At 35.7% G+C, this 72,089-nt stretch overlaps 3 protein-coding genes across 3 annotated transcripts in view; all 3 read right to left on the bottom strand.

The window, feature by feature from the left end:
* Positions 1-37,965: 37,965 nt before the first annotated feature.
* LOC128548537 (zinc finger protein 239-like) lies at positions 37,966-40,361 on the bottom strand. Its single transcript, XM_053523663.1, has one exon. It carries the CDS (start codon positions 40,316-40,318, stop codon positions 39,215-39,217), a length of 1,104 nt encoding a protein of 367 aa, XP_053379638.1. The 5' UTR covers positions 40,319-40,361; the 3' UTR covers positions 37,966-39,214.
* On the bottom strand, positions 40,347-55,729 carry LOC128548216 (protein ELYS-like). Its single transcript, XM_053522668.1, has 4 exons — positions 55,660-55,729; positions 43,315-43,395; positions 42,918-43,036; positions 40,347-40,720 (listed from the first exon to the last, which is right to left on the bottom strand). The coding sequence occupies exons 2-4, from the start codon at positions 43,344-43,346 to the stop codon at positions 40,347-40,349; spliced, it is 525 nt and encodes a 174-aa protein (XP_053378643.1). The 5' UTR covers positions 43,347-43,395; positions 55,660-55,729.
* An 8,276-nt stretch (positions 55,730-64,005) lies between these two features.
* LOC128548536 (uncharacterized) overlaps positions 64,006-72,089 on the bottom strand; it is an 8,190-nt gene continuing 106 nt past the window's right edge. The window contains exons 1-5 of the mRNA XM_053523662.1: positions 70,770-72,089; positions 70,206-70,275; positions 69,971-70,095; positions 69,313-69,529; positions 64,006-68,915 (exon numbers count right to left, since the gene is read on the bottom strand). The exon at positions 70,770-72,089 is cut by the window's right edge and continues 106 nt beyond it. Coding sequence (XP_053379637.1) covers positions 66,034-68,915; positions 69,313-69,529; positions 69,971-70,095; positions 70,206-70,275; positions 70,770-71,486 — 4,011 coding nt within the window. The 5' untranslated portion in view covers positions 71,487-72,089 and the 3' untranslated portion in view covers positions 64,006-66,033. The remainder of the gene's footprint in view (positions 68,916-69,312; positions 69,530-69,970; positions 70,096-70,205; positions 70,276-70,769) is intronic.

The following is a 72,089-nucleotide window of genomic DNA, read 5'->3' as shown; positions in this document are numbered from 1 at the left end:
CTCCCTGAGTGGGGCCTCTTTTCAACTCGGTCATAATTCGAATAATCTTGGTAGAGGACCACTAGCAAATGCAACATACCAAATATCAAAAGCCTAGGCCTTGCAGTTTCAGACAATATTCTTTTTTAAAGTTTTTTCCTATATAAGTCTATGTTAAACTATGGACCCTAAGGACAGTGTCTCTTTTCATCCAGTAATAATTTGAATAATCTAGGTAGAGGACCACAAGGCAATGCTATATACCAAATATCAAAGGCCTAGGTTTTGTGGTTAAAGACAAGAAGATTTTTAAAGTTTTTTTTCCTATAGAAGTTTATATAAACCATATGAAACCCTGTACGGGGCTAAATTTTATCCTAAGGGTATAATTTGAATACTCTTGGTAGAGGAATACTAAATGATGCCACATACCAAGTATCAAAGCCCTCATCCCTGTGGTTTTGGACAAGGAGATCTTCAAAGTTTTTCTTATATAAGTCTATAGAAAAAAATGTGACCCCCAGGGCGGGGCCATATTTGACCCTAGGGTATAATTTGAACATCTTTGGTAGAGGACTACTAGATGATGCTACAAACCAAATATCGAAGCCCTACGCCCTGTTTGGGCAAGAAGATTTTCAAAGATTCCCCTATATAAGTCTATAATTATGTGACCCCCCCCCCCCCAGGGCGGGCCCATATTTAATCCTAGGGGGATAATTTGAACATTCTTGGTAGAGGACCACTAATTGCTGTTGCTACATACTAAATATCAAAGCCCTGGGCCCTGTGGTTTGGGACAAGAAGATTTTCAAAGTTTTTCCTATATAAGTCTATGTAAACCATGTGACCACCAGGGCGGGCCCACATTTGACCCAATGGGGATAATTTCAATAATCTTGGTAGAAGACCACTAGATGATGCTACAAACCAAATATCAAAGCCCTGATTCGTGTGAATTTGGACAGGATTGTTTTTGAAGTTTTTCATTTCAGTTGCCATGACAACCGGACTTTTGTACGGAATTTAATTTTCTGGATAATAATTAAAGGAGACCATCCAGGGATCATCCCTATGAAGTTTAATCAAAATTGGCCTGGTGGTTTAAGAGGAGATGTTGTTTAAAGGACAGTGTGGACGGACGGACGGACGACGGAAGCCGGACGGAGTGCGATCACAATAGCTCACCCTGATCCTCTGGCTCATGTGAGCTAAACACACAGGTAACATTTGCTTCAAGGATCTGACATCAAATAGTCTTAATCGACAGAAGAGCAGAAAACGTGATGTTGGCTTTTTTTCTTTCCCCCCCCCCCACCTTTTTTTGGCTAAGCGCCGTTTTCAACTGTATTTCAGTGTGTGTGTGGGGGGGGGGGGGGGGGGGTAGTTAACCAAACCATACATTGGGTACCCGTAGACACCTGTTGTCCATAAGTGTCAACTTCTCCACATCAATCATAACTAGATGACAAATGATTTTTGCTTTTTACCTTAGCGGAGACAATACGCCTCGCCCGAGGATCGAACTCAGGACCCTGTGATACGTAGATCTGCTGTTACATATAATCGCGAACTTAGTAAAAACAGTTCGACAAAAAGACATCTTGATCCTTGCATTATCAATACGCAGACCGAAAATACGAAATATTAAATTTGTGTAAATGCAGTCAACGTGGTCAATGTTAGTCCAGAATTGCAAACATTGCTCCTTTTCTTTGTCTGTTTATTGTTTTATTGTCAAGTTTGAAATGTAGAAAATATACATATTTTCCTACTATAACAATAGTTCTGAGGCCCACTGTACCATTTGGTACGGACAGTGATACAGACAATGTTTCAAACTTAATTCAGAGAAATAACTGTAAGTATCTTGGTGTGGTAATAATTGAGTTCATGGCTTATAATGAAATTGTAAAGACCGTAACAATGTCTGCGTCTAGAGCTCTACGACTTGTTATCTCTAAAAGTAAAGCATTTTGGTGGTTTTCACCACTCTACATTTACTAAACTGTATAATTCCATGATCTGGCACATTGTTAAATATAGTCTACCTATTTGGGATGACATATCTTATTCGTGTATTAATGCGGTACATGATACATGATAGGGTCATGCGTTGGAAGATATATTCCAACTTTGGAAGTAAGGGAGATGAGGTGGAAACCACCACTATTATTTAGACAATATTTTAGTGTTATATGGATAACAGTATGATTGTAGGGATAATACACGTTTTATTGTGTATTAACGTCTGCAGAAGCCCGCTGGATTGTTTGTGACCGAGACCGAAGGTTAATACACAAAACAAACGTGTATTGTCGTTATTCTTGCATAAAAAACATTACAAGACGATTTATGTATTGTTTTCATATGTGATGACTTGACGATTCCGGTGTATTTATTACATTATTTACCATTCCTGTTGTTCTTGGAAACGGTAAACATGTTTTAAATATCCGTATCCAGGGCCCAGAAATAAACAGCACTATCAAAAGCACATCCTGAAGGTTTTTAAGCGATTTTTTTATCTCTCGTTATTACAAACATAAAATTACCAATAATTGTTCATATCATTTCACAATATGGTGGACTCGATCACAATTTCAAGAATAATAACTTTACATTCTAGTTATATTGAGTACGGACACAGTTGGAGTACGGATGAGTACGAACGTAGTGTCAAACTTCCAAGCTGTTTATATAAGTTCTTCGAGAAATTAGATAAAAACATACCGACTGATACTTACCAAAATCATAAATATGATTCCTAAAAACAAAGAATTGCACAGTTCAACACGCGATTCTTTAACATTCCCTGTTGTCTACAAAATCTGTATTGACGCCGAGTTCTAAAAAGGGAGTAAACAAGGGCTGAAACGAGTACGAACATTGTTGGGGGCAGCTCATTTGGCGTTAGTTACTGACACACTAAAACATTCTATGATTTAGATTGCATCTTTAATGCTTCAAGAAGAGGTTTTTATGAAAGAAACAAAACGCAGATACCAGATGTCAGTCTGCGCAGAAATACATATACGTCCCTGGGAAAGCATTTCAAAAATAAAAATCGGGTATTAACAGCACGTGAATTGCCTTGTTTGCACACGATTTTTCTCCCGTTAATACATGGGCCGATCGAGTGAAAAAAAGTCGTTTTTATGCAAGAATAACAGATCTTTTAATAAATCTTAGATCTTTAAATGTGGTCTAAAACCAGTCATTTAAAAAAATGGATTTTTTTCCCGAAACATCTATTAAAAATTAATAGATAAAATAAGAACATACAGGAAGTTTAAGTCACAAGTTTGCGTTGAGAAATGCCTTAAGGTAAACTGCCATTTTTATTACAGATCAGCCTTTCACAAAATTCAGATGCGGTGTAACACTAGTAATGCATGTAGTATATGTAACGGATAACTTATACTTCCTAGTTACCAGGAACAATGTATTATTCAGTATTTGTCGGGTAAGCATTACAGTAGAATCATCAATATTTAATTCCGTCAAACACCTGTATAATAATCGCTCACCCATCCATTCATACATATAACAACTCGTCATTCACTCACATACTCATACACTCATACATTCGCACTTGCACCCAAAAACCAGAAAACCTTTTAAGCATCATAATATTTATATGGTCTTAAAATCTGATGTTAAGATTTTTTAGCTGAGTGTTGTAGAAAATCTGTAATATTAAAAAAAATCAGTCGCCCTCGAAAGGGTTTACCCCACCTTTGTCCCTGTCATAGGCGTGGTATGGGGCGGGGAACATCCGTGTATTCGCCTTACAATAAATAAATCAATAGCATGCATTGTAATGCAAGCAATAGAGTATTACATCATATATAAATTTAAATACATATAATTTCATATTTGCAGGTGAAATGTTTAAAGTAGTACTGGAATAAATAACATATATCATTGATGTGTAACAATAAAATAGTATCAGCTACTCAAACATTAAAAAGTATGTTTAGACTGTATGCTATGTAAATAGCATAATGTCAACATTCAGTATCAGTAGTCGTTCTTTACATCTTGCTATCCGAAAGGTAGATAAGACGAGTGAGAGAAGAATTACAAAGAGTTGAATTCCTTCCCTTACACCATTTGAAACTACTAGTATTTAGATGTTTTTCAGCCTTTATCTTATAAATTTCCAAATATTTCCAGCAAAGTTGCCACATTCAATAAACTAACGTCTCTTCATATAATTTACATACACAACATTTTCCGTCGGACAGTTCATAAGAGAAAGTTTATGTTCTGTGAAAACAATATTGTGACCGAATTTCCACTGGAATTGTTTTGTTCTATTACAGGCACGTGTCCAGGTGGGGGGCCAGGGGGCCCTTCCCCCCCCCCCCCCCCCCCACCAGCTGGCCGGCTAGTTACGATTTTTAATACTTTGGGCCCCTCAATTAACAAATTTATACACCAACGCAATTGGCTTGGTTTGACAGCAATACACAGGCTAAAGAGCCATAAAACCGTGTCCTGTAGTGGAAATTAGCCCCAGGCATGTTACAGGTAGAAGTTTATCTGTACATACTTCATTGATCTGAAAAAGAAATGCTTTACTCGAAATTTGTGAAAAACACATAAAAATTGAGGCAATTAACGGGGAAGAATGGACAAGTTTCCTTTGATGAATATATAATTATTGCTTTAATGGAAAGGTGTTAGTGTCCCCCCTGCTACACTTCAGGACACTATTGAACAGTGTGATGCCCAGTTATATCCAAATATCCATACTGTGCTAACCATCTCACGTGTCTTTCCAGTCACGTCTTGTGAGTGTGAACGGAGCATTAGTGCTTTTGGTCTTGTAAAGACAAAACTCAGGTCAGCCATGGGTCAAGATAGGCTGTCAGCTTTGTGCTTACTGTCAGTTCATAGGGGGATGGACATTGACATTAGTCAAGTTGTTAGGGACTTTGCTCGCAAGCATTCAAGGAAGATGGCTCTTCCGGATGTGTTGTCAGAGTCGTAGGTTAGTTGTGATTGAAATGTGAACAATGTAGTTAAAAGAAGTGTGTAGAACAGTTGCATGTATATGTTTTACCTGTATATGCTTTAACCTTTAGCCTGCTGGCGGCAACAGATATTTATCCTTTTTTTTTTTAAATGTTACAACAATTATGAATTTGAAAATACTGTATCAATTTTACTCATTTGGGTCCAATAACCTTACTTAAAAACTCTTATCTCTCATGGTTTTAAAAGTAGTTTCTCAGTAAATCTTACAAAACATTTGGCCATTCAGCAAATTAATCAATCATCTTAAAACTTCAACAATTTCTAAATCTCTATAATAAACTTGACCTTCTTCCAGTTTGGACAGTACCATTAACTGTTAAAAGGGGTGCTTACCAAAACAGATACTGACTGAATAGCGAACAGTGCAGATCATGATCAGACTGCACAGATGTGCAGGCTGATCATGATCTACCCTGGTCACAAAGGCAGAATCCATCATATCCAGCATGATAAGGGCTAATCAACTGTAGTTCTTAGATTCTAAACCATATTTAACATTGTGAAACACCCCACATATAGTAAATATGTAGTATTTCTAAATTGCCTTTTGAATCCCTTCACAGTATATTATTTATGTTTAATCAAGTATTACATTTCAAAGTAACATTTTCACAAATTAAGGTTGTAAGTATTGTCAATACGAGGCAAATCAGTTCAGTATATCAATGACTGAATATAGATATACAGTACAAAGGCAACATATAACTGATTCTGATTTTGAATGCTGTGTCTATCAAAAGAAGATTGTTAATAATTCATAATAATGATACATTCAAGTTGCATATAGTTTGTTTTATTTTGATAAATAAAGTTGATTTTCAAACCACTAGCTTCTTTATTACTGGTAGCTGGTTATACATTGGATTGGTAGATATCTGAGCCAATACACTGAGACCTGGGTATCATACATAAAAATTAAGTCCATACACTGTGACTGTACAATCATACATACACACATTGAAATGGCTTGATGAAATTATTAAAAAATAGACTTTTCCTTAAATTTATCGCATAGTGCGGCAGTTTTCCTTTGATCTTTGCAGTATGTTAAACATGGTAACACACATTAATACTACAAAATCTGTGCTGATATTTTACAAAACTGTTACGATATATATCAACACAGAAATCTCTATAGAGTTTCATTAGTAAGAAACTGTTGTGATATATATCAGCACAGTAAAACTGTTCCGATATATATCGCAACACTTTTTCTCTATCGAGGTCCTATCGAGAGAGTATAATTTTTTCCTTTCAAAGAAAAGATGATTTTAGCTCCAATTTACAGTTCACAGAGAAAGAATTATCACAAACACCTACATTTATAAAGTAAAAGAATAAATAAACTAGAATATTTCAAAAACCCGATAGCCAAATTCAGAAATACATGAAATATATGAAATTCTGAGATTCTCAAATGTTTCTTTTTTCTTTGATTTTTTTTTTTACAAACAAAACAACAAGTTTTACAATATGTTTGGCCAGTGAAATGCAAAGATTTAAAACCAATGCAGAAATCTGTTAGATACTTTTATCTGGGGAACACATTTTCTAAAACATAAGTTTTAGTGTTTCAGTCAGCGAGGCGCAGAAAGGGAATCAAAAGAGTAAAAATAATAATAAACAAATTTAAATGAAAATAATATATAAATTTTAATGATAAAACTATGCGATAAAACAGTTATAATATGTAATGCTCGTGTGTTACGAGGATATATCAGAGCTAGGGGTACATCTCGGTATTTTTCTCTGCACATATCTGTCTCGGCCTACCGGCCTCGACGATATATGCAGAGAAAAATACCCTCGTTGTACCCATAGCTCTGATATATCCTGGTAACACACTCTCACACATACTATAACTATTACATATAATACATTCATGCATCCTTAAAGGTGTTTCAGGTTGCAGGAAAATGCATCTTTTCACGTGCCGTATTAAAAAAATTTCGACATCGGGAGGGGATATCCCTCCCGAACCCACCGCAGGGTGCCCCCCCCCCCCCCCTCTCCCCCACAGCAAAAAAAAACCTGGACACGGGCCTGTATTAAATGTGAAAGAATTTAAAGACATTTTCCCGCGACAAAGTGACATTTAACTTATTAGACTTATTTCAGAGCCATTTAGGTACATAAGTAAATTATTCTCAGGATTGAAGTAATTTTCCTTCAAGGCATTTATGTATTCTTTTGTGATACTCACTTTGATAATATGCCATACAGCGATCCAGTTTCGTTTATTTCCAAAAAATATTCAACAACATATCTGTACTAACGAAAGTATTACGGTCAAAATCCCAAAATATCTTTCAAAAACAATTTGTTACTTTTTATGTAAGAACTAAAACATAGGAATTTATTTTCGGTACTTATTTCAGAGTTACAAAATATGTATGTATTTTAAACACCAGATACCGACAGTGGTCACCATCGTGTACATCAACATGTACAACACACAGCATATAATATTGTACACAGATATAGATGCCACCTAATTAATGTTTTATAAGAGACTGTACATCAATATCACACATTTGTTTTGGAAGAGTTACGGCCCTTGATCAATGGCGGTACAAAATGTTTGAGTTCATGTAAATCTAGTTGTTTTTTTTCTGGAAATTATGGTAGTTGTACGGACTCGACATACAAAGAAAACCGGCTTTATACAATGTGGGGAGGATCACTTTGCATAGGGTGAACCTGTGCTTTCAAAATTGCATATAGTGACTGATGTCCTATGTCTGTTTTCTTTGTGCCGTCGGGCAAGATGGCGGACTGTAGTGCAGATCTTATGTCCATTTCTCAAAAAAAAATCTTAAAACAAATCACTCATGAGGAAATTCTCTACGCTTGCTTCGTTCATTGATAAAAAAGACAGATGTTGAGAAAATTATCACTAGTGTGACAATTAAAGATGCGCCCTACGAAATTTCTGACTCTAGCCCTGTCAAAATGTGGTGAGGTAATTGATAACAGCATCGCACATGGGAAAATAAAAGAATAAATTAAGACACTTGAAAATTATGAATCGTATTCCATTATTACCGCCGCTAATTCAAATCGGTAATTTTACCATTAGGCTATTTGTTGACAATGATAGCACTTTGTGCAAATACTGCGGCGCTACAGGGCATCCGTACTTTAAATGTCGACAAAAATCGGAATTTAAACCCGAACTTCGGCCTACTAAAACCACTTAAAGAAATTGTGTTATAAGGGTGGGGATCATGCTAAACGATGAATATGTGCACGATATTTTGGAAGACCGAAATGAAAGGATGTCGTTTTAGAGCGCCTGAAGATTTTTCGTACGCAATTGAGGAAGCTATTGACTGCCCTTGAAACACAGTTGCCGATGGTACGTCTCTTGCTCCTCCTGAAGTGGACACATCATCAACCACACACGAGAACTCTTCAGCTCTGAATGAGACGCCAAAACATTTTGACCATTTTCTCCTGGCTAAAAGAAGAGCGTGCTTTGCTTTCTCTGCACTTTGTTTTTCCTATGTTTATTATTTCGTTTGTCCCTAAGTGAATTATTATGCCACTTTATAGCACTTTCCTTCGGTGGCATAATTGACACAATTACACATTTAAAACTGTCGAGAGATAAATCTGGAACAAATTTATTTTGAATATTGTTTTATCTAATGTGAAGTCTGTCCATGTTCGAATCGCCAATTTTAACGAAAGTTTCCCCTTTCTTTGGTGTGTGGTTTAAAACATGGTATTAGTGTAATTTTTGCATTCTCGAGTAATGACGGATATTTTGGCGTCTCATTCAGAGCTGAAGAGTTCTCGTGTGTGGTTGATGATGTGCCCACTTCAGGAGGAGCAAGAGACGACAATTCTGAAAGCACAGGTTCACCCTATGCATAGTGACCCTCACCTTACTGTATAAAGCCGGTTTTCTTTGTATGTCGAGTCCGTACAACTACCATAATTTCCAGAAAAAAAAACTAGATTTACATGAACTCAAACATTGTGTGCCGCCATTGATCAAGGGTCGTAACTCTTCCAAAACAAATCTGTGTATTGATGTACAGTCTCTTATAAAACATTAATTAGGTGGCATCTGTATACAAGATTATATTCTGTGTGTTGTACATGTTGATGTACACGATGATGAGACTGAAATAATATTAGGTTATTTAACATTGTTCTGTACAATACGGAGTTATATTTGGACGAGTACCCAGCTGAGAAAACCATATTGGACGAGCCGCTAGGCGAGTTCAATATGGTTTTCTCAGCTGGGTACGAGTCCAAATATATCTCGTATTGTACAGTACAATGTTAGATAACCTTTTTATTCTATATCTATTTTATCTTACTATAATAATAGTTTAAATTGAAAATGTTTCACTGAATATTGTATTCCTGCCTTTTCTAGTTTTTCCCAGCTTGGTATGAGTGCAAATATATATTATACAGAACAATGTTAGACCTTAAATAACCTTTTCATTCTATATTTATTTCACTTCATACGTAATATACGTAATTCATTGAATGTTGTTTTTTTCTGCGTATCATCATTAAAAAAGTATATGGTGCAACCTCTCTACAACAGCCATTTGGCGATTTGGGTGGTAATAATACTTGGCTGAGATATTATGCCCACAAACATTGTCAGCAAGTTTGGTGAAGATCGGATGAAAACTGTTCGACTTAAAAGAGCGGACAAGGCTAAACTCCCCGTTTTTCGAGTAATTCAAGGGCGCCTGGTACAATTTGGCTGGTTATCGAAATTGGCCGAGATGTAATGCCCACAAACATTGTCAGCAAGTTTGGTGAAGATCCGACGAAAACTGAATTATAGAGCAGACATGTTTTGGATGCTGACCGCCCGTCCGTTGCCATTCATAATCTTCACCATTTTGTTTCTTAACCGTTAAATAAAAACTGCTGAGGTAGCTATTCAGACAGTCAGGGCTGATACCAATTTCTAGGTTTCGTCCGGAACGGCTTCTTTAAGCGACTTTTCAAATATTCCAACATCTGATGATCCTTTTTACTGTATTTTTAAGTTTTTGATTATTAACGAACGTTTTAATATCTAAATCAGATAGCATTGTTATCCCTTGAATCATTTTTGTGTGCTGTAAACAAAAAAACTCAAATTAAATCCAGATTTCAAGACGCATAATCAAACTCTGTACATAGAGCGCCTACTTCATCCGATTTACATTCGGAACATTTTCACGCGTTTCGGGCTTTATCGTATGTTTAACATGGGACTGTTGAACCGTCCAAATACAGAAAATACAGGATTTTTTGTACGCGCGTGCATCCAAATACAGAAAATACAGGATTTTTGTACGCACGTGCATCCAAATACCGTAATATATTGTACGGTCACGTGTTGCAAATGAACGTTCGCGATTGGATAGATAAAATAGGTATAGAATAAATGGTCTTATCATATTTTATATTAACACATATCATATTTTATCATATTTGTGTCGAATAGCATTTTGCTTATTTTCAAGAAAGTTTTGTCATACGAAACTTTACCTACCTAAGTTTTATCTCTTTTTTACGCGCAACACCAGCACCGGACGTCACGCAACACAGTTTAAGCGTATTCCCATCGGTAACGGGATTGCGCTTTTGCCACCCATGGAACATGTAACAAACCATTACATGAAAATGATATGTCCCGCTTTAAGTCAAATAATGATTAAATATGTATCGTAAAAGCAACTGTAGAAAAAAATGTTTGCTTTTGCATGTACATAACATTTGATCCACCTTATTCGCAGCAAGGGTTTTCGTGAATAGCATAAATAAAATTTACACCATTTTTAAGGTCGACGAAACTGAAGGATAATTTTTTAAATTGTTTTAACCCTTAGCCTGCTATATTTTTACAATGGACTGATTCGTCATTCAGTTTGGGCAATACCATTTATTATTTAAAGGGATGTTCACTGAAAATTTACTGACTGAAGAGTGAACAGTGCAGAACATGATCAGACTGCACGGATGTACAGGCTGATCTTGATCTGCACTGGTCACAAAGGCAGAATCATTTGCCGCTAGCAGGTAAAAGGTTAATATCTTTAACAATGCAATGACCATTTGTGTGTATATGCAATATTTGAACTTTTAGATACTTACGAGCGCTATTGCTAACATAATCTAACATGATATGAAATAATAAATGCGAACTATAGCTCAGCTAAAAAGTCTTGTTTGGGGTGTGGCTTAATTATTTGTCAATACTAATCTCGGCGAAAATACGACAAATATTCGGCATTGCTATCACTAACAAAAATATATATTGTATCGGAAAACAAAAACACCCCAAGGTTGACTAGAATTACATATAATTATGTTGACAAAGTGCCTGGGTGTGAGTTGTACGAATATTCTAGCAGTATGGTCTTGGCTAATGCCCAGTTTTGATCAGCGCTTCATTTACTTATCAAACCATAGGGGGAAACGTTTATAAAAATGTTTATTATGTGTGAAAAAAAATCCGTTATTGTTTTTGTTTTTATTGATTTGACTCCGAAGTTCGTTTACTTTATAGCTGTATATCATGTATTTGCTTTGGTTTGTTATTTTGCTTTTAAAGGGTCTTCTTACAGCTTTTATTTGCTATAATAACATCAGAAGTTTCTCAATGCCGAGCAAAAAACAACAACAAAGACTTAAAAGAGTATCCACGTTCTGTCATTCCTTTTAGTTTCATAATATTCTTCGAAAGGACCTTCTTATTTATTTATTTTTATTTATTTTTTTTTTTTTTTTTTTTGGTATAAGATAAATTTTATGAAAATGTATTTAACAATATTGTCTCTGACTAAATGCTCCTCCATTTTTCTGTCAACTCTAATGCAGGACTATTTATCGTACTTTATTACAATTGTTAATTTGGGTTAATTGGACCTACGTATACCATAATTACAAAAACAATACGGAAATATCTAAAAAAGATTTAACATTTACAAATTGTTCATGTAATTGAACAATAAGCCTGCAAAACACAAAATTGAAATAAAATAGCAAAAATATCTAATATACTCACAAACGTATAAAATCACATAAACCTCCATGATAATATTAAGCATATATTTTTTCCTCTGTTTGACTGCTGTCTTGCTTTTTAGGGTCATTCTTCGCGGACATGCACCGCATGAAGATTTTCCTATTTAATGAGACTTTACTTTATTCACAATTGTAAAACTACGAGTTTGCGAATAGTCCTATATTGACGCACAAACTAAGTTATAGTAACATTAAACAGAAGGAATGTATTCACAAAATGTATACTGTATTGTTTGCGCTGTGTTCTGCCGTTAACAATTTGTTTATTGTCATGGTGTCTTGTTTTCAAACAACTTACAAAGCAAATTCATAAAAGCAGAAGACAATTTGAGATACTTGCTGCATTTTCCCGCTAATGCAACATATGAGCCGTGCGATGAGAAAATCAACATAGTGGGTTTGCGACCAGCATGGATCCAGACCAGCCTGCGCATCCGCACAGTCTGGTCAGGATCCATGCTGTTTGCTAACAGTTTCTCTAATTGCAGTAGGCTTTAAAAGCGAACAGCATGGATCCTGACCAGACTGCGCGGATGCGCAGGCTGGTCTGGACCCATGCTGGTCGCAAACCCACTATGTTGGTTTTCTCATGGCACGGCTCAATTATCAATAAGTAATGTGTGAGTGATAAGAAATTTAAACCCCAGACTTTTGATATTTTAAACGGATTTAGTTTCACAGGATATTTTATTGAATTCAGCTATATTCCTGTGCTATAACCAGAGCTGTCTGCAGATGTGGGGATTCGTGGGGATACTACCGGAAAAAGGTTGAAGTGCTACTGATATTTTCTGCATTTAAGCCATTCCTGACTAAACTCCTCAGCAAATCAGTTTGAAAAGTACACAGTACTAGCCCAGATAACTGGAGTACAGGTTGAATGGGGGATCGGGTATTGAAATTCTACAAGAAAAATTATACGTTTCAATTTAAGCCATTTTAGACATAAAAAAATCAGCAAATAAGATTGAAAAGTACTCACAACCAGTTTGCATATTTTGAGTACTTCTAGGAGTGCATGCACAGTCTCAATAAATCATCTAAACACACTACCGCATTTATTTGATCAGTATTGAATTAAATATGTAACAATCGAAGTTGAAATGAGATTTGGATTTAAGGGTCCTTCCAGAAAATGTGTGAAATTCTATAAGACGAAATTGCGATTTGAGGCCGTTTCCGACATACCTAACCTCAGCAAACTCAGGTTGAAAATGACACATTACCAGTCTGAATAACTGATGATCAGATGGGGGCGGGGGTGCAGGGGGTGAGGGTGTTTGCCTACCCATCCAAATTTTGTAATTCTACTGGGCAAAATTCTTTATTTCATGTTAGTTCAGGCATTAAAATATATAAGGTTATATCTGTTACTTAACGATCTACACACTTTCGAGAAAATGTAATAAAACGGCCATAACCTGAACATAATACTAAGTTATTATCAAAGTTTGTGACCCAGTTACTTGAACCAAAAAAGAACATTTTGGAAACAATAAAAGATCGAATCTGTAACTTACGACCGTTTTGTTTGGTCAGTTTTAGAAATATGTAAAGAAAGGGGTCCTTCCTGTCACCTTTAAAGATTGCATATTACGTGGTTTTGGATTGAATAATTATATAGTAAACATGTCGTAAGTAGCAGATACTTTTATTTTGTTCGAGCTATTTTCTGCTTTCTTATAAGGTCTTAAAATACAAAAAACCACAACATAAATATTGCTCATTTTACATTGTATTTTGCACCTTTAGGTTATATTTGTCAGCCGATCAACTTTTATATGTTTTTGTTCATTAATGTTGTAAGAACTTGTTGCCCAGCCCTTTTTGCTTTACTTCTTTATGCTGTGTATATGTTCTGTTACTGTAAATATGTAAAGAGCAAATAAAATATGATTAAACTTAACTAGCAGATACTTCCTTAGACTTAAGACATTTGTAAAGGGCGTATTTAAAGCTTTTGCTAAGAGGTGGTTATATGGATAAGATCGGTTTCTTTAAAAAAATAGGATGCCATTGGTATCCTGAACATCCGCCGACAATGTAATATATAGTATTTTTTGAACAAACATACCAACAATATATCGATATCGTGAAATGCATCCTAAAGCCTACATAAAAGTTGTGAATAACAGCAGCAAGAGGGCTTGAAGCCCGTTTCCAGAGATATAACAAGACAAAAACATTATAAAAATAACAACTTTGAAAATTTTTCGATGGCCAATAATGCATAAATTGATAAAATTGATATCAACTACTGTTGTTACTGCTATAACTTCCAATAGTAGCATCAGTAATATTGTTGTTGTTGCTAAAACTGCCAACAGTAACAGCAGTAATACTGTTGTTACTGCTATAACTTTACACCAGAAATAGCAGTAATACTGCTGCAACTGCTATAACTTCCAGCAGTAGTAGCAGTAATACTGCTGTTACAGGTGTTACTGCTAACTTCCCGCTGGTAACACAATGTATGCAGTTTTTTTCCAGTTTTCTCTTGAAAATGTTTTTCATTTAGTACGAACTTTTTCTGTGAAGTCGGTTACTTTTAACACTACCCACACAATTCACTTAGTTCCAAAGTCAGTGAATGCTCATCAGTCTAGGCAACTAAAGTGCACGGTGACGTTAATCAACATCATACTCACTTAATCAACATGATGCTCATAATGACACGACAACGGTAATCAACATGATACTCAATGTGACCCGGCAACTGCAATCAACATGATGCTCAATATGACAAAGGCAACGGTAATCAATATAATACTCAATATGAAATGGCAACTACATTCTACTTAGCTATATAAAATTCTGAATTGACAATAAAACTAGACATTACGCTGCCACAAATGGCTTTGTTCTTGCAAGAATAGAACAAATTATGTGTGATATGTTTGTTTGTTTGTTTGAATGCTTAAAAGTCGATCAACCTTACCAGTGTTCCATGATTAAACGACAGCACAGTATTGTCCTTCACAGAAGTAGGTTACATTTTGCCATTTTTCATAAGTTTTTGAGAATTAGGATATTACAAATAAGTCATAGGTCAGCCCGTTCTTACATTGGGTAAACTGTTGTTAATCGCCTCGGTAGCCTAGTGGTAGAGCGCCCGTTTCGAGTGCAGGAGGTCGTGGGTTCGATACCCGGCCGCATTATACCAAAGACGTGAAAAATGGTACCAGTAGCTCCCTTGCTTGGCACTCAGCATTAAAAAGGAAACTGGCTTCTCTTCTCTAATACCCTCGTTGCAATAGATTCTATCAGGAATGAGGTGTCGTGAGTGATTAATATAAGTCGTAGAATTTGCATCATAATCGACCTAAAATAAATTAGTATACATTAGCTGTTGATAATTCATGATAACGAAACAAAACCCCAGTCTTCTCGAATATTCGTTTCTCGAAATCTCTTTAGTGTTGTGGCTTAATTTTGATACCAGATGCTTCGACCGACACTAACATTTCTCGTAACAATTCAGTGAATGGTAAATGAGATCTCTTGCAGAACAAAATTTATACTCAAAGCATTGTAAATACTGTAGGACGGAAATGTATTGATTCTGTCAGGTCCGAGATCAGCAATGTCCCTTTTCTGCTGGGACTGTTAAACTAGTAAATGTCTTTTCCGGTTGCTTTTTACAACAGTGTAACCATTTCCTTGCCAAATTTCTATGTTCATTGTGAATATAATGTTCAAATATGAACAATGCAGACTATCATTATCAGACTGCACAGATGTGCATGTAGACACGTACACACGATTACAAAACAATCATACATTTTGTAACAATTATTGGGCAAATATACATCAAAATATAATAACGTAGGGAACAGAACTGAAAAACATTTTTAAGGTCACTAATTATAGCAGGAACGGTCAGAATTTTACTTACACATATAACTGATTACCAGGTTGCAAGTTAAAATAGACTGTAATAGCCAAATCATTTGAGCTTGAAATATTTTGATTTTGCTCCAGAATAGTAAAAACTTTTACAGATTTACCGACAGCTAAGTAATATTGTATTTGGCAATGTAATAGATGTCTTTCTCAATAAATTTCCAAGTATTATAAATCATTAGAAAAGTACTTTACTTCTTTTGATTATCATAAGTCCTGTCAAAGTTCTATTATTCTATTTCACTTCATTGTGGTGATTAAAAGTAACAAATAACCGAGCTTTGACTTCCCCTAATTTCTGGAATTTTAGTACAGCTGATTTATTAATGAATTCCATTGATGTAAAATTTTCAATGAAAAATCCGTCATTCAGCGATAAGAACACTATCTCGTATATAAAGCGTGCTTAGTTTATTGGTGAACGGGCAAATCGTCTGCTCGAGTTTCTACTACACTAATCCTCTGCATTCAATTAAAAAGCGTGGTAATTTAAATTGTTTTATGTGCTGCAATTTTAAAACTATATTCTTTCGGCGGAGTGTGAAAGCTATGGTGGTTATCACAAAATCGGTTAAGCCGAAATTCGTATATGTATTATTGTGATTCCACTGGACGGAATTGTCTTCGACAATACGTCCAATAAAGACATGCGAGGTATAACATGTAATTGTATTTCCGCTTCTGCGTCACTGATCTCAGACACATAAGACCCATTCATAAATTATTGTAAGACAATATTGATCAAGATATCTTTCCGACTGATTTATCATTCAAAATCAAACGAAAGTTCAGTAGATAATGAAAAGCAAAACCATGGAGGTAACCACCACCCTATATCTATACTTGCAGTTATCAAGATAAAGAAGTAATAGCCTTAACATATTTCATATCTGCAGTGCAAAGTGTACAATAAAAATGCATATTTTACATCTAAAATAAGTGGGGTATTTTTATCCCTTAATACTGTGTAAAACATGATTTATTGTTTGAATCTGTTTATGCAAAGTTGAACACTCTGCACTCAAACATTGCCTTTAGCGGAACTCTTTTACAAAAATCAAACACCACAAAAATCGTCGTATTTATAATAGATTTACAGTTGATGAAGATGTAAGTATAATAGATTTACAGTAAGTTAAGATTTAGTCGTGAATATAATACATGTACATGCACAGTTATTGCAAGCCAATTGTCCATTAATTACGTGAACCCGGGTCCACGGTCGAAAAACTAAGATTTACAATCGATAAACCAGGTTTTTAAGACGTAAAACCTGTTTTTTTCGAAAACAAACCTATATTTTCAAGAGAAAATATAGGTACGCCATAAACCAGAGTTCACACTCGTACGTAGATCCACGCTTGCAAACCCAAGTTCACGATCGTTAACATAGGCTTACGTTCGTAAACTATGGTTTAGGAGCGTGAACCGGGGTTCACGAACGTAAACATAGGATAACGACCGAAATTCGTAGTTCAACCGAGAAACCTAGTTTATCTAACGTAAACCATGGTTTATATTAGGACTGAAAATCCACTAGGAATTTCGGGCGTGAACATGGGTTAACGACCGTGAACCATAGTTTACGGACGTAAACCTATGTTTACGGGCGTGAACCTATGTTTACAAGCGTGAACCTATGTTTATGGCTTTGAACTTGGGTATACGAGCACGAACCTAGGTTTACGTTCGATAAACTAGGTTTCTCGAAGAAAACTATGATTTTCGGTCGTAAACATAGGTTCACGTTCGTAAACTATGGTTCATGCACATGAACCCAGGTTCACGCCCATAAAGATAAGTTCTTGCTCAATCTATAAACCTACTTTATCGAACGTAAACTTGGGTTCAAGAGCGTAAACTAAAGTTTACGCCCATAATCCTATGTTTTTCGCCCGAAAATATAGGTTAGTGTTCGATAATCCTAGCTTTTTGACCAAGAATTTAATGTTATTATTGGATAACCGGCTTACCGTGAACCATAGTTTATTCAGGCGAACCTATGTTTACGAGCGCGAACTTAGGTTTACGAGCGTAAACCGTAGTTTACGAACTAGGTATTAACTAGGTTTCTCGAACAAAACTGTGATTTTCGGTCGTTATCCTATGTTCACGAGCATGAACCTATGTTTACGGTCGAAAACCCATGTTCAAGGTCGTAAACCCACATTCACGGTCCTTAACATAGATTCGCGTTCGTAAACTTCGTGAACCCTGGTTTACGCCCTTACTTAGGACAACGACCGAAATTCATAGTTCAATCGAGAAACCTAGTTTATCGAACGTAAACCTGGGTTTACGAGCCTAAACTATGGTTATCTTATGTTTTCGCTCGAAAATAGGTAAGTATTCGAAAAACTTGGTTTTACGTTTTATCGATCGTTAATCCTAGTTCTTCAACCGTGAACCTCGGTTCACGTAAGTATTGGACAATTGGCGTGCCATACACAGTAGATAAAGTTGTGAATAGAATAGATGCACCTTTGATGAAGCTGTTAATATGGCAGATTTACAGTAGATAAATTTGTAACTATAATAGACTTACAGTTGATGAGGTCGTAAATATAATAGATGTAAAGTTGATGAATTCAAAAATATGCTTTCTTTGTTTGTACTCAACATAATATGTACGTTACATAGATTTACCTTTAGCCTGCTGGTGACAAGTTATTCAGCCTTGCGACCAGTGCAGACCAATATCAACCCGAACATCCGCTGCCTATGGTCTGGACTATTCAATAAATTTTCAGTGAACATCCCTTTGAAGAGCCCATACTGAATAAAGGACCAGCCCATTTTAGAAATTAAGCAGTGAAATGGTAATTTTAACAAAGACATAATTATAAAAGTATTCTCTCATACATGTTGTTATGATTGTATGTTTTAGAAGCATAAATAATTGTTGTTTTTTTCTGTTTTTATTTCTGTTTGTTTATTTATTTATTTATTCATTTGTTTATTTATTTATTTATGTATTTGTATTTTAGGTTAAAATGCCTGTACAGATGGAACAGGAGTTTGTTGGTGTCCCATCAGAACGACAATTTAAGGATACATAAACAATAGGGAAACAGCAAGACAAATTTGTCTGTCGTGTTGTTGTCTTATTTTGTCGTGTCAGAGATAGCATGCAACAACATGAGGCCATGGCAAATTGGCGTTGTGTTGTTAATCATTCTGATGTGCTGGAATACGCGCTATATGACAACACTACGAAATAGCATTCTATTGTGTTGTCCTGCTGCGGGTCGACAACATGCAGACAAGACAAAATATTTGGACATTGTTTTACCTTCCGGTTGGCATGCGCAGTTAGATAAGATATGGAGTTTTCAATTATGGAGGTAAATAAATGACAGTACATATCATATAGTACCGCATCGAGTTAAGTAAGATCATTTTTTAAATTTCATTTAATATGGTAGGAGAACAAAGTTATTTTCTTTTGTTGTCAAGATGACATTTATGTAATGGTGTTACCTTGTGCTAACATGACTTATAGGCTAGGGCTGTTTGAAACAAAAGCACCGCCTATGGGTGCTACTCCTCGTCTGTAAGTGCTTAACGTAATGCAATATGTAAGAAAATACCCTCTTGCTAACAAATTTGTGTCAAAAAAGTATACATTCTAAAGCTGAAGTACACAAGAAATGAACCTAATCAAATCTATTTTCAAGATATACCAATTTTCTATGTTAGTAAGAGCCATAATTCTAGGGTCATGGGTCTTGACCTGCTTACTAATCTGTCAATAATAAATAAGTGTATATAGTTTCAAAGTTTACAAATACGTTTGCAAAATGCAAGTGGGAGTTCGTGGCCTATTTACTAGCTTATGATGTTCAACAAGTACGAGGGATGTTCCAAAAATAATGTCATTTGATCACTGAATCGTAACATAGATAAATATCGCGCTCACACGTTCACTGGCCTTGGTACAGTGTACATTGCTTTATAGCGTATTCATTACACTTTACACAAAATGACTGGGAAAAGAGCTGAAAATGTGCTTGAAATTAGGGCCTACATAAAAGGTAGGTCGCTACTCGGCATGAAGCTTGTAGATATTCACCGTGAGGTGTGCGACATTTATGGGGAGGGTTAAATGTCTCATAGGACTATTTGTAGGTGGGTAGCTAAATTTAGGACCGGACAGCAGCAACTCAAAGATGCTGCTTGCACAGATCGTCCTGCAACAACTATGTCGAAAGGTAAAAATCCTCAATTTGCTAAAAAAGGATGCCCGATTCACCGTAAGGCAATTAGCCCGAATGACAAACTTGTCGTTAGCACGAGTTCATGGAATTTTGAAGAAACACCTAAAACTAAGAAAAATAAATGCAAGATGGATACCCCATTTGTTAACACATGAACAAAAGGGGACCCGTGTTACAATGGCAAGAAAACTTCTGGACATGTACCCAAAATACAGCAACAAGGTTTTTGATAATATAGTTACTGGTGATGAAACCTGGGTTTATTATTTTGAACCAAAGCGGATTCCAACCGAATTTGGGTCACCAAAAATGCGAGACGCCCAAGTATTGCCATACGAATACGAACGGTGAAGAAGGTTTTGTATGTATTTTTTTCACTCATAAGATGGGTCCAATCTTTCAAATTCCGGTACCAAAAGGCAGTACGATCACAGGAAAATTCTATAAAAAAGTTGTTCTTCGAAAATTGAAGAACTACTACAAAAGTCGCCGCCCCAAAACAGGACTTAAGTACCTCCGACTTTTGCATGATAATGCACCCGCTCACAAGGCACGCATTGTGACCGAGCTTTTGGAGTCAGAGTAGGTTACCGTCCTTCCACACCCTCCGTTTTTGCCAGACCTGGCCACCTGTGACTATTTTCTCTATCCCAAACCTAAATATCATCTGTCTGGAAAGAGATACAAATCGAGAAATGCCCTTGGATCAGCTGTTTATCAGTATCTGATGGGTGTTCCCATAGAAGAGTATGAACAATGCTTCCAAAAGAGGACTGACCGGCTCAAAAGGTGTATTCAGGCTGTGTTTTGAAGGGCAGAGCAAGTTAAAATGATTAGAACATTTGAAGTATAGGAGAACCAATGCAAGTGACATTACTTTTGGAATACCCCTCGTATGCAAAGATTCAAAGCTATTTTTTCGATAAAGTGGATGTAGGCAAAGATCTCTACCAAAGCCGACGCCGACTGTCATGTGTCAACAATACCACGTAAATATTTCTTTAAAAAACGAGCTAATACATAAAATGCTGTTGCACAATCGTCCTTAATCAAGTCATTTTATCTGACTCATACATGCCGCTATTGCACTGCTGGCGCATGGCCATTAACTGTTACCTATTGTAGTCATGGGTAACATGAATTTGAATAGCCGCCGAGCAGGGCATTTTTAAAGCCTTGCTCCGCAGCTAATTCAAATTATAGTGTGTATGCAATACACACAATAGGTAACAGTTAACGACCATGTGTCACACTCTCAGGCGTCACTGTTCATAGTCGGGATTTTCATGCTTTTTTAGTGACAATTTAAGGTCAAAAGGTAGGACTAGAGCAGGTATTTAATTGGTACTAGCAGTCAAGAATTATAGAAAGCACTCATTTTAACTATCTTGTATTAAGATACACTTCAAATTAACCGAAGCGCAATGGTTCATCTATTTCATTTGTTCGTAACATTACATAATACAAATAAAATAAGTTAAAAACAATATGGGCTTTATTTACAAAAATCATCTGCTTAATTGTCAGAACATGTAGATTGCTATATAATGTGCTCATTAAGCAGATATAACTCAGTGCAAGATATTATACATTTAAATGAACTTTACGTTGATCAAGGTCATGTATAAACGGGTCAAATTATACCAGTTTTATCTGCATAACATCACGTGCATAGGCAAATGTGACTTATGTCATACGCATTTTATAGTCATGATGACATTGTTACAATATTATGGAAATGGTTTATATTTTTTTGAAATTGATATATAGCCCTCGCCATGAGAAACCCAACATAATGGCTTTGCGACCAGTATGGATCCCGACAAGCCTGCGTATCCACACTGTCCGAGTTTGGACAGGATCCATGCTGTTCGCTAACAGTTGATAGGCTTTGAAAGCGACAGCATGTGATCCTGACAAGACTACGCGGATTTGCAGGCTGGTCAGGATCCATGTTGGGCGCAAAGCCATTATGTTGTTTTTCTCATGGTACGGCTTTGATCCAAAATATCCGTGAATGAATGAATACTGGAAATGATTCATTCATGGTCTTCACTCATACTAAATTGAAGCTGAAATAGACAAGAAATGAATCTAATTAATACTAATCCCCGTCCAATGATCATTATTATTATTATCATTATGCCTGGTTTATATAGCGCCCTTTTCATGATAAACACGTTTAAAGGCATTTTACATATAGCAAACGCAGCAGGACAAGGCGCAAAATCCATCCTCTACTAGAATAGACACAGAGCGATCTGACCAGAAGGACAGAGTGAGACTCAGACAAAGCCCCCATAACAGATAGAGAAAAGTCCTTTTTAGAAACAGGCCTGTCCGGCAAACTTAGCCTACCTGTTTGCGACAATCTGTTTCTTTAACGTGCCGGGTGTATGGCACCGATACACGCTAATAAAATCTGAAAAGCAGATCCCTCGGAAGCACCGAAAACAAGGCAAACAGTGAAAATTGCAGACTCGGTTTGATTGGGTCTGTTCATGAGCAGTAATGGAAAATGCAACACTGCTCACGCCCCCTAGCACCGGCTTAAGCAGTATTCAATCTTCAAATCTAAATAGTCGTCTTTTCTGGGAAGAACCAGATCAGGCCTTTTAGTTAGGTGGGAGAGCATCTCCGAAATTTCCGGTGCCTGAACCGAGATTTGAACCCTGGACCTCTGGATTTACAGTCAAGCATGTTACCACAAGACCATCGGCCCATAAGAATGTAAGTTACCACTTTAATGTTTTAGCACATAGGTCAAAGTTCAAATTTAAACCATACTGAAAATGAATGTAAGTTACCTGTCTAGTCACCACTGACAGGCCATCATGGGAGACATATAATTTTGTCTTTTTTTCTGTTGCCATATTGCTATAAGACCAGCTCTTAAATTGGCCCTCTTCAAAAACGTGCAGGTTCTACTTATTTTAATCCAGTAAAAGTACTAATTCCTTTGAAACATACATTTTCACTTTTGTTGCCATAGCAATGAAATATTTTTACACCTTTTTTTCGCATGCAAAACAAAGTGGTTTAAATAATTCCATTTCATCACTGCTAACAGTTTTATCTTTATAGTTAAGTTGTGACAAAAAATGATGAAAACTTACTTACCCTAAGGAAACATTATTAAACAGATTACCAAATGACATGTTACCATGGCAACTGAAAGGCTGTTTTCTGCTTCCTTTACAGGAGCATTATGAACTATCAGTTGTAACAGTGATAAGTCCAAACATCAAAATATTGAAGCCATAACATGCAACAGGTTAAAACAAGAGCTGTCTCCATAGGATGACACATGCCCCCGATGGCACTTTGAAGGAATAGTTATGGCCGATGTTAGAGTTTAGGACCTTTGACCTACGGACCTGGGTCGTCTTACTGTGGTACACATTCGTGCCCAATAATTTTAAAATCCATGCATGAATGACAAAGATATGGACCGGACACGCCCATCAATGCACTATCATGAAATATGACCTTTAACGTCTAAGTGTGACCTTGACCTTTGAGCTACGGACCTGGGTCTTGCGCATGACACGTCGTCTTACTGTGGTACACATTCATGCCAAGTTATTTGAAAATCTATCCATGGATGACAAAGATATGGACCGGACACGAATGCACTATCATGAAAAATGACCTTTAACGTCTAAGTGTGACCTTGACCTTTGAGCTACGGACCTGGGTCTTGCGCGCGACACGTCGTCTTACTGTGGTACACATTCATGCCAAGTTATTTGAAAATCTATCCATGGACGACAAAGACATGGACCGGACACGAATGCACTATCATGAAAAATGACCTTTAACGTCTAAGTGTGACCTTGACCTTTGAGCTACGGACCTGGGTCTTGCGTGCGACACGTCGTCTTACTGTGGTACACATTCATGCCAAGTTATTTGAAAATCCATCCATCGATGACAAAGATATGGACCGGACACGAAATTGCGGACAGACTGACAGACCGACAGACGGACAGACGGTTCAAAAACTATATGCCTCCCTTCGGGGGCATAAAAATGCTAAATTTTAGCCCTGTTGCCATGGCAACTGAAAGGCTTTTTTCTGCTTTCTTTACATGAGCATTATGAATTGACAATTGTAACAGTGATAAGTCAAAACATCAAAATATTGAAGCCATAACATGCAAAGTTAAAAAATGCTAAATTTTATCCCTGTTACCATGGCAACCGACAGTAAAAGTACACGTTTTATACCAAGAATTTTACCTTTGTACATGATTTTAAATCATACTTTGAAACGTTAACTAAATTAAAACAATAAAGTATTATCTTTTTAAGAAATTTTTAATTTCAGGATTCCAAAGACCGTTTCTAGACAATTATGTTACCGGCTTATGCATGTTTGAATAGCCTGGTGTGTTTACATTGATATAACATCAAACATTTGTAACAGTAATCTTTGTTTTCCCAATTTATTTAAGTATACCCCCAAGATACGCTAATGCTTTCTTTTACTACAGCACATAAGGTGAACATTAGATTTTCCATAAATAATTGTCCTTGCAGATTTTAACGTTTATTTTGAAAAATACATGCATTTTGGTAAAAAAAAACGGCATATATTTTATCATCATTTTGTTAGGGTCCAAAATCGGTCTAAATCCTACGTACCCCTTTGTTCAAACGGTTCCCATTGGTTTCATACAGGGTCTGCCAGAGCAAAAAAAAAAATAGAAAAGAAAAAAAAACTTAAAACGACTTCTCCTCCTAAACTGATGGTAGGATTTTGAAATAATTTCACACAAATGGTCCGTATGATACCCTCTATCAAGAATGTTCAAATTGTATGGAGGGTGTGGTCACTTTTCCCTTTATGTACAACCAGGTACCGCACTGCCATCATCTATTTTTCTCGCCCTTGTACTTTTAACCTCGATTATTTGAAGAATAAGAATTGCTGTTGTACTCACTCTGTCGTTGGTGTCAGCATCGGTGTCGCCGTCTGTGTCACTGTTGCATTCCAGTTTTCTTGCAAGCTTATAAAGTTCACTGTATCTTCTTAACCACTGCCCCTATTATCATCAAACTTCACGTAAATCTATTTGAAAGAATGAGATTTCTGGTAATTTAGGGTCGTATGTCTTAAAGGTCAAGGTCACTGGTTGCAAATACTGAAATAGCTCGGCAAATTTTTTTAAGCTTCTCAATGCTATTATCAGGGCAAGGAAAGCCTGAGAGTAAGTTAATCTTATATGAAAGCCTTCCTCTAGCCTTTATAACATGGAAGTGTTGGGTTTAACGTCGCACCGACACAATCGTAGGTCATATGGCGACTTTCCAGCTTTGATGGTGGAAGAAGACCCAAGGTGTCCCACCGTGCATTATTTTGTCACGAGCGGACACCTGGGTAGAACCAGCGACCTTCCGTAAGCCAGCTAGATGGCTTCCTCACTTAAAGAATTCAACGCCCCGAGTGAGGCTCGAGCCCACATCGATGAGGAGCAAGTGATTTGAAGTCAGCGACCTTAACCACTCGGCCACGGAGGTCCCAAATTACATTTTTAAGTAATAACATTTCAATTACTTATGTAAAGATATAGTCGACTTGCTAGTCAGCAATCTCATTTGAAAAATACATACATTTCTGAAACATTATCGTCTTACACGTGACCGCCAGCAGCCCTTGCCTATTGTTCAAACTTGGAGATGTTACGTATGGATATGTAAAAAAATGAGACTTTATTTTTTCCTTTTTCTTAATTGGGTCTAGTGGTAACATGCTTCACTGTCAATCCAGAGGTTCAGGGTTCAAATCTCTGTTCAGGCACCGAAAATTTCAGAGATGCTCTCCCAGCTACTAAGAGGCCTGTACTGGTTCTTCCCAGAAAAGACGGCTTAGAGTGTATCGGTGCTATACACCAAGCACGTTAAAGAAACAGATTGTAGCAAAGAGGTAGGCTAAGTTAGCCGGACAGGCCTGTTTCTAAAAAGGATTTCTCTCTATCTGTTATGGGGGCTTTGTCTCACTCTATCCCTCTGGTCAGATCGCTCTGTGTCTATTCTAGCAGAGGATGAATTTTGCGCCTTGTGCCGAGCATGCGTTTGCTATATGTAAAATGCCTTTGAACGTGTTTATCATGAAAAGAGCGCTATATAAACCAGATATAATAATAATAATAATAATAATAATGATAAGATTTGGACGGGTATGAGTATTAATTAGGTTCATTTCTCGTGTACTTCAGCTTCAATTTGTACGAGTGAAGATCATGAATGAATCATTTCCAGTATTCAGTCATTCACGGGTATTTTGGATCATAGCCGCACCATGAGACAAACAACATAATGGCTTTGCGCCCAGCATGGGTCCTGACCAGCCTGCGCATCCGCGTAGTCTTGACTCGGACTGTGTGGATGCGCAGGCTGGTCTAGATCCATACTGGTCGCAAAACCACTATGTTGGGTCTCTAATGGCGAGAGTCATATAATAATTTCAAGAAAATATAAAACATTTCCATAATATTGTCACAATGTCATCATGACTATAAAATGCGTATGGTATGACATAAGTCACATTGGCCTATGCACGTGATGTTATGCAGATAAAACTGGTATAATTTGACCCGTCATGCATGACCTTGATCAGTGTAAAGTTCATTAAAATGTATAATATCTTGCACTGAGTTACATCTGCTTAATTTGCACATTATATAGCAAACTACATGTTCTGACAATTAAGCAGATATTGTTTTGTAAATAAAGCCCATATTGTTTTAACTTGAATTTCAAATTGACTGTGTGTGTGTGTGTGAGATATATTAGGCCAAGACAATGTGTTTATTGTCTTAAAATTTAATTGAATTGATGTAGTAATATGTACATAAATCAGTGCATTTAGTTAAATTTCAATCACATTTTGTTTCTACAGATAAAGGCAGTTATTCATCTATATTCTTTAAACTATGCTGAAAAGAGACTGACTGAATAAATTTGCAGATAAAGTTGTGAAAACACATTTATTCAGGTAGAGCCTAAATTGTCCACCTGAAAAGTTGTATATTACCGGCATTACAAGAATGGTTTTTGTGTGCAGAAAAAGTAGGTCACTAGGTCGTGGTGGGTTTTCAAAGACCTGCTCCAGTCCTACCTTTTAACCTTAAATTGTCACTGAAAAAGCATGAAAATCCTGGCTATGAACAGTGACGCCTGTGAGTGTGACACGTGGCCGTCAGTTGTTACCTATTGTAATCATGGGTTGCATACGTATAGGATAGACAACGAGTGCCGTTGTCTACGGGATATATACAACGAGCAAAGCGAGTTGTATATATCCCGTAGACAACGGCACGAGTTGTCTATCCGACTTAGACCACGTGACATAAAAACTGCAATTATTGAAAACTCTCCCAGGCGTTCAATAGAAATTAGAATTTAACGTGTTTTTATAAAACTAATATCATCTTTGTACCGTTAGCGCTTAATTGTCAGTAGGGCATATGAAATAATGCATGTTATTTGTATAAATTCAGTTTTACTCAAATACCGGATTTACTAAGATTTAACGTTCATTAACACTTTGAGTCATTTGCAATCACAAAATTAATGCTAAACAGTTAAGTATGGATTTCTCAAAAATACTCAGAATTGGACTGCATGCTGAACAATTAGTTTTTGTGAGGAGTTTGCACGTTGGCGAAACACGATGACAGATACGTTGATTCAAGAAGATAGCCAGGTTATTTTTTTTTTTTTTTAGTTAGTTTTTTTTTTTTTTTTGTTTACTTTGTTTATCAGGATATAGTTAGTGGATAGATGCTCGTAGGACTAGGAATACCTTTTACTATATCGTGCCCTTCTAGTAAGAATGATGTAGTTGTTTTACTTTCTAACTGGGCCGAGTTGTTCGAAACTTTAACGGGCTGTAATTTAGTTTAGTTTAGTTTATACTAATTTGTTTTAGCTCGATTGCGATGAAAGCTTTAACTGTTTAAGCTTATTGTAACCACTCTCGAGTCCGTTTCCTATGAAAACTAGTACTGGGGTCATATGAGAAGTCATGGTCGTGACCCCAATGATGCTCGAACCCACGACCACTGCATTAAGCTGTTAAACTAACCGCCTGTTAAATTTCTATTCAAGATACTAGTCTTGGTGGGTGGGAAACACTAGTATGATATTTTAATTTTACTGTAAAGATGATTTAGTGTTTATAATCCTTATCAAGTACATTTGATTTTCTAAGTTTTCTAAACTGTCGAAATCTACTGATAAAGTTAATCGACCGTTAAGTCAATCGCCTGTTAAAGTTTCGAAGAACTGGATCCAGTTGTTTGCAAATGTAAGGATCGTGCTGGCATGTCTTTTTTATAACAAGTGAACATAAAAAGTTACAACTGTTGGAAACATTTCAGTGAATGTGTAAATTACGTTTTTACCCAGTTGGTTCTACACTACAAATATGTAGTTTATTCTAATTCAATTTTATTGATATCTGATAACATGGGGTCATTTTCACGATATTAATATTTAGACGTTGTCAACTGAATTTACCTCCAAGTCAGTCTTATTTTTTATCCCATTGATAACTGGTGAGAATATTGCAAGGTCATTTAACTCCGGCGTTCGCCTGTATTGTTAGATGGTAAATTGACACGAAATTCACGCGTTTTTTGCCCAAGTTTCCAGCGATATATATACAACGCTACTGTTGTATATGAAATATAGACGGGTACAAGTCTGCTTTGCGATTGGCTATTTACGGATTATCGTGGTCTAAACACTATAATTTGAGTAACTGCGGAGCAAGGCTTTAAAAAATGCCCTGCTCGGCGGCTATTCAAATTCATGCAACCCATGATTACAATATGTAACAGTTAATGGCCATGCGCCACACCTTATTTTATATAAAGTTCATAGGATATTCATGCTTTTCAGTGAGAATTTAATTTTAAAATGTAGGACTTGAGCAGGTCTTAAATTCTAAGTCATTTCATGTTCGAAACATAGCATGTAATACATAATCCTACAAAATGCAGTTGAAAGTAAAACTACAAAAATAGTTTCACAGTAATTAAGTGTTAAAATCATTCCACTATCTCTTACAGGATTTTAAGAAATTGCTCAAAGTTTACCAACCTGTACTATATGTGGTAATTAACCTTTATTTCTTTGCTTTGAATTTGGATTCACATGACCTGGTTTCGAAATTAATCTAGAAATCATCAACATAAACGTTCTTACAAAGTTTCATAAAGATTGATTAAAAATTGTGGCCTCTAAAGTGTTCAAAAGCTTTTCCTTTGACTGAAAGGGTGACCTAATTTTTGACCTCACAAATCCCAATTTCGAACTTGACCTAGATCATCAAGACAATCATTCTGACCAAGTTTGATAAATACTGGGTCACAACTGTGGCCTCTAGAGTGTTCACAAGCTTTTCCTCTGATCTGGCCTACTGACCTCACATGACCTAGTTTCGAACTTGACCTAGAGATCATCAAGACAAACATTCTGACCAACTTTCATAAAGATCGAGTCAAAATTGTGGCCTCTAAAGCGTTCACAAGATTTTTCTTTTGATTTGACCGGGTGACCTGATCCCACATTACCCAGATTCGAGCTTGATCTAGAAATCATAGCCTGGCTCCCTGTCTGCATGGTTATTTTTATATAAATACTGGAAACATTTTGTAAGAAAATTTTACGCCTCTAAAATAGCACAACTTTATCTGATGGCTGAACCATACAGCCTGGTGAAAGTTGGCCAGTGTAACCCTAGATTGCCCCTGTAAACTGTTAACTACTGAGAACCCTATAAATTGTGAGGCAATTAACTATCAAATGTAATGACAAGTTCTCCTTACCAATTTGATAAGGGTCATTTGAGAAAACATCAGATGTTGTTATTTTCTAGAAAAGTATGATACTGAGCCTATTTAACAGTTTACTAGTAAATTTAAGTGTGAAATATTGTATGTGGATAATTATTTGGAGGTAACACTCCGGATCTTTTTTATTATAATTTTTTAGGTTTTATTAAATGTTAAATATGAAAGCTCTAACTACAGAAAGTGTTTACTGTTGTGGTAAAATTAACCCTTACATCAAAAAAGTTCAAGACTTAGTGTATTTTATGTAGAGAAATGAAAGAAAACAGAAAAGAAAGACAGCGCTTGTTTCATGGTCAAGAAAAAAGCAGACTTGTGCTGGTACATAATTGAGCGATTTTTGGGTTATTAATGAGCTAATGGCAATACACTGGCAACATACAACAGCTGATAATAAACGACCAATACACTAGCGATAGGAGAGAATTCAGACAAACCAGTGTGAAGTCAGTGTATTTCAAGACTGATGTCAGATTTACCTGACAAAAACTGGTATCTAGTTTCTGGTATAAAACTGACAAAAACAGGGTAACAAACTGACAAATTATCTTGGTTAAAACCATTGTATTATCAGTGTATTACCCTATGACATTTAGACTATTACCAGAATTGTTCAGTTATTGCCAGATATCTGACATCACTCTGGAAATGCAATGACATTACATTGGTTAGTCGAAAATCCCTCCTATAGGCTATTGCTAGTGTATTGGTCGTTTATTATCAGCTGTTCTGTGTTGTCAGTGTATTACCATACTTTCTTCAGTTAAATGCCAGTTTTGCAGTCTGTCTATTGTCATATGTGTCTTAAATTGCGTTAATAAAGTGTACTGAAATTAAAAATATTTCGTTCATGCATGATTTAATAGTGTTTTGCATATAGTATGTTTTAGTTACTTGTCAGTTTAATGCCAGATTATTGTATGCTGTTACCAGGTCTGGTACTACACTGATAATAAACTCAATACACACTGTGATAACTGGTGATAACAGAATAACAAGCTGGAAATTAGCTGGAAAAAAAACTTAAAATACACTGGGAATACAGTGGTAAAACACTGACAAAAACTGGATTTACACTGACAATGTACACAATTTTGGTAAAGGATTGGACGTCGCTTCAGGTACATGAGGTGACTCAACAATAATGGTACATTGTGTGCTGTCATAATGGAAACTAGGTGTGTGTCCATAGGACACAGGTGCCCCGCCCCCCCCCTTCACCTCCTGCCACTGTAAAATGGTTTTATGACTCAGGTTAAATATTTTTAAGATGTTTGCAACACAAACTTTTAAGAACTTTATGTGTATTTTTCACTTAGTTAGCCATAACTCTGGCCTAGCTGAGCAAAATCCTAAAGAGAACACTTCACAGGCTATAAAACAATCCTCTAATGTTTTATGATTCTAGGTCAAGTACATTTTAACATACATGTTTCACAAACTTTTTTTAGTAAGTCTGGACAAGAAGTCTGGTCTTATGTAATGAAAAAACTTAAAAAACAAAATAACTCAGGGGCCATAACTCCTACACGACTAAATGAATCCGGACGTGAAACCCCAGGTGCACAACTGCACATGCTGACTAACATACCTGTAAACTTTGGTGACTCTAGGTCAAATTCTTTTGGAGCTACCCGCGACACAGCATTAAAATGACCAATTTTTTACTAAGTCAGGGGCCATAACTCCTACAAGACTGAATGAATCCGGACGCGAAACACCAGGTGCACAACTACACATGCTGACCAACATTTCTGTAAAGTTTTGTGACTCTATGTCAAATACTTTTGGAGCTAGGCGCGACACAACACTAAAATGACCAATTTTTACATAGTCAGGGGTCATACCTCCTACACGACTGAATGAATCCGGACGCGAAACCCCAGGTGCACAACAACACATGCTGACCAACATTCCTGTAACGTTTTGTGACTCTATGTCAAATACTTTTGGAGCTAGGTGCGACACAACATCCTCGGAAGGACGGACAAGAGCAAATCTATATGCACCCACCACTCATAGGGGGGCACAAAAATCAAATGCAAATGGGGCAATTTCAAAAGTTAAGTTGCCAGTTGGTCAACCGAATAAAACATAATTTCCTTTTAAATATTCTTTTACAACATGCTGTTGGTTTGGTCTTACTTGTTCATATTTTAAAACTTTTAATTATAGCTTCATCCATTTCATGAAGTTTAAAATTATTTAATTCTTTATCTAAAGATCATAAATCCTCTGATAAATATGTAAAAGCACATTACTGTTGTCTGATAAGCCATTACAAGCTGAGGGCAGGCCATAAATCGGTAAATTAGGTGCGGCTCATTAAATGATGGTTAGCTCATGAAACCCTTAGGTAACAGGTCACAGTAATAGCAGCTGATTGTCACTGAAAGAAATTAATGGGAATCTGTCTCACAAATTTGTGAGACACTGGTAGCCAACTTTCATCAGTCCCTATGTTCGGGGCCAGGGGCAATAAAAAATCTCAATGTAGAAACAACCTTCTGGAGTTACTTCCCTCTTAATGAAGAAAACCGATATATGTAAATAAGAACAAACATAGGGACGGGAGCCAGTCTATAGAAATCATCAAGACAATCATTTTGACAATTTTTCATAAATATTGGGTCACGACTGTTGCCTCTAGCGTGTTCACAAGCTTTTCTTATGATCTGGCCTACTGACCTTGTTTTTGACCCCACATGACCCAGTTTCAAACTTGACCTAGAGATCATCAAGACATTCATTCTGACCATTTTTCATAAATATTGGCTCACAACTTGGGCCTCTAGAGTGTTCACAAGCTTTTCCTTTGATTTGATCTACATGACCCAGTTTCGACTTGACCTAGAGACCGTCAAGACAAACATTCTGACCAAGTTTCAAAAAGGTCGACTTAAAATTGTGGCCTCTAGAGTGTTCACAAGCTTTTTCTTTGATCTGGCCTACTGACCTTGTTTTTTATCCCACATGACCCAGTTTCGAACTTGACCTAGAGACTAACAAGACTAACATTCTGACCAAGTTTCATAAAGATCGGGTCACAAATGTGGCCTCTAGAGTGTTCACAAAGCAAATGTTGACAGGCAATGCACGACGGACGCCGACTGGTCACAATAGCTCACCTTGAGCACTTTGTGCTCTAGTGAGCTTAAAACATGGGCGTTTTGAGTTCTGCCCACCCGATCATTCTTATCAGTTCTAAAAATAGAAATAACAATGGAGTTGTGTACAAACACGATCTCTCCTATTGACACCATGTCCAACAATACACTAAAGTTTATATGTTGCACGCCTGTCTATCTAGTCAGTAATTAGCTGTCATGATCAATAATCCCACTGCATTATTGAGAAGCTTGAACATGATAACTAATTTTTCATAAAATAAGTTATGCAATCAAAGTATTCAACTGACCAGTATTGACCACTATATGTTTTGATCAGGGATATTGCGCGGAAACAAAATTTGAATTGATCAGTACTATCCATTTCAATGAGTGTAATTGATAATAATAAATAGAGGGTATTTGTTTATGAGTGAATATGGAATATATCTCACTGAGAAGTGAGAAAATTTCAAATATTTTCACGAGCGCGTAGCTCGAGTGAAAATGTTCTCACTTCGAAGTAAGATATATGCCATTCAAGAAAAACAAGCAAATTTTCTTTTTATTTTATGCTAAATTACGTTGAGATGTGCGTTTTGCAACATATTATTATCTCTGAGCGGGAAACAGATGCACGCAAACAGACATGATGTCAGACGTGTTGTGACGTTAGAAAGACACACACAACATGAAGTTCCAGTTGATTTCAATTTTTGCTGCATAATGTTATGAAATTCTCATTAAGTAAAATAATTTGAAATGAGCAATATACAATAAAGCACAAAGTGCCACTACATTTTTCATCCTGATTTAAGCAAATAATTTAGAATTCATGCACAATGTTCCAGTAGATCGGCAAAGTGAGTGATGTGCAGTGAGTAATAGGGATTATATCTCACTGGTAAAACTCGGTATTTCATCAGTTAGCATGAAATAAATACTTTAATTCAAAAATAAAGGCTATTGTAAGATGATAAAACCATTGAATTAACAAGTATTGATCACTGACCAGTCTAAGTATACTGTCCAAAATTAAGCCTGACCAAAACTGAATCAACTAATATTGACCAGTATTGACCGCCATCCTACTCATTGACCGGCTTTTTGCCAACATTGAACTTGCATGCAAAACTTTAACCAGAGTTTTTCTATTTCTAAAAGAGGGCATAATTTGTCCAAAATACATGTCAGAGTTATGGGACTTGACCCTGTGAGGTTGGTAATTGATCTAGAAAAATAAAAAATAAGTTTCAAATATATATGCCTTTAAGTATTAGCTGTATCACACCCTATTACCTAATGTCCTCCACGCTGAGTGATGCGGCTGCCACAGAGGTCAGAAATCAATAACGACGAGTAGTGGTGTTAGGTTTCTGAGCTGTATTTTTTCATTTCGACTTTCCATGAAGATATTCTGGTGCAGGCATACGTGCAGATGCCTAGACATATTATATGATTAATCCTGGCCGCCAACTTCGCGAAATAAAGAAGAATTCAGCTGTTTAAATTGGACGTTTATTAAAATTGATGCGAAAATCATATTCAACGGCCTAATTCGAAGTGTTTACAAAATATTTTGATCGGATTTACCTCACAAGTCAAACGATCAATCATCTGGGGAAATCCTGGCAAGTTTCAAGTCTGTCCGTACGTCTACACCGACGTTCTGACCCTCCAAAGGGACCCGGGTATAGTCACGTATGATAAACTTTACCGCAGAGGGCATTTTTAAATGATGCCCATCCCGCCGAGAAGTCAAAATATAGGATACCGTTTACGGCAGAGGGAAATTTGGTGTAAAAACGTCTATTTTGGCTCTTTGTTGCGCTTTTCAGACTTGGGAGGTCATGGAATCATGTGCTGTATGCATTGTTTATACTTGTGTTTAATAATGGGCAATTTTCAATGGCGAACACCGCTGTACGCAGTGTCAATTGCCCAAACGAAAAAAATAATTAACAATACACTAACAAAACATCAACAAAACATATTTTGATATTTTGTTAGGATGTTTTAATGTCTAGATTGTATTTCTATCTATTTCCGACTTAGCATACTATCCGCTACATGTATAGATTGGTTTGCTGCTGTAAATGTTCATTTTGTAAATTCATTTTTGTTTCAATTTCTATTATGATGAAATATACAGAAATAATGATATCTTAATTCCTGGTACTTGCGTTCTTGCAGGATTCAGTGTTAAAGTTACGGTTAATATTAGATATAACTAGTAAATCGTTTTGCATTTATTATATACAGCGTCCACTTAAATACAGATCAGATCATATAGTTTAATTCAGTTTGTCGAGTAGTATATTTATTTATGTATATATTTGAAATATATGAGAATCGTTTTTTTTTAAAAATGCTAAGACACTGATTTGCAGTTTACGCTATAGTGATTGACCATTTATTTACAGGGTACTGGAAACAGATGAAAACATTTGGAATGCTGGATATAGAACAAAAAACATAATTATACTGACGTGATTACAGGGCAAAATATCAAACTTGAATACATCTTTAAAGTTGAAAAAGAGATCGATCAGAATGAAATCTTCATTTCAGATAGTAACTCGGTAATAACATGTGGTTTAGTTAATTCCATTTCATTTTGATAGATCTCTTTTGACATGACAATTACTTAAATTGTCAATCACTCCAGTGTTAAATTCAAAATCATTGTTACAACAATAACACATGTATGCCTTCATCTTTGGTTCTGAAATTGAATACAAGATAAATTATTTAGAACATTTCTGTGAACGATTAATGAATAACAGCTTTATTTAGAACCGATCACTTGACTTAAAAAGTTATGCTACTGACAACAAATATATTTAAATTTTCTAGCCCAGCTGATCTTTTATGTAGAATTATGTTACTATCAGTAGCCTCTGAGTATGAAAGCATGACAATGCAAAACAATTTGATATTTAATATTAACCTATATTCAACACTGAATCCAGCAAGAACGCAAGAACCAGGACTTAGGATTTCATTACTGGCAGCAAATATCTGTATATTATGTTAAAAAAAAAGAAACAAAAATGATTTTACAAAACGAAGACTTTCAGTGGCAAAACAACTCAATACATGTACAGTATCAGACTGTATGCAATGTATGAGATATATATAAATACTATCTAGTCTGATTGTAAAACACATGTGAAGCTTAAATTTAACATCTGCATTAGTTTTGGAAAGAGTAACTTGCATGTAAAACTAATAAGAAGTTCAAAATGGGACATAATTTGCCCAAAATACATGTCAGAGTCTGGCACTTGACCAAGTGAAGTTGATAACTGATGTAGAAAAAGAAACAAAAGGGTTCTGATGACCATGGATCGCTCACCTGAGTAATATAAGCTATATGTTTCAAATGTCAAACTGATGATAAAATATTAAGAAGTCAGTAGGTCATATTCATGGTTAATGAAATTCAGTTTTATGATTGATGTGCAAAACTGTGTATGTCATCAAAATTTCAAGGCGGTATCTTAAAAAACAGGAAAATAGGTCAGTAGGTCAAGGTCACAGTCAAGTGATATCATATTACTTGGGGTCATCAGGTAATTATAATTAAACAGTCTTGGAAATAGGATCAGATGATTTTTAAGTATTGTTTTCCTATATAATTCGCATAATAACTAAGTAACCCCAGGGCGGGCCTCTTTTAACCCCAGGGGCATAATTTGAATAAATTTGGTAGAGGACAACTAGAAAATGCATCATACCAAATATCAAAAGCCTAGGTCATATGGTTTCAGAAAAGAAGATTTTTAAAGTGTTTTTCCTATATAAGTCTATATAAAACTTTGGACCCTCAGGTCAGGGCCTCTTTTCACCCAAGGGATACAATTTGAAAATTTTTGGTCGAGGACCATAAGACAATGCTACAACAAACCAAATATCAAAAGTCTAAGTATTGTTGTTTCAGAGAAGAAGATTTTTAAACTTTTTTCCCTATATAAGTCTATGTAAAATTTGGAACCCCCGGGGCAGGGCCATATTTTAACCTAGGGGGATAATTTGAATAATCTTGGTAGAGGACCACTAGATGATGCTACATACCAAATATCAAAGCCCTAGGCCATGTGCTTTTGTACAAGAAAATTTTCAAAGTTTTCCCTGTTTAAGTCTATATAAACCATGTGACCCCCGGGCGGGGCCATATTTGACCCTAGGAGAATAATAAAATTTTCCCCATACAAGTCTATATAAACCATGTGACCCCCGGGGCGGGGCCATATTTCACCCTAGGGGAATAATTTGAATAATTTTGGTAGAGAACCACTAGATGATGTGACACACCAAATATCAAAGCCCTAGGCCCTGTGGTTTTGGACAAGAAGATTTTTAAAGTTTTTCCTTTCGGTTGCCATAGCAACCAGAGTTCTGCATAGAATTCAATTCCTTGAACAATTTTGAAATGGGGCCACCCAAGGATCATTCCTGTGAAGTGTGGTGTAATTCTGCCCAGTGGTTTTCAAGAAGAAGATTTTTTTAGAAAATGTTGACGGACACACAACGAACGACTGACGACAGACATTGAGCGGTCAAAAAAGCTCACCATGAGCCTTTGGCTCAGGTGAGCTAAAAATAAGTTTCAAATCTATATGCCTTTTAGCAATAGCTGTATGTACCAAGCTGTGACGCAGACACCAACACCAATGCCAGGGTGAGTAGAATAGCTAGACAATTCTTTGAACAGTCGAGCTAATAAAAAATATACTGGTACCTCTCTGCGAACTTTATCAGCAGTTTCCTTAAAATAAAAAAAAATGGCAGATAACCACTTATGGCTCTTAATTCATTGATATTTTATCAATATTACATTTCTTTACATGTACTTGCACTAAACTTTTATCGCAACCCTACTTTCAGAGAATCCAACAAATATTTTTCTTTCAATATTTCCCAAGATTCTCACATGTTTCATGAATCTTACATTCTTTCAAGTTTGAAGTGCAGAATAAATTTCTATAAGAACACTCATACTGCCATCATGAGTTATATTTGTCAGAAATAATCCTAATCACATATATCTTGAAATTTCCTTAAAGCAGAAGTATCGCATTTCAGGCAGCTGTCATCTGTACACATTAATAAATCCATTTTAAAATTAACTGCTGTGACAATTTTTTATGTGCAGTGACAGTTTTAAATCCATCTTTAGTGTTTTTGTATTTTTTGTGTACATTTTTGTATTTTCCTCCCTTTAGATAACTTTCTTAATATACTCTTCATCATTCAAAACAGATCTAAATTTAAGGTTACTTTCCATGTGGTATTCTCAAGAATGTTTGTTTTGTTTGTGTTGGGTTTAACGCCGTTTTTCAACAGTATTTCAGTCATGTAACGGCGGGCAGTTAACCTAACCAGTGTTCCTGAATTCTGTACCAGTACAAACCTGTTCTCCGCAAGTAACTGCCAACTTCCCCACATGAATTATCAGAGGTGGAGGACTAATGATTGCAGACACAATGTCGTTTATCAAATAGTCACGGAGAACATACGCCCCGCCCGAGGATCGAACTCACAACCCCGCAATCCGTAGACCGATGCTCTACCTACTGAGCTAAGCGGGCGGGTTTTCTCAAGAATGATTTTTTAAAATCCCTATTTCAGCCTAGCTGCACATTGATAAATTTAGAGATTTCATACAAATCAATTTGGTTTTACAGTGGTTTTTTTTTCCTTTTTTTATTTTTGGTGTTTAAATCAAATATGTACAATTATGTTTTTGTTTGAATGTCACTTCGAAGGTTTTCATATATTTCAACAAATGTCTTCAAACTGCCACAATTAGACTAGTAAAAACATCTCTGGTAAAACTGTTATTATTTTCTCATGTTCTATGAAGTCATTCAAAACTCACAAAATATTTTCTGATATGTCTTTTCAGATCTCCATTGCAATTACTTACATAACTAACTATCACATCTAAAAAGTTTTTCTCTTCTGCATGGCTGCATTCAAAATTCAAATCTGTTTTTTTCACCACTTTAGTGACTTCATATAACGATACAGGAAACATTTCTCATATATGTTTTCTGATATGTCTTTTCAGATCTCTTTTGCAATTACATGAATAGCTACAAGTATCACATTTAAAGCGCTTCTCTCCTGTATGTATTCGCATATGACTTCTCAGATGATCGCTTTGATTACCTGCATAACTGCAAAGATCACATTTAAAGCACTTCTCTCCTGTATGAGTTCTAATGTGTGCTTGCAAATGGTTTCCTGTTCTACTTTGGTGACCACAAATATGACACAGGAAACGTTTCTCATTTGTATGTATTCTCTTGTGGCTTTCTATGCTGCTATTATTACTTTCATCACTTTTATAACAATCCTCTCCAGTATGTATTTTCATATGTTTTTTCAAAGAAAATGCTTCACGAAATTCATAACTACAAATGCCACATTTGAAGTGTTTTACACCTGTATGTATTTTCTTATGCCTGATCAGATGGCTATTATGGTTACTTGCGTAACTGCAGACATCACATTTAAAGGGTTTTTCTCCTGTATGTGTTCTTATATGCCTTTTTAAATCACTTTTTTGAGTACTCCCGTAACTACAAAGATTACAATTAAATGGTTTCTCTCCTGTATGTATTGTCATGTGCGTTTTAAAACTTTCTCTTCTATTACATGCGAAACTACAAATATCACATTTGAACAAATTCACCCCTGCATGTATTGCCATATGACATTTCAGAGACCTGTTGTCATTACTTGCGTAACTGCAAATACCACATTTAAATTGTTTCTCTCCAGTATGGATTGTCATATGGCTTTTGAGATTACGACTGTAAATACTTAAACTACAGATATCACATGTAACACGTTTCTCTTTTGTATGGGTACCCATATGACTTTTCCGAGCCTTGTGGTGATTACTTGCAAATGAACTCACACCAAAGTTTGAGTGCTTCTCTCCCGTATGCATTGACATATGCATCTTAAAATAACACTTTTTAGAAAAAGTAGAATTACAAATATCACATTTAAAGCATTTTTCCCCCTTCTGTATTACTGTATCCAGTAGTTTCAAACTGCCATTTTCATCGCTAGCAAAATTGTAAACATGGAATGTATACTTTCCGTCACCCAATTCTTTTGTTATGTTTGCCATTTTGCCTTCCAAGTGGGAAACCTGTCTACTAATACTGGATATTTAGATCCAAAGATACTAGGAAAGTAGAATAATGTAACTCGGATTTAATTTTTAACTCACTAATGGCAGTTCTATTATCACAAAACAGAAAACAGGGACTTACGGGATGTGGTATTTCCACAGCTTTGATCACTTTGGACAGAGAAACATCAAATACACACAGCAGGCCAACTGGCGAGGCATTACAAACTCCTACAAGCAGCTTCAATGTCTGACCCACCCCAAACTCCTCCACACATGTGACATTGGTGTGTTCATCACTGAGGATACGCCCAAACTGCCAGGCAGCCAGACGTTTACCTGAGGAGACATCAACAACCTCTAGCAAGGCTCCCCTCACAATCCACCCACTCTTGCCGTCTGAAATATACACAACTTTAAATGAATAAAAACAATTTTAAATGTTCAATACAGTATCATCATCAACTTCTAAAGTAACTGGTATTCATTAATATTTTCAGTCTGAAACTTAGACTTAAGAAGTTAGGAATGGCAAACATTCAATTTCAACTTAACGTATTGCCGTAATCTTACTTATAACGTAAGCATACTGCTGAAATTTTGCTGAGGAATTAGTAGATGTAGAAAGACGATTCCTGCCAATTTTTGTGCAATGTATAATGCATTTTTGACAGTGCTTGTGCAAAATATAACTTCAGCATAATTTTAGAGTCTATGTAACATATATTAAACATTCAAGGACTTCTGAATTTTCATATTTGTTTACTTTCCATATAATACATGCAAGCATACAATGTAGATAGTGTTCAACAGTCGCCTCGAGAAATACTGCTACAGTAACTGTAGTGAAGAATGAATAATGAGGTTCAAGTCTTAGAAAACAAAACCTTTTCAATTTCCCCATAGTTGCCCTGTTTGATTAGTTTTGACTTTGAGTTGATCTTAAGAAGTGACTGTGCGTTGTGTAAAACAAAAAGTTAAATACATTCATCCGCCTCACAATCCTCAAATATTTCACTCAACACATTTAATAAGTAAATTTTTGGATATCTCTTTAATACTGATGAACTGATTCCCTTGCCCCTAAAACTCTTATAAGTGCTAAAAATACACAACTAAATAAAACAAGAGGGCCATGATGGCCCTATATCGCTCACCTGTTATCATTGCACTTGAGGACAAGGAGGTCCTCAGAAAAAATATTTAAGTCCAAAGGACAGGAACAACAAAGGAAAGAAATTTAACCAAAAAGAAAAACAAAATTCTCACAAGGTACAGATATGTCAAAATACACCTAAAAATTGGAAGTACCAGCCATGTTGTACCACAGGAAAGTGGTCTCGGTTTTTCCCTACGGCCAATAATAAAAAAGTTACTAAAAATAGGCTATTTATAGTAACGTAAAAGGGAAGTAATTCAAAAGAAAATTACCGGGTATTGTAAGTTAACAAAAGAATGATCTGCCAAATAAATCTGTTGACATAAATGAAATTTCAGATCAGTATCTTCATTAGTTACGGAGATATACCCATTTTAATTTGAAATGAAGGGAGGTAATTTGACATAAAATCAGTCCATAGTTATCTACCCTGATTGGCTCGGTCCAACTAATGACAATAATGAAATTTCAAATAAGTCCTGTAAGTACTTACTGATATAAATCCATTTTGACTACAATCAGGGGAGGTAATCAGATATAAAATAACTCTGGAAACTACGATTGGATCTGATTTGTCATGGAATCCAAGATTTATTGTTGTTGAAGATATTTTGGAAGTTTGTATCAAATAAAACCATAAATGAAGTCTCTATATGGCTGCAAAAGCCAAAATAGCCAATTTTGGACATTTAAGGGGCCATAACTCTGGAACCCATGATGGAATCTGGCCAGTTTAAGAAAGGAACCAAGATCTTGTGGTGATACAAGTTGTGTGCAAGTTTGGTTAAAATCAAATCATAAATGAAGTTGCTATTGTGCAGACAAGGTCAAAATAGCTAATTTTGGCCCTTTCAGGGGCCATAACTCTGGAACCCATTAGGAGATCTGGCCGGTTCAACAAAGGAACTGAGATCTTATGGCAACACAAGTTTTGTGCAAGTTTGATTAAATTCAAATCATAAATGAAGCTGCTATTGTGCAGACAAGGGCAAAATAGCTAATTCTGGTCCTTTCAGGGGCCATAACTCTGGAACCCATAATGGAATCTGGCCAGTTCAAGAAAGGAACCAAGATCTTATAGTGATACAAGTTGTGTGCCAGTTTGGTAAAAATCAAATCATAAATAAAGCTGCTATTGTGCAGACAAGGTCAAAATAGCTGATTTTGGCCCTTTCAGGGGCCATAACTCTGGAACCCATTAAGGGATCTGGCCAGTTCAAGAAAGGAACCGAGATCTTATGGTGATACAAGTTGTGTACAAGTCTGGTTAAAATAAAATCATAAATGAAACCACTATCGTGCAGACAAGAAATTGTTGACGGACGGACGGACGGACGACGGACGAAGGGTGATCACAAAAGCTCACCTTGTCACTATGTGACAGGTGAGCTAACAAGTCACAAATGGACCACTGACAATTTAACACAACTCTTTTACCTTTTGACACTCCGGAAAAAGCACCTGCTGGTTGATCTTCTAAACATGCTAATGTTGATGGCTGAAATGGTTTCACAGCAGAGACATGGTGAGGCTCAATCCCTGGTCGCATTTTTACCCTGTAAAACATGCAAATAGCATAAAACTCAGTGGGTAAGTCCTTTTGTTCATAGGTGGAGCACCTGAAGGATATATTCAGTTTGGATAGTTACATAACTTTTCCGCAAAATCTGCACAAAAATTGACTAGTTTTCATGGTGAGTTTCAGAACATTTTAATTTTATAAATTAAATGCATTTTTACAATTGTATATGTGTGTATTAAATGATTAAAATGCATTTTTAGACCTCTGTAGCAGCATATCGACGTTTTTATACGAGTAAATAATGTGACCAACCCCAATTTCATGACGCCATCTTGGTTGTCCATGCCAAGTTACCCAGCGTTGTAAACAGCGTGTGTAAATGCGTATCTTACCCTTAAAAAATAACGGAATATGCTCACTGTCTGATTTTCTTGCGTACATTTTACGCAAACTCTGAAGAACTTACACCAACACCAAAATTTGTTTGCGTGACGAAAGTAAACAGCTGATTTGAACTTCACTAAATGAACTGACCAGTTACCGATAAATGCGGCCTTCATTAGCCATCCCTTTTCTAAAACCTGTACACCAGTCTAGGATCAGGGAGGGAAATTAACTTTTGTATAGACCACCTACATACCTGAAATCGGCGACCTAAAACAGGCCGTAGTTATATCTTACGTGAGATTTGTGTTTTTACCACCGACCCTAGGACTTAATCTATGTCGTCTGGATGCACCGTGCAATTTGGTCTATTGGTTTTATGAAGACGGTCAATCGCTTACGTGTGTTGTCGTTTTACATAATAAATTATGGCTTGTTCAAAACAACTAAAATTTGACACTTTCTTTGGGCCAGAACGCGTTTCTAGTAGAGCAATAGTGGTCACGGGTGGTAAACGCGCAATCCAATTCCCACTGGGAATACGCTTAAAATGGGGTGCGTGACTTCCGGTGCTGGTGTTGCGCATCAATATATACAACGTTGAGGTAGGTGGGTTTTTTGTTTTTGTAAATAATGGCACATTTACGAGAGTTTTCGAAAAAAGCAAAATGCTATTCGACACAAAAATGAAGAACTATCATATGTTTGAAATATCAAATTATTAATTTAAGAATCAGTCCTAATATCACGAAAACTCTGCTGGCTGTAACTGTCAAAAAAGTATGGAATCATGAAAAATGCTGATTTTTTACCTCTTGTGCCTTTTTTCCAGAAATGTGACGCTTCTAATAATCAAACACGTGTAAAACAGTCATGAATATTACATACACTTGAATGAAATGTTGCTTTTGGGGGAAAGATTGGCAAACAAACAATCGGGAATGGGGTTGCGCCCCGGGAATGGAGTTGCACGTATACATTATATACATTATAACTCCATTCCCGGTGCGCAACCCCATTCCCGATGATTTTTTGTCAATCATGTCCCCGTAAGCAGGATTTGAAGCAAATGATTTTGATATCCGTTATTTCATAACAGTTGAGTTATCATTTATAAAAAGCATCAGATGCCCTCAGATTAGGCATATGAGGTCAGAAACTGCCCATTTTTGTTGATTTCATATTTTTTTCACGCTTCGTGTCGCCAGAGTTTTTGTGATCGTAGAGCCGAATCATAAATTACAAACCAGATATTTTACATATATGATGTATCATCATATTTGTGTCGAATAGCATTCTCCTTTTTTCAAGAAAAATTATTCTTGTCTCATACTAAGCAAAATCGTAACTTCACATACCTTGATTTCGTCTTTTTTTACGCGCAACACCAGCACCGGACGTTGCGCAACCCATTTTAAGCGTATTCCCAGCGGGAATTGGATTGCGCGTTTACCACCTGTGGTGGTGCCTATTATTAATGAATTGATGACTGGCATTTTTAAAAGAAATAAAGAACATGTTTCAGTAAATCAGACTATGCTTGATATGCTGGAAGACAAGTTTCCCGTGGCTAGGTTGTGGAAACAAATGTCCAGGTTTGTCTTAAGTGCAGCCTTTGCACAAAATTTAACACTGAGAATGTTTGGTGCCCAAAATACCCAAAGTCTTCTATTGACAGGTACGTTATTTTACGGTATCCAAACCTGTAAGATATTTCAAATGAAGCCCAAAATTCTTGCGGAAGAGGTATTTCAAGACAATAAAATACAATTTCTGTTGCTGCTTGTTTGTAAATCAACAAAACTGGACCAATTCAGGTGCGTAGGAAGCATTTTGGGATTGCTAGTCATGACTAGTTTGAACACATAATAAATGATTAAACACGACCAATGTATTTCTTTATTATTCTTTGTTTAATTAAACATGGTCCATTTACCCCTCAGTCAATGGGTAATTTGACTTTTTACCTCTGTGCTGTGAAAAGTGGGAGTATAATTTACCCACCTAGTCAAACACATTAATAACAACCACAGCTGATAAGCTAATCAGGCTTCATTAATCTGGAACTTTCCTAATTTTCATGGGTCACTGTACTTTTTTGGCCATAAAATCAATATTTGTAAAGATAGTCATTAGACTATTTACTCCCATGCTGTGAAAAGTGGGGGTATTTACCCAGGAAACAGGCTGATTCGGACCATGGCTGATTCGGACCACATACTTTGAATAAAAGTAGATAATGACCATATATTTTGGCTGATTCGGCCCACAAACTTTGATTATAGAGTCAATAATGACCATATATTTTGGATCATTTGGCAATGTTCAAGAAATAATGTCGATTATATGGATTAACTTTAAGTAAGGACATAAAATATACAACTTACAAGCAGATAACAAGTTTTGACAAGCTAAATGCATCATTTATGCATCTAAATAGGCACTTTATTTAATCTTTGCATCAGAAACTAAACTTAATTTTCAAAATGTTATTTTTACTTGTGATATTAGTGTCAGGAAAACTTAAGCAATTTAGGCCAAATAGGCCAAGTAAATTTGGGCCGAATCAGCCATGGTCCGAGTCAGCCTGTATTCTTTACCCACATAGGCAAAAATTAGTTGTAGCTGGGGTTGGATATCGTTAAGGACGAAGCAGTCCGATACCGATACCAACGAAACGATACGGTATTTTTAACGATACCGATACCAAGCTTTGAAGTACATCACATAAGTAATGATTTGGTTAGTATTAAATACACCCTTTTAAGTAGTTATGCAGGAAAATTTGCTTTGATATATAAACATTTTAAGTCTGTTAATTTGATGTTGTACTAGAACTATGAGAGAGTAAAAAAATTAAACATATCTTACAAACTAGAGTTTTCCAAAATAAAAAAAGAACAGAGTAGATACGTCGCTCACTGTGCAATTTAAATTTAGGACTCACTGGCTGTGGTAATGCTTGCTCAGCACTGACGAGAACTGTTAAATTCAACACTTACTAGCCTTCAAGTTAACCCATTTAACAAGTCAGACTCATTGTCACTCATGATAAATCTTCAACCAGATTAACTAGATGCAACCCCAGCTAAATTTTCAAAATCAAAATATTGCAAATTAATTAAATTCATCTTAAAGGGCTGTGTTTTCCTAACTCAGAACAGTTTAAATTTTTTAAATATCTTAAAAATTAAAAAAAGTTATGAAGAATTGAAGTTTGGAAAAAGTCGCATTTTTCTAGAAATTTTTACCAGTATATTATATAGGAAATCAACTCGCGTTCACGGACCGAAGAAAGGGAAATTTTCAACATCAAATCTTCATAACTATTTTATTTTTTATGCTATACTCATGAAACTTCACAGTCAGATACGATTTTTCCTGTAGAATTCATTTCTGTCATCAGTTTTTGTACAGTGCAAACAGGCACTGCCATAATACAGGAAAATTCAAGGAAATTCAGAGTTTTTCCCCCCATTTTTTATTTCAGTCTCCGCATAAAATTATATAGCAATTTAATTTTCAACAATCAGTATGATGATACAATGTTGTGAATGTTCATCAATCATAGTTTAGTGTTTTTAAAAGCAAATGCATACAGTGATATACTTCATATAAAAGACATTGTTTAGTTTAAAACATTACCAGATGCCGACTAAAATATTTAGAATACATTTTAATTTCATAAAAAAATATCATCATAATACAGATGGTAATGTTTTAATATATATATTAAACTGGTCAAGACATTTATAGTTTTAGCAAATATATCATAGTAATTTTGTGTAAATTCCACTTTGTGTTACTTTAAATTAAATTTAATTAAAAGAAGTACTTTCGGGTAACCTGCAGCTTGACTGAATATGGGATGTCAATGTACTGTTTCTTAGTCAAATTCTTAGTGCCGCAATAACTTTTAAGTTCAAGAGACACACCGTTTGATGTACTGTAAAAAACTGATATACATCCTTCAGCAAGTAAGCTTTCTGTCAGTCCTAGAAACTTACAGAATGGTCAAAGTTTCACAATCTATTGCCCCCCCAAAAATGATATTAATAATGTAAATGATTTATTTCAAAAACCATTTTCATGTTCAACAATGATACCAACAGCAGACATATGGATGTCCCCCAAAAATAATATGCATATAACACATAAATATCTGAACATGATACACAGCTTGCCAGTAATCCGAATCGTTTTATCCGAATATTCAAACACCTCGATAATGAAAGTGGTCACGAGAAATTTGTGACAACATAACATACATTATGTGATAATACAAATGCAAATAATTGTTTTTATTGTAAATATGTTTCGAGAATATGTTTCCAATCATATACAAATCGATTTTTACAGGCAATTATGGAATTTGATTCCCAGTAGAACGGAAAATATTTGGCGAGTAATAGTATACGGTGCGACTGAAAAAGACGAACAGTATTCAACCACAAAATCCCCTTTCTACTGCATGTTTACGTCGTATTATTTAAAAAATAATAATATTCTCGTATGAATTATTAACTTAGCAATTGATTTACGTCGGCTATGATGTTTTTTTACGTTGAATGTGTTCAGACGACGCCTTTTATCGGGGTTCTAGCCAGGATTTTCTGAAGGCATGTTGCAGAAGGATATTTTCTGATGAGCAAAGGGGTGGGTGCGGGAGGGGTGTCCCCTCCTGCATGGGGGATATGGGGGTCACCCCAGAAAATTTTGTGTTACTACAACTCTTTTTGGTGCATTCTGGTGCATTTCAGAGTGAAAAACATAGTGGTATTTTCAGTGATTAATAAGCATCATTTACATGTACAACAAGAAAAGATATTAGGTCATAAAAATCCTATGGAGTTATTTGCTGAATGACAATTAAAAGTTCATCAATTTTAAGTTGCTAAAAATGTTCATTTACTATTTATTGTACATAAAACAACACAATTTTAGCACTGCACACAGATCTATTTGTATTTTAAAGTTTATGTCTTCTATAATTTCTGCGGAGTTTATTTGCTGAAAACTTATCTATTTTAAGTTTTTGAAAATGTCAACTGTTTGTTGTACATACATGTAAAACAACACAATCTGAGACTGTCATCCAGGGAAACGCTGGTTTCCATTTTGGATCAATGGCCATTTGGCGTGGCTGGGAGGGATTCTGAAATTAGTGTTTCCTGCAGACTCTTAAAGGGGCATGGTGCTTCCATTGAAAAGGGGCACTTTTAACGCGCAGTTTGGCATTGAAAGGGCATTCGTCGAAGAACGCTTGCCAGCGTCATTTTACAGGTGCCATTTTACATACTATTTTCACATTGCATTTGAGAAGCTTTCATATCTCAGATATGGGGTAGATATTTTGTATTATTCTTTAGGTAATGCCTACCATGTTGTGAAAGAGCTTTCCTTTCTTTTGCTTAAAGATGACACTGATGATTCATACTTTCAAACATTCTTATTCTGTTACCCTCATGAAGTGTTGGCTTGCATTTTCAGAGACAGATATCAGGTGATAATTAATAAGCAACAAGTTTTATTGAACAACTATCAATGCGCAACTTTATTTTGTCAATCATCACATATCATTTCACCACTGATTTACGTTAAGAGCATAGGTAGTTCGTCAAATCTACATGTAATCAATGACTTTGTACCTATATCGCTGATTAAACCCATTGTTCTTCGTTGTCAGTAAGATTTAGACGACAAATCGACACGGAAAGTTATATTTTGCTAGTGTTTTGGCATACAGACACTAAATAGCCTGAGCACCTATGAAAAAATGGTAGTCGCATAATGGCGGATTCAAATAGTTCTCAGTTTTTTTTGCTGTAAGAAGGATTTTCCTTGAAATCATTGCTATATATTGGTTGAAATCATATTGCATGCCTATACTTGACATACTGGTAGCATTTGCATGTTGAAAAAAGACTCCAAACTGATGTAACATGTGAAATTTATTCATACACCCCTACCCTAAATTGTGATTGTCATTTCAGTGTAAAAATTACAGTGTGTCCGTTTGACCAGAAATATTTTTCTTGCATCAAACATGACCCCTACTTTTCTTTGGATATTTTTACAGTATTAATGTTGATCTACAAGAAAATGTAAGCTAAAGAAATTTAAAATGGGTCTAGGTGTGTATTGCAGCATTGTGAAAACTTGTCATTTTATATAGAATATATAGTGGTGGCTATTTAGTGTGTTATAACCTATAAGAATTGTCACCCGGTAGAATTACTAAAATTTTCTGTCGTCTGCAAATAAAAAAAAATTTGTAAACATTGCACATCAACCCAGACAATTGATTTTTGAAAGAATTAAGCAAAAAATAAATGATAATTCTATTACCGGTGGGGGAAAAAGGGTGTCGGAAATGGCTTGGTTGTACGACAGTAAATAAAAATCCTAGCTATGGAAAAATAACCACAAAACTGCCTGGAGAAACTGTCAGAAAACAATATTATGTGCACAGACTTATGTGTCAGGCCACTAGAAATATTTTAAAAATACCCGAAGGCCTACACGTGTCGCATATATGCCATTTTTCTCTTTGTGAGAACCCGGAACATTTGAGCAGAAATGTGGGGACCAATGCTCAGGCCATAAGTTTAGGGAGTTTTCTTTCAAGGACTGTATTCTATGGTATACAGTAGTTTACTATTTTTGTATAATATTTTGATAAATATAGCACTATTATATACACAACTTATACAAGGCTTATTTACATTTGTGCGGTTATATAACTTGTTATATGTGTGCAGTGCCGGCTCAGCTGGCCACAAGGCAGCACAATAATTTTACTTATAACCATCTTTATTTCATCCTAATATCACACTCTATGCATAAGCATGATCTTTTAGGTGTGGGGTGCTAGAAAAGTCAGGCTTGGGGTCAGTGAGACCCTTTGAATAGTGTAAATCTGTATGTAATTTGTACTATACTGGCGTGATGCAAAACGACTGCGTCTTGCTCGCGATATGTACCTAGTAGTTTTACGCAACTTGTCGTAGTACTCTGTTCTTAAAAGGTGTCTGATAACAGAAGAGCCATGTGACAGTTTTACACCATTTACCCTAGCTTTAAGGATAACAGTGTCAGCAAGCCCATGATTTAGTCTTAGAATCTGGCCATGGATACGGCCATGGCAGTTGCGGAGAAATGTAACATTTTTGGGCAAGCATGCATTGTAGGATCTGTTCACTGCTTCACATTTCTGTGTAGATGTTAAAAATTTAGTTTTTTCTATGCTTTCTGGACCAAGGAGAATTTCAATACATTTCCTGAGTAAAGTCTCATCATCATCAGTCATTTTAAGCCTGACATTGTCTAGCATATAGTTTTTTGCTTTTCTGTAGTTGCCAGAACAAACCAAGCTGTATTTAGAACATGAGGTACCACAGTAACCTTTGAAACATAGTACTATTTCTGAAATTATATTAGGCATTTTGTGTTTTATTACTTTCAAATTGCTTTTGTACTTCTTATGTGCACTTGATAGCTCTGAAACACACCTAGATTTAATAGATAGAGCAAATCTGTTTTTAGATTAGACTTCTGTTTACCACGGAACATTTTGTCACTAAATGGTGCCCGGTTAATTTGCCTTTTTAGAGAATTTGCTAGGTGCCTCACATCTTTCAAGTGCACAGTTTTAGTTCCTTGACCTTTGTCTACATCAGAATGACCTTTAGAATCTCCATCACCTGTGTGGTGTGAAATCTGAAGATCTTTAGTAATATCCTTAGATACCATTTCATTCCGTTTGAGCAGAGACCAGGTGTGCAGTATCAACACCTTTTTAGTTACATTTTGACATGAATAGTTGGAGAGAACTTGAATACCATGGCCATGAGATATGACTTTAGCTATAGAATGCAAAAATATGCAGTATTGTTGCATTTGAGATGAAAAAAAAGACAATTTTCCCATTTTTTACTGAAAAATAAGCTTTTTTTAACAAAAAAAAATTCACTAAACACTAATTTTGTTCTATATTTTATCACAGTTGCATAATTATATATTTTTTTCAGTGTGGTTATCTATTCCGCACTTGCTGGTGGTATATTTGATGTAATATCTTACGGGTTTTTTGAAAAAAAACAGCGTTTAATGACTATATGTGATTCAGCCAAATTTAACGGCTTAAACCGCAGTCTTTGGACAAAATGATGGCTGTACAAAAATAGTGATTTTGAGAAAACTACTGGTTTGTTTGGGCTGAAACTTGTTTTATAAGCTGAATATAGATGAAACTTCACATAGAGAGCAAAAAAGCTGAAAAAAAAAAAATTCATATTTCCTTATAGGCATACAGACACTAAATAGCCTGAGCACCTATGAAAAAATGGTAGTCGCATAATGGCGGATTCAAATAGTTCTCAGTTTTTTTTGCTGTAAGAAGGATTTTCCTTGAAATCATTGCTATATATTGGTTGAAATCATATTGCATGCCTATACTTGACATACTGGTAGCATTTGCATGTTGAAAAAAGATTCCAAACTGATTTAACATGTGAAATTTATTCATACACCCCTACCCTAAATTGTGATTGTCATTTCAGTGTAAAAATTACGGTGTGTCCGTTTGACCAGAAATATTTTTCTTGCATCAAACATGACCCCTACTTTTCTTTGGATATTTTTACAGTATTAATGTTGATCTACAAGAAAATGTAAGCTAAAGAAATTTAAAATGGGTCTAGGTGTGTATTGCAGCATTGTGAAAACTTGTCATTTTATATAGAATATATAGTGGTGGCTATTTAGTGTGTTATAACCTTTTGGGCATGCGAAAACGAAAGTAGAATGCGACGTAAAAAGTACATGCTGTGAAATTTACAAGACTAGATCGTCTGCCACTATTTTTATCACTCCCTCGTTGCTCGGAAGTTTTTGTGATACATACAATGACTGACTATGAATCTGTTTTTCCATCTAATCATACAGTAGTCAGTAATATGAACATAAATGTGAATACCTATGGTTCATTGCGAGTAATAACTCAAAATTTCGGCTTGCTTGACGCATGCGGCCGTGCACTGTCAACTTACATTTCGGCCTTATAAAATCGTTTTGACAAATTATTTACGAAAACAAAACTAGGTCCTTGCATTTTTAGTTTATTCAGTTATAACTAGATCAGTTTTTATAACTTAATCGCTAAGTTATCGGTTATTTTCATGCCGATGTACATTTTCAAATCAAAATGGCGGCGACTTCTGCATCGGCGCGTCATGAATGTGCTTTGTAAAGTACGACTTCGTAATTATAAATCAAGACATCGGTCGATTTTAATGAATTTGGTATCATTCTAAAGCTTAAACGTTTCTCTTATTATTTTTATAAATGATATCCGTAAAGGAATAAAATAAATCTTGTAGATAAAATCGATAAAAAATATTTTGAGTCTGGTCAATTTTCATGGGTTGGTCGGCGATCGGCAAACATTCAATATTTTATTTTTAAAGGCCCAATGAGCGCATCGAAAAGGTGTGACAATCAATCTACATTTTAAATGATTACAACCTTTTGAAATAATTATCGTTTAATTGACCGTTTTCAATCATATCTTCCGTAAAGAAAGTACATGTAGCTTCACCGTCCGCGTCCTAAAAACAACAAATTTTCATCTACTGTTCCCAATTAAAGTATCATAAAACAGTAATTGATTGCATAATCCTGTCAGTTCTTAATCAGGGTCATTCACGGTTGATGCACCCGCGTGTCGACCTGTTGATCAAAGCCGCTAATTGACGATACAATACACGGAACATGTCCCGCGGACATTGGCTATCCAGACTGGTTTTGAAAGGGCACTTGTCAAGATAAATACACAAGCCTCATAGAATAAAAGGGCACGTGGCGCAAACGGGCAGTTTGAAGGGCAGCTTGGCGGCACTTAAAACGGGGCATGGCGCTGCGCCATGTTAAAAAGGCCTGCAGGAAACACTATGAAATTGTGACCGGGGCCTCCGTGGCCGAGTGGTTAAGGTCGCTGGCTTCAAATCACTTGCCCCTCATCGATGTGGGTTCGAGCCTCACTCGGGGCGTTGAATTCTTCATGTGAGGTAGCCATCCAGCTGGCTTACGGAAGATCGGTGGTTCTACCAAAGTGTCCGTTCGTATTGAAATAATGCACGAAGGGTATTTCAAACTTTTCTCTACAAGTTCTATTAAAAAGTATTTTGAAAGTGACGACAGAAAACATTAATTCTTGCATTGTCTTTTCGATATTCCGCCCGAGAAAACGCATTTCATACATGTGAAAAACATTAATATTACGGCGATAATTGTTCAAAAGCATTTTACCGTGTTGCACAATTTTTGACTTAATTCCTTATATTGTCTTTCCTTGATTGCGAAAAACATTCGGACGATAATTGTTGAATCATCTGTCATTATATCTAATGACATGTATAATCTTAAAACTTGCGAAAACAGTCACTTTCATGTACACATCACAAGATGCCGCCTGTCAAAGGATTTAAAGGCGGAGCTACGATGAAATTTACGTCACACGTTCCACATATAGGAAGCTGTCATTGGTTTATCGGTTATCTTAACTCGCATCGCTTTACCTAAACTATCGGGTAGCACGTGGAAGCTTTTCGAATACACTATCGGATTAATCGGGGTGTTTATTGGGATGATTTTATGACATGTCGCTTCGGCAATTAAGGGATGACGGGGGAAATAAGGGATGTCGAATATACAACTCAAAGTCTGAAGGCATGTCGCACGCGACAGGCGATAATAGCCTGGCAAGAACCCTGATACTGCTATTTGGAAAATTAAATCAGCCGCCATTTTGACAGCATTCGCGTGATTCGGGTCAAGGGTCATACTTTTCAAATCAAAATGCGGTATACTTAGAATAGGTTCCGAAACATGTTTTTGGTATCAAATTAAAGATAAAAGATTGAATTTTTCAATTATGTATGAAGACTTTCGGAAAAATAATTTTCCTGAGTTGTGATTTTGATTAAATTTTCGCCGAACTATATCTCGGGAAAGGGTCGGCCCACATTAAAAATTCGAACGCCTACTGAAAGATCGACCAATCAGCTTTCATGTGACGTTAAAATTGTGAATATTAATTAGGTCTTAGGTACCCGCATGTGTTGGCAAAACATGCATGTACTTTGCATCACAGTCCGTGATCTCAATTAACAGCGAGGTGCAATAAACAGGTCAACATCCTGTGTTTATATAGCCATGTGGTTTAACTTACACAAGTGTCTGTTAAGTAATTTATATCACTGGAAAGAGAATTTTATAGGCTTTCTAAAGGTGTATGATGCAATCTGTTATCTCTATGAATAATGATTTTATGAACAAATAATTCAAGTGACCGTCTGATGTTGGAAAAATTCCAGTAGATAAGCACTGTCAAGGCTTATCAGCTGGGGTTGCTATAACTAGTAATGTATATAAAGTGCAACATTTTTTTCAACACAATTGTCATTGACAAATAACCCTCAAAACACTTGAAACAACCAACAATAACGTATTTCTATTAGTTCGCGAAAACCGATGACTTGTTTACGTAGGTTAGAGCTAAGTTTCGTAACTTGTTATTCAAATCATTTTTGTTTTGATTTGTTTTGATAGAATATGACAAAGAGCAAAAAAATGTCGTATATTTTGCAATTAAGTATGATTTACGTAGTTTAAAACGGCGGGAAAAGATGTTTTTATAATAATATTTAGCATACGAAATTATCTGCAAGGCCAGCTCGCCATGTTGTTCGGAGAGGTGTCACAGTAAACAATGTCGATCGCGATATTGCTGTGTTTCAAATACTAGTTGCTTATTTTCTGCTTTCTTTTGCCGCGGATTTGGTACTTATTTTGTTTATTTACTTTTATGGAAATACCGAAATCGGAACTGGTTCTTTATGAAACGGTATATATATTGGTACTTTTTGAAGTGATTATTCGGTACGGTACCGATACCGGGAACCGGTATCCAACCCTATCTACAATGCTTTAAATTTATCACTGTGAGTGTAATAATACTCGCCTGAACAAAACGCTCGATCTGCTATTTTTTCTGCTAAATGTCATATACACAATTCGTATATTCTTGATGTATTTCTAAACCATGCGACCCACCTAACATAATTACCCCACCCGCTCCTGTACAAGGTATCAAATTTTGGAACATTATTTACTTCAATATTTCTATATCATTTTCAACTATTTATAGCAAAGGAGACAAATACATTCAGGTCTACTTAGACAAGCTAGATAGAGATAGAATATGTCACATACTTAGACAGGAAAACGGCAAATTCTTGCGATGAGAGTGGTTTTCAATTCATGGTAACCGCCATTTTCCCGGCTCGTAATGCGCATGCGCCTTGTATTTTCGGACGGTATGACTAGATACCGGAAAGGCCCTTTCCGCGGAAAGGGCCTAACATTTATTTATCTATCTCTGGATACTGCCAACCGCTCTCGGGAGTGTTATAGGCAGGGAATAAATGCACGTCGGATCGTTTCTCTAATACAGTTTTCAGAATCCGGGAATGCAAAGTTTCTTTTCAGTTCATGTGTAGCAAGTAGTTTTAAAAAGTACACATTATTTAATCATGCGTTACGTCGCGCTCAACCTCATGGCGTCAGCGCATTTGGATGATGTGGATGCAACATCAAGTCAGACGTGACAGTATTCATACTTAATAGCAAACTTAGAAAAAATCTTTTAAAATTTATATTTTTAATGAAAAAAAAAATGAACATCACAATTAATAAGAAACCAGTATGAATTTAGTTGCTATCTAAATGGCAGAGTTCTCTTGATAAACCAACAGTGCCGCCCCCCCCCCCCACAAAATAAAAATAAATAAAATAAAATAGAAGAAAAGAAGTTGTGTTATCGTAAAATAATGGCAATACCTGATATAACATATTCTTTTTATGAAGTTTGATGTTCTATTAACGTACAAACACAATGTCAATAGTTTGCATAAATGATAATCTATAATTCCTGAATGTAATATCAGTTTGTCATGACTCTTAGACTACAATGCAATTAAAACTCAATTTGGCAAAATTTATATTCTAAAGAAAAAGAAATACGTCTACTACAGTACAAAGATGAGGGGAATTAATTATTACTAAAATATTTCCGTTATTCGGTTAATCATATTAATTATGATCATATATAGATACCAGCTGAATAGAAATTTGTCTCTTTTCGGGTGAATATTTGAAAATAGCGATTTATATTTTTAATGTAGATATTTAATGTTCTTCAAACAAATAAACTTTTGAACTTACATAAACCTGTAATCCTAGACACAGACTATTTGCAATTCTTTTAAATGTCATTATTGTGAAATGACATCTTTGAGGACAAATTTTGTCGCACTAATTTGCTATGGTAAACCTCTTGTGTTGGAGAATGATAAACAATTATTGACATGTTAAAGTCTTATTTCAAATTCATTCTAAGAAGTTCTTGACCAGATTTTTATCAAGAACACAAATTCTGTTGGTCGAAATTCAAGAAATCCAATTTAGTTTACCAAACTCCAAACAGTCTAGGGCCTTTTTGAATGTGATTAAGTGTAATTTCTTAGCTCTATAGGGATCGAAGTTGGTTCCTCTCAAGTTTACAGCTAACATTTCTTTCCAAGTGTAAAGTTCTAGTCAATGAATTGATTTCTTGAGAAAGTAGTTGCAATATGTGGAAGGGAGACTGTGAAAGGAAGATAAGCAACACATGCTTTTCCATGCCTTTGAATTTGAACCTCAAAACTTGTGTTCAAAATTTACAGGCAGAACATTGGTAAACACTTTCCACATTATATAATGATGTCTGCTCCAAAATTTGTGATAAATATATATAAAACTGGGCTTAAATAAAGCAGAAACAAAAAAACAAAAAAAAAGAAAAGAAAAAAAAAAAGAAAGAAAAAAAGAAGCATATGGCGGGGTTCGAATTCTGGACCTCGCGCATGTGAAGTATGTTAGCTCACCACTAGACCACGGGTAACTTTGACATTGAATGAAAAATATATGTTTATAAATAAATTTTGGTACGCCAGCCTGTCTGGATTTGTTTTACATTGACATTTTTATAATTACCTGCTTTTCTACATTAAAAAATTAAACTGGTGATGATATTGTTATTTCAAACACTATTGTCATGTACTTAATTACTCAACATTGGAAACAATACAGTAAGTGGGATGCTTGAATCATCAATAGAAACGTTACACAAAGAGACCCGAATAACACCGATTCCATTAATAGCGCGAATTATCAACTCATTAGAATACGATAGAATAAAAATAATTCGTTTTCTTTTCCACATATGCATGACGGTAATGGGCGCCGGTATCTCTGCTTATGATTGTTCATAAGCAATTTTATTTTATCGAATGTTGTCCTTAAAATTATTTACTGCGAACGTCGCGGTGCAGCAGTTCCGGGAATTATGGGTAGAAAACAACAACAACAACAAAAACGGTGAAGGTATAGAACATATTCCCAAGTCGAACGATAAATAGGTTTACTTTGACATATACACGTACACATTATCTGTCGACGGAAAAAAAACCTTCGGTGTTCCCGTAATACTTAGTGAGAAAAGAAAGTAAAAACACCGCCAAGCCAGCAAAATACGTGGGACCCATAAGGGCCCCTTATTGTTTTCCATATGGGACCCATATGGGATTTGCAAACGGGATTGGAATGGGTCCCGCATGGGCTTCAAAATAAATACATTGGTGTATCACATCGATGAGACATTGTAAATGGGTCCAATGTGGGCAAATACTGACAATATGGGTCCTATATGAGACCCGTATGGTACATTTGTCCAGATATAGCCCATGTGGTCCCACATAGGTTTGCGTGCTGGGTGGGAGCCAGAATAATACTGCATATTTACAACTACCCGCTTGAACTGGTCAAGGTCGGACAGGGTGGCAATGTGACTTGGGCGTTTGTTCCAAAGTACAATGCTGTGAGGAAAGAATGAGTACTTGTGGTAGTCAGAGGAAACCTGTATTTGTCGAAGAGATAGAGGTAAAGGATCTGTCATATGCTTAGTATTGGAAATTACTGATTTATTTCTTCATATTTCATTTTGTCATTAAAAAAAGAACATAAATTATGCAAATAAGGTTATTAATTTCGATTTTAAATGAATTATAGGCAAAATACGAGTTAATGCATAGAACACGCTGATCGGAAAGGGCCTAACTTCATCGGAAAGGGCCTGTTATATGTTTATTACTGGAGGTGCTACCGAAAGGTAAAAGTAAGTTTTATTTACCGTCGCATATAACGAACATACAACTTGAGCTACAAAGCTCTTGCGCGGCAAACTATGTATTTAGTTACAGATATTTACCTCTGCTTATTTTAACTCCTGGTACAATCCTTTAAAAACTGAGTGCATTGCACCGGAATTACCAGTTACACCCTTTTACGTCTTTGATGTGACGTGGCCGCGGGGCTCGAACATGGTACCCGAGAACCATTCGCGTGGTAAACCTCTGGTATACAGGAATGCTAGGTTGGTCCCAATCGTAAATGTGCACTATGTTTATAGTTTCTGCTTTACTTCACTTGTTTTTCTTAATTATTTTGTTTAGTTACTACTGAGTTTTGCTTGTTTTCATGTCGCAAAGCACGTACATGTATACGTAATTAATGTTTTTAAATGCTGTTGTTGCGTGTGTAATCCTTGTTTTTATTTAGCTACATAGCCTGTTGTGTGCTTGTACAATGTAATGGTTATATATTTTTGTCATCTTATATTCGTATAGTGTCTACTACGTTTTATGTTGCTACTAGTATAAGATTTATGTGATGAAACGTATATGTGATTTCTTACAGCTGCTCTTACTTATGCCGAGCTTATTTACTGTGTATGTCGAATCATAGCTTAAAAAAGCTATACTTATCCAAATGTTCTTGTATCCTGTATCTTGTAATCTTACCTGCGACTTATCATGGATTATGTAATAGTAGTTACTTGCTTGTTTTTAGTATGCTCATCACTATTTGACTTCCAGCTGCTTTCTTTTTCATGCTGCCGCATGTTTCTTTTGTGTTAGTCTTTGCATCTCTTTATTTGCTTGACATCTGTTGATAGTTATGCCATTTTTTATTGTTTTATTTACTATGTTGTTTATGTTTAGATCAGAATAATTTTCATAATCATTTCGTCACGAGCGGGCACTTGGATAGAGCCATCGACCTTCCATATGCCAGCTGGGCCCGTGGTTGTCGGTCGAAGGTCAAGGTCACTATTCAAGGTCAAGTAAACTTTTTTTCACCAGTAGGAGACTTATGTATTGCCACTGCAATACTCGGTCACTTGTATTACTAGTGTTCGTGCATGTGTGAATCCTGCCGACTTTTTCTTTTTTTAATAATTTGCGCTCCGTACCAAAAATTTCGAAAACAAGTTTTAAGCGATTTTTCAATCGAAACTGTAATCCTTGGACATGAAAGAATCTAACTAAGAAAAGGAGTCTTACGCTTATATGTTTCGCTTAGAAATAAGAAAGTTATCGTCGTTTTTTTTTTAAATTATACTGCTGTCGGTTTCGGCCCTGACACAACACTGAATAAAAACAGATATGTAACGAATATATATGTCAGAAATCTTAATTGGTGTTAGACATATGGTATACAATGCACGAAGAAAACAAACAACTCGAAGCTGCAGAGAATTCAAGAGAGGCGAAATAAGTGTATCTGTTCGCATATGACGATAACCATTTAAAATGTTTTATCTTGAAGTAACAAAAGGAGATGCATTTTTTTAAATGTATAAGCATTTTGTCAGACACCATTTAAGGGAATACCTATTACCTATTTAAACGGTAAATCCAATTAATTACGCTACCATGGCATTACACCAAATATTCATTTTCTGCCAACTCACTTTTGCGTAAATATCAGTTCTTGGAAAATGGAAATTTCTGAGAAAAGTTTCATTATATTAACTGTATTGAAGCAAAAAAGCAAAACTTTCAAATGAAACTTGATGATTCAAACAACATACTTAACAATTCAACTTAATATAGTATGTTGACATTTTAGCACTCTCTGAAACATTTATAGATGAAAATGTAGATAGTAAGACAATCTGTTTAAATGATTACAACTTAGAAAGGAAAGACATAAACACTGAGAGTAGTACAAACCTTACAGGCATAGATTTTTGTATATTGCTTATCATATTCAATGTGTTCGGAGGTCTGACCTCGAAATCAAAGGTAATTAATCTATTTGGACTAAAAGTATTCTGCAAAACTCAAAACCACTTTTACTTTGTTCAGTAAACTGACCACCATCATCTTATACAAAATGTCTAGACCTTAATGACATAAGTATTGATAAAGTTATGTATACAGGCTATGAGTTGTTAGAATGGTTGGCATAAACTTTAGAGCAGACACACAGCATTCAAATGACAAAAGCTCAATGGTTACAGCTTATACAGACTCATTGATTTACCATATTTATATTTACAACACAAGCCATATCATTGAGTCTATTGTCACGATCACTTCAAGAATCAAAGGGTAAACGAAGTTAAAAGCATGCCATATTTGATTAAATCAAATATAAAACATATAAATGCTTTCTAAATGAGTTGTCTAAACAAAGATTTGAGGTATAATTACAACTAGATAATCAAAATTATAACTTGTGAGCCTGCGTGCACCCACCTTTTACCATCGCAGAAAAAATGTCACCTACATTTTCACTTTATGGGCATGGTCATATATGATGCATGAGTTATGGACCCTGTGTCATGCGATCATTGGAATAATATTTATCAAACCATATAACAGCAGAAAATTGCCGCACATTTGATTACAGACATATTTGTAAGTATCTCGAGGCTAAGTTCGCTAGTTTAAATCGATTCTGACAAGTTGATTAGTACAATTAAGTAGAATGATGTACATAAGCAATTTTCGTCCGCACTACTGCAGCTTCAATCACTACCCATATGAAACTAGATGCGTGCCCATAGGACACTGTTGCTCCCACCTTCTGTCACTGTACATTGGTGAAACATTCTTAAGATATATGCATCACCGACGTTTAAGCACTTTATACCTATTTTACACTAAGTCAAGGACCATAACTCTGGTCTAGCCGAGAGAAATCGCAGACAGACACTAGGTGCACAACTTCCCTTGCTCTATGACAATCCTGTATTTTTTTTTCTTTTTGAGATGCTTAGGATACAAACTTTTATGCCCAAAGTGCATATTTTTGACTAAGCCAGGGGTCATAACTCTGGTATTGCAGAGTCAAATCCAAAACAAAACCCAGGCGCACAAATTCACTTGCTGAATAATATTCGTACATGGTTTCAAAAGTGCAGATCAAATACTTTTAAAATACATGCAATGCAAGCATTTAAGAACTTAATGTGTATTTTTCACTTAAGGGCAAAAACTGGCTAGTAAAATTCTAAACTGAACTCCAATTGTACAACTTCACATTCTATATAACAATCCTCTTATATTATGACTCATAGGAAAAATACTTTTTTGAGATACATGTGATTCAAACTTGTATGTCCATTATGCATATTTTTTACTAAATCAAGGGCCATAACTCTGGACAGAGTAACAGAAAACCTAAATAAAACTCCAGGAGCACAACTTTTCATGCTGAATAATGTATCTATTATTTTTCATCAAATACGTTTTACGATTAGTGTAAAACATTAATGCATATCTATGCATTATTTTGGGGTATTTTTCACTAAGTCATGGGCCATATCCCTGGCCTGACTGAGTGAAATTTCGAAAAGTTTACAACTCATACTAGATAATATTCCTATAAAGTTTCAAATTTCAAAGTGAAACCCTTTTTAAAATACATGTGAGACAAACCTTTAGACCTTTTTGTGCATATTTTAGTCCAATTAGATGGCTAAAGCCCCGGTATGGCTACAAGTATGTGCAATTCCATTTAAAACACATGGTGCAAAACCTCAAGTGCTGAATGTCAATCATGTGAGGTTTGATAACTCTAGGTCAAATACGTATTGAGACTTGCACGAAACAATTGACCAGACGCCAGGCTCCGCCTACAGGTCACGTGGTACCACAAAATATTAAACCTCCGACATTTAGATCGATAGTGGCTGCTGCTGCTACTTTACGCGATATTTCTGAAGAGATTGGCAAGAAATTTCTGTCTTATTATGTGTCTTTAAAACATTTAGATGAATTTCGAGAAAGTACTGTTAGGAGTCTTACATTGATAGTTTTGTGATTTTCCGACATTCGGGGACGGAGTTAGTTGAGAAAGCATGTATATTCAGAAGACAAAAGAAGACGGAAGAAGGCTACACGACGACAATTACTGATGATACTTATTGTTGAAAATTTTGTGTTGCTTCTTTAATAAATCACTGACAAGTTTATGCGTGTTTTTATTATTATAAAAATATTTGTTTATCATTCAGTTTGATATTTTCTTAGTATTTTCTTGACTTGTACTCTATCAGTACTTATGCCCCGTGTGCAAAACTGGAAAAAGTGCATTGAAGGATAATGATACATTTTCATTTTAGGTATAAATAGCCCTTCTCCCTCAACCTAAAAAGAATTCACATCACCGATGTCTTTCCACGTACATGTTGATCGAGGCAACTGAAAAGTTTGGGCACGAATAATGTAGCACTTTTAGTTCATATTTTTGCTACTTGAACATTTTGGCACTTTCTCTTCACAGTTTCTCGTTATGTAAATGCCCAATAAGAAGTGCTATGGCTGAGAAATAAACCAACAATGCACTGAAATTGCAAAAAAAAAAGAATGAAAATAAAAATGGCACGATACCCGTATTTAATGTGAACACATACACCGTAGCTCGTAGTCACCTACGATGCCAAATTTAGACTAATTTATCGCATGGCGCCCGGGTCAAATGTGAATTAAGTGAAAGCTAGATATATTAATACCATTGTATATACAAATATGTGGTAGTTTCCGTCGATTTTATCCACTTTCAATTGTCTGTGAGGACGTCCACAAGTCTTAATCCAGCGAAGATACTTCTCAAAACTTTACTTAGGTTTTGAAAAATGAATAATCTAAGCGTTCTGGGAAGCGACTATCGGACTTGCAAAGTCCCTACTGACACCTTTTTACCATTTCTAATAAGTTTTACTTGTATATATAATCATTTTCAAAAGGAATTTATCAGTTATTTTTATCGGTGTCGAGATCGCAATGTCGGAGGGTAATATTTACATTAACACCGTCTGGAGGTGTGCGTCGAATGAAGCGCATTGATTGGTTGATCGCTTATCGATTTATTGGTTTGATTGACAGCCGGCGTCTGGTCAATTTGGGATAGACAGACGAACATATTTTTGACCAAGTAATGGACCATAACTCATGTCTGACTGTATAAAACCCAAATTAAAACACCAGTTGTACAACTTCTTAATATTATACTGAATGAAAATGCTGTGTGGTTTGATAACTCTAGGCCAGATACTCTTTTAAATATGCAAATTCATTTGAACGGACGGACAGACAAGGGTAAGTATAAGCCCCCCCCCCCCCCACCCCCCACCCCGAAGAAATGGGAGGGGGCACAACCAAGCTCCATAAATAATAAATAAACATTAATTATTTGTTGTAGCTGATTTGTATAAATAAATATATTTGTATATTCTCCGTTTGCAGTTTAATATGTACTGATGCTGAACTATAGCAATTTCAATACTAAACCTGTATGTGTAACAATAAGGCTGACAACAAATTTTTTCAACTATTAAAACAAATGTATAAATTCTGCAATGGTGATATAAAAATCTGTAATACAATTATACATCTTAACTATTTCATAAGAAAAAGCCTTTGTGCAGTTAAACTTAATTTAAACCAAGAAACTGTACATTTAAATGGGAAAAAGTCACAGAAAGCTATAAAATATGTTCCAGGAAAATTGTACAAAAATCTTTATTTTTTTTTAACGTGGCCGTATGAGTCGTATGAATAGATAAGAAAGACCATTTTATAAATTATAAATTCTGGATAATTCAACAAAATGTTAAGAATTAACTGTATCAAAACAAATGATATACGTACTTAGAATATCCGTACGGTCACATTTTAAGACAGCTACTATTTATAAAATTTCTGACACGAATATTTATGAAATGAGATTGACAAAACTAGATGCCCAAGAGCAACATGTCGAGCCCGTCAGCTGTCAAATGGACTAACATTTATGATACTATCTGGCGGCGACAGACCTGATTGCGGCAAACATTTCTGCCAAATTATTTAAGAACATTAGCCCGGACAAGAATAACTGCACTAAGTTTTCACTTTGACCTTTAAGTATGACCTTGATCTTTAAGTTACCAATCTGGTTTTTGCACATGACATATCATCTTATCGAAGCAAACATTTGTCCCAAAGTATTTGAGAATCTCTCAATAAATATCGTCGATGTTCTGTAAAATATAAACAGCAAAAAACTCCAGTCGATAACCTATCGCCAGGTTGCACAATGATCTTATGAAAGTTTTGTAAAGTTTATCTGTAATATATAAATTGTACGTTTTCAGTTTTTATTGTGTGTCCTTCAGGAAACGATTTCCATTGAATTCCAAATAAATATATCAGTAACGTCTAAAACGTCCAAAGTGTTCGTTTTGTTATTAACATACTTGAATGTTTTAGATAAACCCGAAAAGAATTAAAGTTTTTTTAAAGGTTCTATACAGATAAAATCATCGCAAATCATGTGGTTTCTTGCCTAACAAAAAAGACATAGGACGCTAAATAATGAAAAATATATTATCCACTATAAAGTCCGCATATAATCAAATATTTTGTTGAATTTCATATACTACGTCCTGCTTGAAGGGTCCGTCACACATAATTTTGAAGAACACACATTTCAATTATATAACCATCTATTTATTGATAAATGGTGTAACCCCTGTCACTGCACAAGTAAGGATATAAAATGATATCAACATTCTGAGAAACGGTTCCCTTCAGCAATGAATACTGTATAAATAAGTAAATCTTCTGGGTGCAGGGTGTCATCCCTAGATAGACATTTCATTTCTTTTATATGCCTATTTCCCGTTGTAGTTATGACTATGATCAGCAATATTTTATCAGTTTTAAGATTTAAAAGACCTTTCCAAAATGTATTCTAAATGTATTCTAAATATGATAAAATGATTAAAGGTTTTCATTAAGTATTATACACTGCTTTGAACGAATCAATCATATTTGGCAAACGTCAAAGTGAAATTGTGTCCGCTTTGATCAAAATGAGAAGGGGGAATTTGTTTGGTGAGATTTTCACTATCTTTGGTGTAATACAGTTTGTGTTGGTTTACCTACGTGTACACTTCAGAGGAGTATTGAACAATTATGAAAACGAGAAAGCTCACTATTTCGTCCACTACTCTTTGAGTAATTACCGATTAAGTTGCCATTCTTTAATACACCATGTCTCCATATCTTATCAACTATTCAATTACTTTCACATCAATTTTGCCGTATCAAAGTGCTAATACTCCCTCTTTTTGGAAACTGAACGTTTGATCCTTATAGTTCTGCTTTCGCAAGGACAGCTCTAAAAATGGCTATCGAATGTTAACTACTGTTACTAGAATTTTTTGAGCACATTCTTAAAACAAAATTCATCAGAAGGCCTTTCAGTATCCTTCATGACAATAAATGCCTCTCGCGACCTCACCTGAGCCTTCAATGCTCTGAATTCGTCGCTAGTAAAAATATCACAGTCACATAACGTAACACACACTGATGATTTGAATGCTTCCACTGACTGCACAAATCTTCGTAGCACATTTATTTTCATCGATACTCGTTTCAAACATACATGTCCCAGTGATTCCAAGTTTTGTGTTACGATGAGTTCGCGATCACCAAGATCTAAATAAGAAAAATCTAAATATTTCAAGTGAACCAAATCCGGTAGCATCAGTCTCCTTGTTTCAGGTCTGGAGAAACATTCTCCGATATTCATTTTCATCATTGAGAGTGGAATTTGTTTAAAAATGAGACATGTTACGTGAGACTTTTCTGTCATTCCAAACTCCGTTAACGGCAGATTTCCCAAGTCTATTTCAGAAAGTTGTGTCAACATCGATAAGTCCAGTTTGGTAATCCTGAGATTTGAAATATGAACTTGCTTCAGTTCTACATTTTGCGAAACGTCTACTTCGTAAACACGTAGATTTGCAATCGACAAATGCTGTAGGTGCTTAAGAGGAGCGAGATTCAATTGCTTCAATGGCATTTGGTCCAGACATAGATATGTCATCGGTCCTTCAGCTGGGAGCTCAAGCTGAGATATTGGAAGCGTTCGCAAGCTAATACAGTGAAGATGGAGATACTTTGACAGGTTCAGTTTCAAACCGTACTTGGATGATTTGTTCGTGTAGCACTTTATGTTTTGAAGTACCAGTTGTTTTAGCTTTTGTAAATGATTCCCATTTAAGGACAATATCAATTCGTTTCTTTCTCGATGATCCATCTTGACGCTGCTGATCCGCAGAGATTCCAAATTAGCCATGTTTTGTATGATAGATGCAATTTTGTAATTGTAACTACATGCTTCGAGGTCTAAACTTATGATCGTTTCACTTGCATTTTCTATCAAAGTGTTGATTTCTATTGGCATAAATACATTTCGGGGATCTCTGCCACCATGTAACTGAATCTTCTGCAAAGAGGGCAACAATTCTGTACACAAGGTATTTAAATATTCACTGGAACTATGAGAGTCCTCGTCTTCCGACGTCGTTTTATACGTGTTCGATATGTACATTATGGAGACCGAAGTGATGTTTTCCACATTTTTATTGACAGCTTTCGACAAATGACATGCACGCAAGTGTTTTAAAGGATCATTCATTTGATCGTGACTGAAAACTAATAATATGTCTGCTAAGTAGAGGGGCAAAAGTTTCTCCTGGCAGGCAGCACTTTCCCCCATGCAATCTAATACCAAATTCTGGTAATTTGCAACTGCTTTTAGGCTTTTTCGTAGATTGTTTTCATTACCATCATACGGCAAGCAAGCCCTATAGCGTGTTACCACACCATCTATAGTCAAACGTTGTGACAATCGACGGAATATATTTTCTGACAGTCCTGAATTGATTCCACTTAGAAAGACGAATACTTTCGACATTTCCAGGATTTTTTTCAAATTTCTACAGTAATTATCAATTGTTTCACAGACCTTGACTCCATGATATGATTGTGAAGCTATATGCAGCGCAGCGAAGAATTCTTGATATGTCTTATGAAGAAAACATAAACTATAACATCTGCGGGTAAGTTTTCCTGCGATTTTCCACTGTCTTAAAAGACCCGTATCAAAGCTAAATTGCAAATACTGTTTTGACAAATATCTGTCAACAATTGACCTATCAAATACAACCGAATACCTTTCATCGCCAAAAAGAGTGTTAAATGATAATTCTCCAAGTGCTAACAGGTACTTTTGATACTTCTTACACAAAACATTTCTAAAAAGGAATTTTGTGTCACTTGACTCGTTGTCATCTGGTATATACAACGGGGTTTTCATCTCTCCTTTCTTTAACAGCAATTCTGTTATACTACTGTAAATTTCACATCGAGACTTCCCGATAGACACGCCATCATACCATAAACATATCAGCTGCATCACAATCAATGGTATCGTCGCTAATTCCTCTAAATTGTTTTCTTTTATGATTTTTACAAGTTCTTCGGACGATTTGTCCAGATTGTGTCTTTTATTTAGATGCCCAATGACAGTGTGTATCAGATTATACGACGAACTTTGACCAAGTCCCGTGATTTCTACTTGTTTGTCAATATCAACGGTTCTAAGTTTCGCCAGACTAAGTTTCCATGATCTTGCTGTTGTTAAAACAGTTGTCTTATCTCGGACTTTCCTGTGTGGTATTTCTGACAAGTTAGTACATACTCCGGAGACTGGATGAGACCATTCATCAAGTCCATCCATGATAACGAGACATCTTTCATTTCGGAGGGTCTCTTGCAGTTCTTGGTAAGTGTATGTCACTGGTAAACAATTCTCAATTTGGTCATATATCATTGACTCTACTTTACATTCTACTTCGCTATAACCTCGTAGCGAAATGAAAAATACAAAGTCAAACATTTTGACTGTTTCGAGGTCATTTACTTCGAAAAACCCCGCGTATTCGCTTTTGGGTTCATGTGCTTGGCACCATGCCATCACTAGCCTTTTCGCAAAAGAGGTTTTCCCATAGCCAGCATCAGATATGATATATAAATTCTTGCATAAATCTGAATCTTCAAAAAATAATTCTTTGTACGAGTCAATCTTTTTGCATGAATCATCTGCTATCGATCCTGCTTCAATGTTTACCATGACTGGTGGCGAATAGAATTTTACCAGCGCTGCATCATTCTCTTCCAGTAGGGGTGACAACGGTAACGTACTATGTTCAGACATGTAGAACATGATCAAATCTCGTCTCAAATCTGAAAAGGAAACAAATAAGTAATCTATTAACTGGTGATGCGATGCTATTAACTTTTTTGAATATATATAAAGTATAATGACATTTTTTTTTCTTTGAATTAAAATAAACCCTGCGAATCCAGTCAAATGCATACATATCAAAATATATGTTATTTTGTGTATGGTCTAAAAGCAACGTCTATGCAAATTTTACAGTGTAATTCGTAAAAATATAAGGCTTCAGAGCACTTAAACCTCTTTTTTTACCGTTTCTTAATGCTGTAGTATAATACCTACAGGAAAATGCAGTGAAAACTAAGAACTATTTTAACTGAAATAATATATTGTACATTTGATTCCTAGCTAATATGCAATGTTTAAAGCTACTGAACATACTGGAAAAGAAAGAGAAACTACCTTTTAATTTAATCGATACACGCTTTTTGCACGTATTGCCCTTATATTGCAGTGCAACTCTTGTTGGGATATTGTCGTCAATAGTGTTAAGAATGTGAAGTACTTCCGTTTGGTTTGATGACGCCAAACATTCCTTGAACCGCAGGTATCCGTCAAACCCTTTTGCTCTTACTCTATCAAGAATTTTTCTGTTTGCTGCTGTTGTCGATGTACTCTCCTATATATATATACAGTCAAACCTTATTAAGCAGCAGCCCATGGAGTGACACCATCTGACCGCTTGAGCCAGAAGGCTTCTTAAGTCAAGATGAAATTAGAACAAAAAAAACAATTTGGGAAATTAGCTGACTAGCTGTTGCTGCAAGTCGCTGAGATAGGTTATATATCTCGTTCAAAGACAAAAAGATTATGTAGTACATCATCTACAGAATAGACACGAACATGAATTATGATTCCACGAATTATCAGGGACTCTCGGAATGTTATGAATATCACACTTATAAAAATGCATTAGCAAAGGCCATGCGTAGCAAAACATACACGAGATTTCGTACAAGATAAAATATTTTCATTGGAAACAGGCGAGTGTACCTTGAATAAAATCTATAAGAAGATGATTTGGAAGCATGGGACGTATAACCAAAGGTGTTACAGTTACCTCGATGTCTCTCTGGTCAATATTGTGGAAGAATTGTATCTCTCGAAATTCATCTAGTAAAAGCCATGGGTTCATATTTTCTACAAGTCTTTTCCAGGCTTTGGCAATAAATGCTCTACAAGCGTCTGAAAAACAAACAAAACACCAATGTAATAGTTTCAACATACTGAAGTTTACGGAACAGACGAAACGTTATTACACAGATAAACTAAGATCATTAGAATAATATTCTTACCTCTTGAAAGTTTTTCATTGAAAGTGCTTTCATGGGTATCCTCATTTGCTCTCTCATATAATGTCGGTGTCTGGAAACATAAAAAATCACAAGGGTAACATTCTGTTTAATAATACTCTCTCCTTGCATTTAACTAATACATATAATGTAAATATTTCTACTTTTACGACAATTTAAGAAGTTTAAATATAATTTACAATATTTTCAATAAATGAAAGACAACACGTTTCTATAAACCTAGATAATCCAAGGTTTGAAAAATATTTTGTTTTGTTTTTATGGGGTTTAACATCACACCGACACAATTATAGGTCATATGGCGACTACCCAGCTTTTGTTGGCGAAGGAAGATCCCAGATGCCCCTCCGTGCATTATTTTATTACAGTTTGGCACCTGGGTAGAAGCATTGACCTTAAGTAAGTCAGCTGCATGGCTTCTTCACATAAAGACTTTAACACCCCAAGAACCCAAATCGACGAAGGGCAAGTGATTCAAAGTCAGCGACCTTAACAATTCGACCACGGGAGTCCCCTTAAATATGTTATCACAGATGTTGATTTTACCTGTATATCTAAGTCTTTGTAAATATTGTGTCCTGGTTTGAAAACTGTTTCTCGAGAAAGTTGTTCTTTGGGTGTCTCGTCAAATTTTACATTAGGGCCCGTCATTGTGAATGATAACTCATCTTGTTCAGTGGTGTAGTTACCAACACGGCATCTGTCTGGACTGTCGATCAAATTAGCTATTTTCAGTGTTTTCGCTGTCTCTGAATGAATGCTGGTAGAAAGATTCTTTGTGTGACCAACGTGTTTTAATACAATGCCCTCATCAGGCTCAGTAACAATTTCTGGTCTTATGTGACACGTGTTGGTTTCTGTAGATCTTGTCGATAAATAGAAGTCGTCATCTATATCCTTACTTCCCCCATCATATATTTCGTTTTCTGTAGTACATTTATTCCGGATAGTATCGTTACTTGTGTAAGTACTGTCAGCATTACTTTTTGTTGGAAATTTGGATAACTCAGAAAATCTGACCTTTTGCACATTACTTTTGTCCGTTTCATTCGTAAGAAATTGTATATCTTTGACATTGTTAGTTTCTACACTTAGTCTTTCGTCTTCTTCGAGTATTTCATTTGCCGATGCCAAGTCTCCCTTTAAGGTATCGGATTCTTCTTCATCCTCTATGGAAAACAACAGGTCTACTTGTCGATGAAATTCAGCGATATCAGTTTCACTATCTACACATCTACCAATATTCAGATTTAGATTTTCCATTTCAATTTTTTCCAGTTTCAGTGGTTATGCTTTCAGACAATTGTTAATCGCATATTTTGTATGTATCATTTTATTCAATACAAATCAGATGTAGATTTGTTCGTCATATCTTCTGGAGTAATCTATGTGCTTTAAAATTACACGCTCTATGTTTGTTTTATTATCTGAAACCAAACGCTTAAAAACATGTCATTTTCAGGTATTGCGGCGTCAGTTATCATCTGTACAGAAGTTTGGTCATTTGAAATATCTACGACTGTATTTATCAACGATTTGTTGCATTCTTTGCTGCAGCTGTTCACCGCCTCATTTTCCTGATCTGGAAAAATATCTACATGGATGATGCTCTGTTTCCTGACACTTGCAAACGACTCTGATGCTACCGGTCTTACAATAAAGATCACAAATTCGGAATGTCTTTTCTACGTTAAGAAATTTTTCTAAGCAGTGTTAAGTATAACGTCCAAAACTTTCATTTATTCTATCTGCCTTTTTTCATGTTAAAATTTGTCGATTCTATCAGACAATATTTAATCCTACAGAACATCACATATTTTATTTAGAAAGGACTGTCCAGAGAACACTTGTTTCCTTTCCTATGTA

Source organism: Mercenaria mercenaria, chromosome 14 (genome assembly GCF_021730395.1).
Source record: "Mercenaria mercenaria strain notata chromosome 14, MADL_Memer_1, whole genome shotgun sequence".
NCBI classification, from domain to species: Eukaryota; Metazoa; Mollusca; class Bivalvia; order Venerida; family Veneridae; genus Mercenaria; species Mercenaria mercenaria.
The sequence above is the reverse complement of the archived record's forward strand: the minus strand, read 5'-3'. Positions and strand labels throughout refer to the sequence as shown.

Bases quoted from the DNA above. Each gene is read 5' to 3' on its own strand.
- LOC128548537 (XM_053523663.1), bottom strand. From the start codon at position 40,318: ATGGCAAACATAACAAAAGAATTGGGTGACGGAAAGTATACATTCCAT.
- LOC128548216 (XM_053522668.1), bottom strand. From the start codon at position 43,346: ATGGACAACCAAGATGGCGTCATGAAATTGGG. The intron at 43,037-43,314 runs GTTGGTCACATT...CATGTTTTACAG, and splicing joins GATGGCGTCATGAAATTGGG to GGTAAAAATGCGACCAGGGA. The intron at 40,721-42,917 runs GTAAAAGAGTTG...TGTATATTTCAG, and splicing joins TTTTTCCGGAGTGTCAAAAG to ACGGCAAGAGTGGGTGGATT.